This window comes from Rattus norvegicus, chromosome 5 (assembly GCF_021556685.1).
Source record: "Rattus norvegicus strain SHRSP/BbbUtx chromosome 5, alternate assembly SHRSP_T2T, whole genome shotgun sequence".
In the NCBI taxonomy this organism is placed as follows: Eukaryota; Metazoa; Chordata; class Mammalia; order Rodentia; family Muridae; genus Rattus; species Rattus norvegicus.
The window spans coordinates 67,451,881-67,523,969 of NC_141538.1; the positions used below are offsets into that span (position 1 = coordinate 67,451,881).

Genomic DNA, 72,089 nt, shown 5'->3' on the forward strand with positions numbered 1-72,089 from the left:
CAGTGGGAGGGGGATGGGAAAGGGGAGAACCTGTAAAGGGGATAATATTTGAAATGTAAATACATAAAATATCCAATTAAAAAAAGAAAATTAAACTTGAGCCTCACTCCTCGATAGGGAGTCCATGTCTGGCACTACTGCTTGGATGGTCAGGAGCCAGAGACCGGACTGCCCAGATACCAAGGGTAGAATCAAACAGGACCAGCATTTAAAAAATAATGAAATGACTCCCAGTGATACTCTGCTATACTTATAGATCAGTGCCCTGTCCAGTCCTCATCAGAGGCTTCCTCCAGCAGCAGACGGGAGCATATACAGAGACCCACAGCCAGACACTATGCAGAAAAGTCTAAGTCAGAGGTCTCCATTGGGTCCCTCCCCTTCAAGATCAGGGAACCCCCAAAGAAGAGGAAAAGGAACCAGAGGGGGATGGAGGACTCCAGGAGAATGTGGCCCAGCTAATGAATGCTCACATGGGGTCATGGGGACTGAATCAGCAAGCAGGGGCCTCTCCTTAGACTATGGCTGTTAGCTTGGTGTTTCTGTGGGGCTCCTGACAGTGGGAGTGGATGTAGCTCTGACTCTTTTGCTTCCTCTCAGGACTCTTTTCCCTCCTATTGGGTTACCATGTCCAGTCTCAAGATGAGGGCTTTTGCCTTGACGTATTGTATTTTGTTTCGTTCTGGTTGGCTGTCATCTCTTGGAGGCCTGTAGACGCTATGCTTTTTTGCTATTTTATTGGGTTCTTATGTCTACCACCCTTCCAGCTCATAGTCTACCCTAGTCTCTCCCAATCCCCTAACAGCAGGTAGGCAGGGAAGGAGGTGAGAGGGTAAAGGGGACACAGCTCTCCTTAGACGACTTCCTGCTGCTCAGGGGCGTTGAGTCCCTGCAGCAACGTCGACCGTCGTCATCAGGACATCCAATTTCTTCTTATCATCTCTCTGCTCATGACCACTTGACAAACCACAGCAGCAGCGGCCTCTGGGGCCTCTCAGGGCTCTGGCCTTTTTTTTTTAATACCCTCTCAAGAGTCCCCAGAATTCCAAATCTAAACTATTTTCAGCAGGCAGAATCACACCCCTGCCAGAGCATGAGACAAATCATGGTTAGATGCAGCCCCATATCCCACATGTGGGATTAAAACAAAAACACATTCATATACCGTAATTGGGTTTCTTAAGAAACCAAAATTTCTCAGTGGACAGACCTGCTCTTTTCTGAAGAGGAAACAGAGGGAGAGTGGGTCTGGGGGAGAGGGAACGTTGAGAGGTGGGGCTGGGAGGAGTGGAGGGAATGGAAGCTGGTAGAGATGTATTATATGAGAGAGGAACATATTTTCATTAGGAAGGAAGGAGAAAGAAAGGAGGGAAGGGTAGAAGGAGGGAGGGAGGAAAGAAAGGAAGGAGGGAGGGAGGGAGGAAGGAAAGAAGGAAGGAAGAAGTTTCAAAATGAGCCCAAGTCCACACTGCACTCCATTGCTTCATAGCTGGGAAACCCTCCGCTATGGCAGAGCTGGCGCATGGGCATCCTGACGGAGCATCCTTAGATAAGCTGTGATTCCACCCCGGTGTTCTACCGGGGTCACTTAACCCTTGACAGAATCAACCTGAGAACAGTGGGAGCAGTGAAGAGTCTTGTAGCATCAAGTTGGGTGTTCTAAAGAGAGGGAGTAAACTGTGAGATGAAAAGAACCAGAAGCTTGAAGGCTGTGTTAAGGGTGCACTGTCAGTGACAGGGGAGGCTGGGTAGAGTGAGTGGGTGGTCACGTGATAGGAGCAGCACTGTAGTTTGGATGTTGACAGTCCCCGGTAGCTTATGTTCCAAAGGCTTGGTTCCTGGTTGGCAGCATTGGAGTTGAGACCTTATGGGAGGTCCCTTGGTCATTGGGACTTCATACTCCAAGAGGATTGTGGGACCTGGTCTCTGTTTCTTTCTCTCTTTGCTTCTATGACTGCATGCTTTGCTTCACCACAGACTTCTTCCATGATATGCTGCTGTGGCTGCCATCCAAAGCTCTGAGCTCAACTGGGTCCTGGTCAGTTCAGTAGAAGCTTTTTTCTGTATTTCATACGATAAATTGTTTGTCACAATGACAATTATATAGTCACATTGCATAATTATTTCTACAGATTGATGGGTGTCAATGTGACATTTCCGTGTGTGCATTGATCTTCTTGGATCATATCTATTTCCCTTACCTCCTCTCTTGCCTTTCCCATCGTCCTTTTCCCTTTCAGGAAGTTGCTCTTCTATTTTCATAACGTTTTCTTTTATTATCTAATTAGCTCAGCTATTTTATAATAAATATGGAAAGTTGACTAATAATGCTCAATACAAATGAAGTCAAGGGATACATTTTAGATACAGTCTCTCTCTTACAAGAATATCACCAAAAAACAGAATTAGCTGTTCTTAAATGGTGCTATATTTATAATCTTTTATGTAAGCACACGAAAACAAAAAAAAAGAATGACCATCATTCTTCTATGACACGATCAGCTTTATTTTTACCATTTTCACCTATCTTTCCTAGTCTTCTGAGAATATTTTGCATTCCTGAAGTCACAGCATGCAATATTTTGTGCTTACTTCTGTGTTTAACACTGTCATTATCACTTGCTTATGTCTTTAAATACTTCTGTGGTCAATTGGTCTTGAAGGCTGTTGAGACATGGACATTGCTGGCAAGGTCTTGTACGTGTCTTCATGCAGCTCAGCACAGGCATGTGCAGAAAGGCTCCAGGCGTTAGTTTTCTTCCATGTGACAAAATACCTGAGAGCAAACGAGAAAAGTGTTTTCAGCTCACAGTCTCAGAGAGCTAAATTCATGGTCACTTGGATTTAGAATAACATGGTGGGGAAGTACATGGTGGAAGAAAGAGAAAGAGAGAGAGAGGAGAGAGAGAGAGAGAGAGAGAGAGAGGAGAGAGAGAGAGAAGAGAGAGAGGGAGAGAGAGAGAAGAGAGAAAGGGAGAGAGAGAGAGAGAGAGAGAGAGAGAGAGAGAGAGAGAGAAGAGGAGAGAGGTGTCAATGAGAGAATACAGAGGGCAAGATATGTGCTTCAAAGCCATTCTTCCGGTAACCTACCTTTTTTACTATGTCATACCTCTAAGGGTTCCAATATCTCTCAATATTCCATTAGGTTATGAGATCATCAATGAAACCCATAGACAAAGTCAGAGCCTCCATGATCTAATGACATTACTTCCTTAACCTTGCAAAGCCCCACCTCTGAACATTAGGTTGGCAACTAAGTCTTCAACATGTGCTCTCTAGGGAGACAATCCGGATGCAAACCACAATCATGTATTGAAACAAATATTTATTGAGTTGAATGTTAACATTGGCACACTGCCATTATATTGGAGCCTTGTATCAATGCTTCCTTTGATGGTACATTTATCTTATTTCAGGATACTTCGCGGTACCCCTCACTACACAGTTTGTTTCAAGGGGGGAGGGGAAGAATGTGCAGCTGCACTCCTTCCTTCCTTCCTATCTTCCGTCCGTCCGTCCTTCCTTCCTTCCTTCCTTCCTTCCTTCCTTCTTCCCTTTGATCTTAGTTGTTACCAACAGGGTCTACCCTAGTGTTTCTTCCACAGAAAGCAATATTGCTAAAACATACTATGATCATAAAATCGTCAAAAGAACAGGGAATGTTCCATCAAGGTTGAAGATACTTCTACCTCCACCTCTAAGGTTTAATCTCTCATAGGAAGTCTTCTCTAGAAGTTATAGTTAGTAAATAAAGTTGATTCAACTGTGGAAGCAAGAACATGCTGGCTGGGGAAATGGCTAATAAGTCGAGATTTGAGCTTTTACTTGTTTTCAATATTTTTAAATATGTTCATAGGGTACATTGTGATAGTTCAATGCATGGGCATGGTATGTATGGATCAAACCGGGGTAATTAGTGTTTCCATCTTCCCATTTTTATTATGGAGCCTCCAAGATCCTGTCTTCTAGCTTTTCATTAACTATTTAATGGGTTATTGTGAACTGTGGCCAACCTGTTGAGATGCAGAACTCGTTCCTTGTATTGAATGGTCTTCCTGCACCCAGTGTCCAATCTGCCTCTAGGATAAGGCGCTCTCTCTATAGACCCCATTCTTTGAAGCATCTAGTAATCTATTTTCAGATGGGTTATTTTAGCTTCCACATATGAGAGAGAACATGTGGTGTGTGTCGTTCTGCGCCTGGCTTATTTTACTTAACACAATTTCCTCCAGTCCCATTCATTTGGATCCAAATGAAAGGATTCTGCTCCTTTAAGGACTGAATAATAGCCCATTGTATGTATATACACAACAGACTCCTGTCCATTCATCCACTGTCGGGCTTCTATTGGCAGGCATCACTGTCAGGCATACCTTGGCTATTGTGAATGGTACTACAATGAACCTGAGGGTGTAGGCACCCCTTTGATACAATGTTTTCATTTCTTATGGCTATATTCCCAATGTGAGATAGCTGGACCACATGCCACATTCTCCATACTGTTCCCCATAGTGGTTATGATAATTTACATCCACTCATTCACATCTTCCCTGAATTCTTGAATTCTTTCTTCTGCCTTTACCTACTTCTTTCTTTCTTTCTTTCTCTCTCTCTCTCTCTCTCTCTCTCTCTCTCTCTCTCTCTCTCTCTCTGTGTGTGTGTGTGTGTAAATTTGTGTATGCTCATGCCTATCTAGATGGCTATATATGTTTCAGAATTAGAAAGGTTTCATATCCATTATCAATGCATAAATCAGAAACTACAATGAGATCACACTCTTGCTTCCTAATAAGTCATCAAAACAGAATCATTTTAATCACAAGAAGTAGAATGTTCAGAACATGGAAGATAACATTGTAGTCTCTTTTGCACTGTTGTGTGATCCCAGGAAATACTGTCCCTATTTCCAAAGCATGAAAACACAAAGAGAAAATTGAAAGGAGAGTAAGATCCATGGGGTATTGTGGGTGGTGGTTTTAAAAGTACAACCAACTATTCAGGGGTCTGGTTTTCATGCCAAGGATGAATTAAATTAACAGAGCCTTGTATGGCATAGAAAGTCCTTGGATTTTCTCTGAGGGATCTGGAAATGGAGTTCGAGGATAAAAATGCCATGATCTGATGCGCTTTTAGAATAGCACGTCGATGAAAATGGATGCAGGGGGCTAGGATGTAGGAACAAGTAGGAGATTGGTACAAAAATCCCGAGTCCTGGAGGCTGCAGGATGCTCCAGCAGTTAACAGCATGTTCTGACCTTACAGAAGACCTGAGTTTGGTTCCCAACGTCCACATCTGCTCACATCTGCCTGTCACCCCTGTTCCATGGGGATCCAGTGTCTCTGGCCTCTTCAGATACCTGCACTCATGTGTACATACAACCCCTTCTCCCACCTACCCCAAGCACAAAATCAAAATTGGTAAAAGAAGTCTTATCTTTTATTCTAGAGACTGGCACTCCAATGGATATTAACTTTCACTGGTGTAAAAAGCCTTAGGCCATTGGAGGGGTGTGTGTGTATGTGTTTGTGTGTGTGTGTGTGTGTGTGTGACTTGAAAGGACACAGAAGAGACCTTCCAGGATAAGAGTCATGTACAATAATGACCTTTGCTTAGTAGGTCACACACCCTCTGACAACCTAATGACTCTAATAACTCTATGTCCATAATATATTTATTGTAAAAACATAGCTCATGTTTGTTATATATCATTAGAAATTAGAGACCCAAGTAAGCAAAAATAAAAGAAAGAAAACCAGTTTCAACACTCAGAGGTAATCAGTAAGTCACTGTGTATGTGTAAACCCCTGGGGAGGTGGTCCAGCACAATAGTGTATGAAGCAGGCTATGCAAACCAATGAGCAGGGCTCCTCCATGGCCTCTGCTTCAGTCTCTGCCTCCAGGTATCTTGAGTTCCTGTCCTGACTTCCCTCAGTGATGGAATGTAACCCGAGACATGTAAGGTGAAATAAGCCCTTTCCTCCCCAGGTTGCTTATGGTCGGGATGTTTTATCACAGCAATGGAAACCCTAAGGCAGTATTTTACAATCTTCCTTTAAAATATAATATATAGGGAATATTACTCTATAAACTTGTGTCAGAATCAGAAATTCCTTATAACATCCTTTATAAATAATAAGCAATATAAGCATAATAGAAATTAATAGAAAACACAAGGGGTTACAAGATTTACGTGATGAGACTGTGTCTTCTCCCACTGTCTCCTGCCTAGCTCCCAGGGGTCTGTTTAGAACTATCTCTCATCACAATGCTTTGCAACCCTTCCTGGTTTCAATACCTTCTCTCAATCACCCTAACAAGGTCCATCCAACATCAAGGGACAAGAACACAATCAGAAGAGCATATGTCATACTAATTGAGCCTCACAGGTCTCACCTTACCCCAACCTTATTACCTCCTGACCTGATGTGATATCATAGCCATGATTCATCCCTGAGCACCTCAAAGTTTCCAAGTGACTCTGAGCTTTATCCATCATCTAAGCACCGTGAGTAACATCTCAGCACGTCTTCACACATGGCATCCAGGAATCCAGTCAACAACAAAATTTTACTAAGTAGCGACATTTGGGATAAAGCAATGGAGAAGAAAGGAATGCTTATTTCTCTGTTGAAGAAAATAGGCAACCAAAACCAACAAGGAAGTCCTCAACATAAAAGGATAGCTTCATTGCAATGATCCTAAGTAAGGAGTGAACCACAGGGTCTCTAGGGCAAGAGCATTCCAAGCAGTGGCCCGGAGGCAGGCGAATGCTTCTCAGTAGAGAATGGATGTCCCTGGAATGGGGAGCTGGATAGTCAGTCAGAAGGGAGGCCAAAGGACTCTGTATCCTCTTCTCTGAGGGACTTGGAACCCACGTGTGTTGGTAAGAGCAACAGCACATGACTTGGATTTGAGAGGATAACTTTAGAGGGCAAAAACAGGTGCCTGGAATTCTAAGGACCATGACTCTGCCCCAAAGAGCAGTTGTGTGCATGGCAAGAAGTTATTTGACTGTGCATTAAGTCTAAAGATGCAGCCTCTGGCATGGTAATGGTTTTTGTCAAGGATGAAAAGCAGGATATGTTCAAGGATATCATCAAACTGAGAGAAGAGGAACATCAGGAAAGGACCAAAAGGAAAACCCAGCCTGTAAAACCAGCCACCTGCACCCAAGCGAGCCTTTAGAGGACACCTCAAGAACTCTAACAAGTCATTTATTGTGAAACACAAGACTGCACGTGTCGTAGTGACTAATAAAGGACAGAGAAATGTGGCTGTGAGTTGTTAGAAATCAAATGTATATTTTAAGAAAGTTTCCGAGGGGCTGGGGATTTAGCTCAGTGGTAGAGCGCTTACCTAGGAAGCACAAGGCCCTGGGTTCGGTCCCCAGCTCCGAAAAAAAAAGAACCAAAAAAAAAAAAGTTTCCAATGAAAATAACAGCACAAGTAAGCCAATGGCATGGCTTTTTAAGTATGAGAGACATGTAGACTTCCATAGAATATACAACCGCTGAATAGACTTTTTAGTTTACAGAACGTATGTTGTGAAACTGAGGAGGTAGGCCTGTGAGTATAGTGCTTGGGGCATAAGCATAAAGACCTGAGTTCAAATCCCCAGTGCATATGCAAATTTGAACCTGGCACATACCTATAACCCCAGAGATAAGGCAAAGAGCAGGTCCTGGGGAATTTCTGAGCAGGTTGTCTAATTGAAAAGATGGGTGTTGGGCTCAGTAAAAGGCTTCATACTCAGTTAACAGTTAGTGGGAGAGAGACAGTTTTCCAACAGGGTAGCCATTGCTAAGGTGACCATGCTCCTGTAAACAAACTCTGTCTCATCCATACTCTTGTGAAGAAGCCTAGTAAAACTCAGTGGATCTTCCAAAGAATGGCATAACAAAAGAAATTGGGAAGAGACAGGAGATTATCATAGTCAAGAGAGGTCACCAGGAGAGTAGTGTACATGTTATGGACATGTATGAAAATGTCACAACGGGGCAGCAGCTCTCTGCTCCCAAACCCGGTGGGAGAGAGACCTTACCGCCTAGTCAGGTGGGCACTCCTGAGGCTGCAGAGCAGAAGAGACCACCAACACTGCCCACCCCTGCTCACATCCCTGGCCCAAGAGGAAACTGTATACGGCCTCTGGGTCCCCGTAGAGGAGGGCCCAGGAGTGGCAGGACCCCTGCACCTGAGACACCGCCAGAACCTGAAGGAACTGACTGGATAAACAGTTCTCTGCACCCAAATCCCGTGGGAGGGAGAGCTTAACCTTCAGAGAGGCAGACACGCCTGGGAAACCAGAAGAGACTGCACTCTGCACACATTTCTGATGCCAGAGGAAAACAGCAAACGCCATCTGGAACCCTGGTGCACGGAAGCTCCCGGAAAGGGCAACACAGATCTTCCTGGTTGCTGCCGCCTCGGAGAGCTCATAGGCAGCACCCCCATGAGCAAACTTGAGCCTCGGGACCACAGGTAAGACCAACTTTTCTGCTGCAAGTGACCTGCCTGGTGAACTCAAGACACAGGCCCACAGGAACAGCTGAAGACCTGTAGATATGAAAAACTACACGCCCGAAAGCAGAACACTCTGTCCCCATAACTGGCTGAAAGAAAACAGGAAAACAGGTCTACAGCTCTCCTGACACACAGGCTTATAGGACAGTCTAGCCACTGTCAGAAATAGAAGAACAAAGTAACACTAGAGATAATCTGATGGCGAGAGGCAAGCGCAGGAACCCAAGCAACAGAAACCAAGACTACATGGCATCATCGGAGCCCAATTCTCCCACCAAGGCAAACACGGAATATCCAAACACACCAGAAAAGCAAGATCTAGTTTCAAAATCATATTTGATCATGATGCTGGAGGACTTCAAGAAAGACGTGGAGAACTCCCTTAGAGAACAAGTAGAAGCCTACAGAGAGGAATCGCAAAATCCCTGAAAGAATTCCAGGAAAACATAAATAAACAAGTAGAAGCCCATAGAGAGGAGTCACAAAAATCCCTGAAAGAATTCCAGGAAAACACAATCAAACAGTTGAAGGAATTAAAAATGGAAATAGAAGCAATCAAGAAAGAACACATGGAAACAACCCTGGATATAGAAAACCAAAAGAAGAGACAAGGAGCTGTAGATACGAGCTTCACCAACAGAATACAAGAGATGGAAGAGAGGATCTCAGGAGCAGAAGATTCCATAGAAATCATTGACTCAACTGTCAAAGATAATGTAAAGCGGAAAAAGCTACTGGTCCAAAATATACAGGAAATCCAGGACTCAATGAGAAGCTCAAACCTAAGGATAATAGGTATAGAAGAGAGTGAAGACTCCCAGCTCAAAGGACCAGTAAATATCTTCAACAAAATCATAGATGAAAACTTCCCTAACCTAAAAAAAGAGATACCCATAGGCATACAAGAAGCCTACAGAACTCCAAATAGATTGGACCAGAAAAGAAACACCTCCCGTCACATAACAGTCAAAACACCAAACGCACAAAATAAAGAAAGAATATTAAAAGCAGTAAGGGAAAAAGGTCAAGTAACATATAAAGGCAGAACTATCAGAATCACACCAGACTTTTCGCCAGAAACTATGAAGGCCAGAAGATCCTGGACAGATGTCATACAGACCCTAAGAGAACACAAATGCCAGCCCAGGTTACTGTATCCTGCAAAACTCTCAATTAACATAGATGGAGAAACCAAGATATTCCATGACAAAACCAAATTTACACAATATCTTTCTACAAGTCCAGCACTACAAAGGATAATAAAGGGTAAAGCCCAACATAAGGAGGCAAGCTATACCCTAGAAGCAAGAAACTGATCATCTTGGCAACAAAACAAAGAGAATGAAAGCACACAAACATAACCTCACTTCCAAATATGAATATAACGGGAAGCAATAATCACTATTCCTTAATATCTCTCAATATCAATGGCCTCAACTCCCCAATAAAAAGACATAGATTAACAAACTGGATACGCAACGAGGACCCTGCATTCTGCTGCCTACAGGAAACACACCTCAGAGACAAAGACAGACATTACCTCAGAGTGAAAGGCTGGAAAACAATTTTCCAAGCAAATGGTCAGAAGAAGCAAGCTGGAGTAGCCATTCTAATATCAAATAAAATCAATTTTCAACTAAAAGTCATCAAAAAAGATAAGGAAGGACACTTCATATTCATCAAAGGAAAAATCTACCAAGATGAACTCTCAATCCTAAATATCTATGCCCCAAATACAAGGGCACCTACATACATAAAAGAAACCTTACTAAAGCTCAAAACACACATTGCACCTCACACAATAATAGTAGGAGATTTCAACACCCTACTCTCATCAATGGACAGATCATGGAAACAGAAATTAAACAAAGAAGTAGACAGACTAAGAGAAGTCATGAGCCAAATGGACTTAACAGATATTTATAGAACATTCTATCCTAAAGCAAAAGGATATACCTTCTTCTCAGCTCCTCATGGTACTTTCTCCAAAATTGACCATATAATTGGTCAAAAAACGGGCCTCAACAGGTACAGAAAGATAGAAATAATCCCATGCGTGCTATCGGACCACCACGGCCTAAAACTGGTCTTCAATAACAATAAGGGAAGAATGCCCACATATACGTGGAAATTGAACAATGCTCTACTCAATGATAACCTGGTCAAGGAAGAAATAAAGAAATTAAAGACTTTTTAGAATTTAATGAAAATGAAGGTACAACATACCCAAACTTATGGGACACAATGAAAGCTGTGCTAAGAGGAAAACTCATAGCGCTGAGTGCCTGCAGAAAGAAACAGGAAAAAGCATATGTCAGCAGCTTGACAGCACACCTAAAAGCTCTAGAACAAAAAGAAGCAAATACACCCAGGAGGAGTAGAAGGCAGGAAATAATCAAACTCAGAGCTGAAATCAACCAAGTAGAAAGAAAAAGGACCATAGAAAGAATCAACAGAACCAAAAGTTGGTTCTTTGAGAAAATCAACAAGATAGATAAACCCTTAGCCAGACTAACGAGAGGACACAGAGAGTGTGTCCAAATTAACAAAATCAGAAATGTAGACATAACTACAGATTCAGAGGAAATGCAAAACATCATCAGGTCTTACTATAAAAGCCTATATTCAACAAAACTTGAAAATCTGCAGGAAATGGACAATTTCCTAGACAGATACCAGGTACCGAAGTTAAATCAGGAACAGATAAGCCAGTTAAACAACCCCATAACTCCTAAGGAAATAGAAGCAGTCATTAAAGGTCTCCCAACCAAAAAGAGCCCAGGTCCAGACGGGTTTAGGGCAGAATTCTATCAGACCTTCATAGAAGACCTCATACCAATATTATCCAAACTATTCCACAAAATTGAAACAGATGGATCACTACCGTATACCTTCTATGAAGCCACAATTACTCTTATACCTAAACCACACAAAGACCCAACAAAGAAAGAGAACTTCAGACCAATTTCCCTTATGAATATCGACGCAAAAATACTCAATAAAATTCTGGCAAACCGAATCCAAGAGCACATTAAAACAATCATCCACCATGATCAAGTAGGCTTCATCCCAGGCATGCAGGGATGGTTTAATATACGGAAAACCATCAATGTGATCCATTATATAAACAAACTGAAAGAACAGAACCACATGATCATTTCATTAGATGCTGAGAAAGCATTTGACAAAATTCAACACCCCTTCATGATAAAAGTCCTGGAAAGAATTGGAATTCAAGGCCCATACCTAAACATAGTAAAAGCCATATACAGCAAACCAGTTGCTAACATTAAACTAAATGGAGAGAAACTTGAAGCAATCCCACTAAAATCAGGGACTAGACAAGGCTGCCCACTCTCTCCCTACTTATTCAATATAGTTCTTGAAGTTCTAGCCAGAGCAATCAGACAACAAAAGGAGGTCAAGGGGATACAGATCGGAAAAGAAGAAGTCAAAATATCACTATTTGCAGATGATATGATAATATATTTAAGTGATCCCAAAAGTTCCACCAGAGAACTACTAAAGCTGATAAACAACTTCAGCAAAGTGGCTGGGTATAAAATTAACTCAAATAAATCAGTAGCCTTCCTCTACACAAAAGAGAAACAAGCCGAGAAAGAAATTAGGGAAACGACACCCTTCATAATAGACCCAAATAATATAAAGTACCTCAGTGTGACTTTAACCAAGCAAGTGAAAGATCTGTACAATAAGAACTTCAAGACTCTGAAGAAAGAAATTGAAGAAGACCTCAGAAGATGGAAAAATCTCCCAGGCTCATGGATTGGCAGGATTAATATAGTAAAAATGGCCATGTTACCAAAAGCAATCTACAGATTCAATGCAATCCCCATCAAAATACCAATCCAATTCTTCAAAGAGTTAGACAGAACAATTTGCAAATTCATCTCGAATAACAAAAAACCCAGGATAGCTAAAACTATCCTCAACAATAAAAGGACTTCAGGGGGAATCACTATCCCTGAACTCAAGCAGTATTACAGAGCAATAGTGATAAAAACTGCATGGTATTGGTACAGAGACAGACAGATAGACCAATGGAACAGAATTGAAGACCCAGAAATGAACCCACACACCTATGGGCACTTGATTTTTGACAAAGGAGCCAAAACCATCAAATGGAAAAAAGATAGCATTTTCAGCAAATGGTGCTGGTTCAACTGGAGGTCAACATGTAGAAGAATGCAGATCGATCCATGCTTATCACCCTGGACAAAGCTTAAATCCAAGTGGACCAAGGACCTCCACATCAAAACAGATACACTCAAACTAATAGAAGAAAAACTAGGGAAGCATCTGGAACACATGGGCACTGGAAAAAATTTCCTGAACAAAACACCAATGGCTTATGCTCTAAGATCAAGAATCGACAAAGGGATCTCATAAAACTGCAAAGCTTCTGTAAGGCAAAGGATACTGTGGTTAGGACAAAACGGCAACCAACAGATTGGGAAAAGATCTTTACCAATCGTACAACAGATAGAGGCCTTATATCCAAAATATACAAAGAACTCAAGAAGTTAGACCGCAGGGAGACAAATAACCCTATTAAAAAATGGGGTTCAGAGCTAAACAAAGAATTCACAGCTGAGGAATGCCGAATGGTTGAGAAACACCTAAAGAAATGTTCAACATCTTTAGTCATAAGGGAAATGCAAATAAAAACAACCCTGAGATTTCACTTCACACCAGTGAGAATGACTAAAATCAAAAACTCAGGTGACAGCAGATGCTGGCGAGGATGCGGAGAAAGAGGAACACTCCTCCATTGTTGGTGGGATTGCAGACTGGTACAACCATTCTGGAAATCAGTCTGGAGGTTCCTCAGAAAATTGGACATTGAACTGCCTGAGGATCCAGCTATACCTCTCTTGGGCATATACCCAAAAGATGCCCCAACATATAAAAAAGACACGTGCTCCACTATGTTCATTGCCTTATTTATAATAGCCAGAAGCTGGATAGAACCCTGATGCCCTTCAACAGAGGAATGGATACAGAAAATGTGGTACATCTACACAATGGAATATTACTCAGCTATCAAAAACAATGACTTTATGAAATTCGTAGGCAAATGGTTGGAACTGGAAAATATCATCCTGAGTGAGGTAACCCAATCACAGAAAAACACACATGGTATGCACTCATTGATAAGTGGCTATTAGCCCAAATGCTTGAATTACCCTAGATGCCTAGAACAAATGAAACTCAAGACGGATGATCAAAATGTGAATGCTTCACTCCTTCTTTAAAAGGGGAACAAGAACACCCTTGGCAGGGAAGAGAGAGGCAAAGATTAAAACAGAGACAGAAGGAACACCCATTCAGAGCCTGCCACACATGTGGCCCATACATATACAGCCATCCAATTAGACAAGATGGATGAAGCAAAGTGCAGGCGGACAGGAGCCGGATGTAGATCGCTCCTGAGAGACACAGCCAGAATACAGCAAACACAGAGGCGAATGCCAGCAGGAAACCACTGAACTGAGAATAGGACACACGTTGAAGGAATCAGAGAAAGAACTGGAAGAGCTTGAAGGGGCTCGAGACCCCATATGAACATCAATGCCAAGCAAGCAGAGCTTCCAGGGACTAAGCCACAACCTAAAGACTATACATGGACTGACCCTGGACTCTGACCTCATAGGTAGCATTGAATATCCTAGTAAGAGCACCAGTGGAATGGGAAGCCCTTGGTCCTGCCAAGACTGAACCCCCAGTGAACGAGATTGTTGGGGGGAGGGCGGCAATGGGGGGAGGATGGGGAGGGGAACACCCATAAAGAAGGGGAGGGGGAGGGATTAGGGGGATGTTTGCCCAGAAACCGGGAAAGGGAATAACACTCGAAATGTATATAAGAAATACTCAAGTTAATAAAAAAGAAAAAGAAAAAAAAAAGAAAATGTCACAACGGAACCCATTATTGTGTATGATTAATAAATGCTAATAAAAACATTTTAAAAAATAAAGCAAAAACAATAAAGAAAGACATCAAATATTGACCTCTAGCCTTACCAGCACACACAAAAGCAAGTATACACACAGACTCACATGCAAACATAGGCACACACTGCACAAGACACCAAAAAGCAAATATACACTGAGGACTTTGTCTATGTTTGAGGTAAAGGGAAATGAAAATGCATACTGGATGCAAATAATCATCTTAACTGTCTATATGTCCCAAGGGTCACCTGTACGCATACAGACTGCAGAGCTACCAAGGAAAGTCTAGGGAGGGACTATGCTGCACGTCCTCCCAGCAATGGACTTTACTGCAGACCAGAGATAAATCATCAAAGTCCCATGGGTCTCTCAGCAGAAATTAGCACCGCCATTGGCTTGCTGTTGTGAGTCAGATTCTTTTCATTGGTTGGTCCATCCTGCATAGAGATGGATGCCTTGAAGAAAAATGACTCTCATACTGAAAGAGTCTTTTCAGTATCTTTACACACACACACACACACACACACACACACACACACACACACACACACACCCCAACCTCCTTCTCCATGCAGTCACTCCAGATGGCAACTGTGATCTGGGGCCTGGCATGTCAGAGACTGTCTTAGTTAAGGTCTCATTGCTGTGAAGAGACCATGACCAAAGCAACTCTTATAAAAGACAACATTTAATCTTAATCGGGGCTGGATTACAGTTTCAGAGGGTCAGTTCATTACCATTATGGTGGGAATCATAGCAGCATCAAAGCAGACATGGTGCTAGAGAAGGAGCTGAGAATTCTACATCTTGATCTGAAGGCAGCCAGGAGAGGACTGTCTCTCAGGCAGCTATGAGGAGGGTCTCAAAGCCCACCCCAACAGTGATACACTTCCTCCAACAAGGTCACACCTATTCCAAAAAGGCCACACCTCCTCCTAATAGTGCCACTCCCTGGGCCAAGCTTATTCAAACCACCACAGGGACCATCGGGAAAAGCAGCATGACTCATCATTTTCTGCTTGCGTTATTTTTACTTAGTCATCTGCGGGCAGAACTCCTAAGATGCTAACAATAGTCTGAGACCCAATTGATTTTCTTCCTTACGTAACTTCTGGATTTTCACCATTCAATCTTTGCCTTTTCAGGTAAACACACACAAATTCTAAAGAGTTACAAGGGAACATGAAGGTGGCCCTTCCATTCCCACCCAAGTGTCCCCTGCAGTGTCCCTCTAGACCCTTCTAGAGTTCTTTCTAGTGCTGAGAAGTGCTCTGACAGACGAACCATTAGAACACCTCTCCCCTTGGCATTACCCTAAATAATCAGTTGGCCTTTTCACCCCTCCCCAACTCATCCAGAAGGCTTCACCATTTCCTCAAATTTCCTTTACATTTAGCATTCCAGATGCCACCCTCTGAATGAGGATCTATTTTGGAAAATGCCATGACAGTTCAACACATAGCTCCAGATAGAACCTGGTCATGGTAGAGCATGACTGCATGATGCTAAAGATTACAACCTGAGCATCCATAGACACTGCACCACTCTGCCATCCAGCTGGATGTGCTGACACGAGGGATACAGGTGTCCTTTTCAAACGATCTACTTCGCTGTCAAGGGCAGGCAAGGATTTGTCATTTGGCATTTATTTTTAGACATAGAAGCACTGTATTATATATTTAAGCCTTCTAAAGTTTGCCTTGTGTGCATTAACCCAAAACAGTGGGTCTCGAGGTTGTTTTATTACTATATAGAGTGCCCCTCCAAAATGATCATTCTAGAAAGAATGCATTTCACCTTTCATGCTGACCCTAAGTATCCAGCAACAGAACAGAGTGGTTAATTAGTACACCAACCTTGTAACAGGGACCAGTTGTCAGATTAGACCACAACAGTAAAAATCCTCCCCTGACTATTAGACTTGCACATTTTTGCAGCATTTGCAGGAAATGTGATTCCTTTGCCCCATAATGCTTGGGTCTATACTCTTTTTGTTTGTTTGTTTGTTTGTTTGTTTGTTTGGTTGGTTGGTTGGTTGGTTGGTTTTGTTTGTCTGAGGCAGGGTTTCTCTGTGTAGCCCTGGCTGCCCTGGAACTCACTCTGTAGACCAGGCTGCTCTCAAACTCAGAGCTCCACCACACTTACTTCGCACAAGGATGGACTGAGCAGATGGGGTACTACATGACATGTGTCCTCATTACAGGGGCCCAGCAGAAGAATTTCCCTGCTCTAGGTACTGTTTTTCTTTTTAAAGACACTTTATTTATAATGCTTTCTCTTTGATTAGACTGTCATGAGCCCACAGGAAAATTCGCAAACCACCAGAGGATGGGATAACCATACATCGTGGCATATGTTTTATAAATGAACCGCATCCTCACATTTCATTTTCTTTTCCCGGGCCTTAATCTCCTCTTACCTTACTTAACCTCTTCATTCTCTTCTGCCCAATCCTACTGAATTTTATGCACTATTAAAGCCACCAAATTCTTTTAAAAGGAAAGATAAAAGTGGAAGATGAGGGGGAGTGGCTGGAGAGATGACTGAGCTATTAAGATCCTCTGCTGAACTTACAGAGGAGACAGGTTAGCGTCTCAGCTAATGCTGGTCTCTAGTTGGTGGGGACATTAATGGAGGTTTAAGAGGTACAGTTTTGCTAATGGCAATACATCGCTAGGGAAGGTTTTAAGACTTCCCCATCTCACCAAGAGTCCAGACTGCTCTCAATGTTTCTAGCTTGTCTTTGAATTAATAAGCTGGAGTGAACTCTTCCTTAAGTTCTGTTTGGTCGTGATGTTTTAATCATGGCACAAGACAGTAACAAACACACAGGACACACATCAGGGTGCTCACAACTGACCATAGCACCAGTTCCAGGAGGTCCAACACCCACTAGCCTCCATGGTACCTGCAATCTGGGCACGCACCCACACACAAACACATCCTTAAAAATAAAAACAAATAGAAGAGAGCAAGTAATCTAGACAACATTTTCTAAGACCTCACCTACAAAGTTCATTTGAAAAATCTGACAGATCCTTTATTGTGTCAAACCTGCAGCACTGTAGCATTAGTGTGAGTCAGAGGACTTAGAAAAAGTTGAAAGAAAAAGGAATTTCCCTACCCCTAGCAAAACCACACCAGTTCTGATAACCACTGTTTTCTGAATACTTCCACACCGCAGCAGAACTTCACTTTTAGAATTCCTATCAGTGTCCAGATGGCTCTTCTAACACTGGGGATGAGGGTAGGGACATGCTCTGCTCTTCCCTTAGAAATTCGGCATTCTGACTCATTCCAAGTGTCTGGAATTCCTGTGCCCTCCATGCCTTATCAGAGATCACTAATAACTAACTAATTTTTTTGGCTATCAGTTTTCTTAATATTCCAGGGCAATTAATATATGCAGTGGATTTTATATTTAGGCCCAAGAATTAGGCATCGTTCTTTTGAGGATAAACCTTAAAGTATGTAACAAGTTGTTATGTGATTAAATTGTATTAATTAGTATTTTGTGCAAATAATTTTAGCCCCAAATTTAAGCCTCAGAAAAGAGAAATGAGAGGTAAACAAAATGAAATTTACTAGGTCCACTTTTCATAGACGTCATCTTATTGCCAGGCCGCGAGCCTTACCATGCTCACACCATACTGTGAGCATGTTAACATAGAGCTTACAGATGAGGAATTGGAGTTGCAGAAATCCAAGGCCATGCTCCCTTTCCCCCATCAGGTATGCAAATTGAGGAGTGACATAATACAGTTACAATCCTATCTGATTGGAAAATGATAGTCATGAAGTTTATGCGGGCTGCAGCAATCTTGTTCTTTTAACACAAAAATAAATCTTGGAGCTAAGAAAATCTGTATCAGCAATTGAAAAATAAATTTCATTAAGACAGACAGATTGACAGACAGACAGACTGATAGTTGGTAATAGGTAGATGGTAGATAGATAGGTAGATGATAGGTAGATGATTAGATGATAGGTAGATAAATATGACTGATAAATGCTGACAGATTTGTGCATTCACGCACGCACACACACACACACACACACACACACACACAGAGAGAGAGAGAGAGAGAGAGAGAGAGAGAGAGAGAGAGAGAGAGAGATTCTCCCTCTAAGATTCGGCAAAGCAATTCATACAAAAGGTTGAAGACAAACGCACATAATGAGTCAGTCCTCATAAATTAGCATGAGAAAAAGAAACAATAGCCTCACGGCAAAGTGAAGAAAAAAGCAAAACAACTCAAAATTAGATCAGACAATGCCGATTTTATTCAAACCTTAATTAAATCAAAAGTATTTAGACCTAGTTGTTTATGCTTTTTAAAGTTTACTTTCATTGCAGCTGAAGCTAGAGTAGTCTAAATATGAAGGAGAGATACCATAAAGGCAGGGGTGGGTGAGAGACACCCTTCCTTTGACAGATCTCTCAAAAGTAAGGTTGTAGGGCTCAACCTCAGGTGAGGAGTTTGAGCCATTAATTTTATACATCATTGCCCCAGCAACACAAAGCGAGTGCTCCCTTGAACATACAACAAAGACACGTGCTCCACTATGTTCATAGCAACCTTATTTATAATAGCCAGAAGCTGGAAAGAACCCAGATGCCCTTCAGCAGAGGAATGGATACAGAAAATGTGGTATATCTACACAGTGGAGTACTACTCAGTTATCAAAAGCAATGACTTCATGAAATTCATAGGCAAATGGAATGAACTAGAAATATCATCCTGAGTGAGGTAACCCTTTCCCAGACAAACACACTTGGTATGCACTCATTGATAAGTGGATATTAGACCAAAAGCTTGAATTACCCAAGATGCAATCCACAGACCACAGGAAGCTCAAGAAGAAAGATGACCAAAATGTGGATGCTCCCACTCCTTCTTAAAAGAGAAAAAAAATCCATAGGAGGGGATATGGAAGCAAAGTTTAGAGCAGCAACTGAAGGAACGGCCATTCAGAGCCTGCCCCACATGTGGCCCATATATATACAGCCACCAAAACTAGATAAGATTGATTAAGCTAAAAAATGCATGCTGAAAGGGACTGGATATAGATCTCTCCTGAGAGACACATCCAGAGCATGTCCAATACAGAGGTCAATGCTAGCAGCAAACCACTGAACTGAGAACAGGACCCCCTTTGGAGGAATTAGATGAAGGATTGAAAGAGCTGAAGGGACTTGCAACCCCATAAGAACAACAATGCCAACCAACCAGAGCTTCCAGGGCCTAAACCACTACTGAAAGACTATACATGGATTGACCCAGGGCTCCAACCGCATATGTAGCAGAGAATAGCCTTGTTGGGGTTCCAGTGGAAGAGGAAGCCCTTGGTCCTGCCAAGGTTGGACCCCCAGTGCAGGGGAATGTGGGGGGGGGCAGTAAGGAGGATGTATTGGGGGAACACCCATATGGGGGAGGGAGAGGGGAGGGGATGGGGACTTATGGACAGGAAACTGGGAAAGGGAATAACATTTGAAATGTAAGTAAAGAAATATATCTAATAAAAAAAGAAAGAAATTAAGTTCAGTAAACAATAAACATATCCTAGACTATAGGACATGAAGAAGTAATGAATCACAATAAAAATTTTGTAAAAATATGTTGCTGATAAAAACCCTGTGGCTATCAAATTCTATCAGAGTATTTCTCAGACTTGTTCTAGGAAACCAGACTAAGTTCTTAGGAAGGCACAAGTAAATGAAACAGAGGCATTGTCACTTACCTGGTTCAAGGTCACTCTGATAACTGATTAAAGACAGAATGGTTCTGCAGCATTTACATAGTTACACCTACGCAAGAGAGGTCTATCCAGGAAACTCTCCCTCGCAGGCAAAGCCCTTCTTTACATTTCCATCCCTTCCTTCCCGTTACAGCTACTCATATTCATGCCTGAATCCAACCAGAGTCAATCACTGGGGCTTGTGGAGCCCATGGAATGGAACCTCTTATGTCATTTAGTGTTCATCCCTAGAACCTACTACCCTTCCTTACCACTCATCTGGAAGCAGATAATATTATTTACAATGAAGCAGCAGGCACAGGGCTGAGTGGAAATCCTTACTGAGCTTGCTAGGCCTTTTGCACTCTTACAAACTCTGTTTCCCTTCATTCTAAAGATGATGGAACAGACTCTGTGAAGGACAGTAAGTGACAAGCCTAGAACCGAGAACCAGGGATGGTGGATTTCAAAGCCTATATTCTTTCTTATATGTCACATTGCCCTCTTAAGTATAAGAAAGAGATCTTTCTGCCCAGCACACAGCCCTCCTTCCCTGACCATCCTTAAGCACGCTGATCATGCCACCTAACATATCTTCTCAATCAAATATTAGGCTTTCATCGTTACTCAGTGTCTTAAGTAGCAGCAAAAATAACTCGAAACCACTCAAGCACTGACGAGGTTGATCTGGTCCACGTGACTGGAAGGGACGGAAGGAAGCACGGATTTAGCTTTGCTCAGGACTTCTACGCCATTTCGCTATGGTCCTGGTGGCTGTGCTCTGTGCCAAAGCCTCACAGGTTGTGTACGGTTAGCAGCAGAATATCCACTGCTCGCACTCAGGAAAAGCAAGGTGGTGCTTCAAAGGAACTTCAAACCATTCCGATGATGACAGGAAATGAGTCTCTCAATGACTGTGGGTGACAACTTGCTATTGCTGTCTTAAGTGCAGGTTCTCCATCTTCAGAAGAGTCCTTGAGGGAAACTTACTAGCAAGAAGGAACAAACCAGTCAGGGTGGACCAGTGAGTCTCAGCTGAAGCTATGTATTGGCATCAGTCTCAAGTGACCTCAAGTAAGGATAAACTCCCCAAGACATTGGAATGTGCTGAAGAGCAAAAAGAAATAAACGACTCAAGCTTACTGGGTACCACTCTAAGAATTAGGTGCAACAGCAGCCCCAGCCACCCTACGCTCCTCCAGCTGAAGCAGAATGGATGAGAGGAGCAAAAAATGGGGGTCTCCACGCACACAGCAGCATTTACCTACCTGTTGTTATAGCGTCTTTTGGTTTAGTAGCATTTATTAATTGTACGAAGAAATGGGTTTCATGATGTTTCATACCCATAATATAATTTCACTATCTTCAGTCCCTTCTTATCATATCCTGCTCTGCCTGTCCACATTTCTCTTTCCTCAATCTCCAACCCACTCTTCCTTCCTCCTCCATGCACTATCTCTATCGTTTTCTTTTATCTCTAACTATTATTGTCACATGCATGTAAACACATAAATGTAACCTTCTGAAGCCCCTTACTATTGCATATGCATAGGATATGACCAATAGGGATGATCATTTGGAATTAGATAGCAATAGGCTCATCCCTGAGGAAGATTGATTCTCTCTCTCTCAGCAGTCAATTGCTTTTAGCTCTTCATCTAGGGGTGAAACCCCAAGAGAGTTCCCCCATCTACACTAGCATGTCAACTTATGCTCTCATTGTTCAGGTCTTATTTAGGCAGTCGTGTTGTTGAGATTTCACGAGTGACCTTCTGTGTTCTATGTAGAAGAATCTCTCCACAGATGTTCTGGTCCTCTGGCTTTTCCAATCTTCCTGCTTTCCCTTCCTTCATGCCTTACATACAGGCGGTGTGATATAGATTTATCAACTAGGCCCAGATACCCCGTGGCTAGGTGTTCTCTGCATTTTGATCAGTGGTGGTTTTCTGTAATGGTCTCCATCTGTGGAAAGAGAGAGAGAGAGAGAGAGAGAGAGAGAGAGAGACAGAGAGACAGAGAGACAGAGAGACAGAGAGACAGAGAGACAGAGAGACAGAGAGACAGAGACAGAGAGAGACAAAGAGAGACAGAAAGAGGGGGAGGGAGGGAGAGACAGACAGACAGACAGAGAGACAGAGAGAGAGGGAAGGAGGGAGGAGAGAGAGGGAGACAGAGACACAGAGACACAGAGAGAGAGACAGAGAGACAGAGAGACAGAGAGAGAAGAGAGATCTTGTTTTAGCACTGTAGTCTTCCGTACAGACATTAACTATGTCAGGATTTCTGACCATCTACCTCAGCACTAAGGAAGTACCTGATATCTGGTACTAAACACCTACTGAAATGTTAATGAACAAAGAAACACAGACTCTTCAGGGCCAGCCAGCAAACAAGTTGTATTCTCTTTCAAGTCAGCCAGATATCTTCAGCAGATTAATCTCCCAGACTTTTCCCAGGATGTCCTCTGCCTGGACCTGATAACCAGCCTCTTTGCACTGTGTCTAAGCTCCTCAGCGGTTATCTGTCCTCTTCTTGTCCATCTCATCCCTGAGGATCACCTACACTTACAAGACCTTGTCTTTACTGAATTCATGTCAAATGCATCCAATCTACCAGAGGCTCACTTGTTTTTTATTCTATTTTTTGTTTGCTTCTTTTGCCAGCGTAAAGAGTGATTATATAAAGTAAGCCTATTTTCAATAAAAAATTACACTAATGCTCTCCACAAAATGTCTTAGAAAGTGGCAAAGAGTGTTCTACCCTCCCAATGGCCCAAGGAGACAGATACGACAGTGATCTATAATTTACCAGATAAGAAACTAAGACACAGCAAGACTGTGTAACTTATCTAAACCACTTAGCTGTTTAGGTAGTAGACCCGAGATTTAAGTTATTTGCCTCTAAGACCTAAGCCCTTAACCATAACAACTTTTTCAGAGACAAGCAGGGTAGTCCAAGATTCTGAACCAAGACAGTAGACGGAAGATGAAAAAGGGCCATCCGTGTACTCTCAGAGAGGTGTCACAAAGGAAAGACCAACACTTCCATAGCAACAGCACATGGTAAAAATGAACTCACATTGCCAAACTAAAGGACAAGACAGAAATCTTGTCAGAGCACAGATAGCCTTTCAGAGGTGGGATATTAAGCAAAAGTATTCTTAGGTTCTGAACAGTCACAGTATCTAGATGGCTACTGGATGTGAGGGTAAGCATTATTCTGAGGAAGTCACAAAATCTGAAGGCCGCAGCTCTGGATCCATTGTCTAATCAAGCTGAAGCTCACAGAAAGAAGATTTCAAAAACAGAACCAAGGTCTCGGAGGCCCAGCCCATGTGACACACATCCTCTTGAGAGAGGCCCCTGGATTTCAGAAGTCTAGAAATCTGTGTAGAGAAATGAGGCAAAACACAGCAGGTGACGCCAGCTGGACCCGGCTCTGTTTTATTCATGCCTCATCGCCAGACGGCTGGTTCCCAGGAGGTGGCTAAATCTCACCAGGTTCAGCTGTAACAGGAAACAAATAACTAATTGTGCTGTACCTCAGCTGGGATCCATTCTGGGTGTGGACAAGTGTCTGTGTCTCCAGAGACTGCAGTGAAGTGGAAATCGTGGATTAGCCAGCTTGGTGATCTGAATTGAGTGGAATAATTGAATGATTGCCAAATCTGTGGTAACTAGATGTACTGTGTGAGCCAGGACAGTCCTGAGCCATCTTGGCCATTGTCAAGCACGGCCTCCCCTTGAAAGGTAAGGCGTGCCCCCATTTTCCCCTGGTAACATATTATGTGTCTCTCGAAACTTACTTAAATTTGGTTAAATTCTATGTTTTTCTTTTCATCTGTATTCCACCTAGAGGAGTAACAAGTCTACTCCCTGCTGTGTCAAAGAACACTTTCTTTTATGCGTTTTAAAACTACCTATTTGATTCACCAAGCCCCACCTCCTGTTCTAGTTCAATTCAGAAGCCAGAATTAGAACCATTTCCGACTGCTCCTCTGTCTGCAAGAGTTTATGTTCGGAGGTGAACAGGTGAAGGGAGGGGGTGAAGGGAAGAGAATGAACGGGCTAGTCTCTGCCTCCACATTACCTCTCACATCACAGGGCTGCAGGCAGAACCCAACAGAGCAGAAATCCATCAAAATAGTGTAATTAAAAGGACATATCTCAAACAATGCTCAGGTCCCACAGATTGAGGGGAGGCTCTCGTAAAGGATGTAATTCTCAGCTTGACCTTGAAAGTGCAGTAAAACCCAATAGGGAAAGGAAATTGTAGTCTAAAGGCAAGTGTCTTTTAGAAATAGGATGTGACATGGTCATGGTGGAGTGTTTGCAGAGTTGATGCAAAGACATCTGGTAGTTGGCAGGTCAAGAGACTAAGGACAGACATGAGAACTCATGCCCACAGGGATGAGCAAAGTCACTGGGGCAGCTATGAGATGGCAGGTGACAAGAACTAGGGAAAGAAGGCTGAGGAAGAGGCATGAGAGATACCGTGTTTAAGGAAGAAAACAAAATGAGGTCAGAAATGCAAACAGGAGCAGCACCCAGTGGGCATCGTCTTAGCAGAGAAGACATCTGAAAGCTGGCGTTTAGTAGGATGAGGACTGAGAAACGGCCACGGGATTCGTCTCGGAAGGCCTCACATGGGTGGGTTCAGCGGAGCAGTGAGAGAGAAGCCTGGTTGCGGTTAGGAAGTGAGAGGGGCTCTTTCTTTTTTTAACAAGCAGAGTAAAGGCACAGCTACATCCTAACTAGAAGTCTGGGTAGGGAGGAGACTTTCTGAAAGGTCTCGCCGCTCTTGCAGACGACTTGAGCTCAATTCCAAACTCCAACAACCAACTCGTAATCAGGCTTCCTCCTTCATGCCTGGGATCTTGTGGGGAGGGGTCGTTGGTTGTTTGTGTGTTCATTCTTCTCACGTATACTTAGAGAATTTTTAAAGTTTACTTAACTATTGTTTTTTCCCAGTTTATTCATTATCTCATTATGAGATCACAGTTTCTCCTCCCTCCTCTCCTCACAGTCCTTCCTCCATCCCATCTCCTCTCTCCCCTCAATGCACTCCTCCTCCATATTCCTCAGCAAAAGGCAGGTCCCTCAGGGGTATCAACCAAACATAGCATAATGAGCCACGGTAAGACTAGGCACCTCCTCTCCTATTAAGGCTACACAAGGCAACCCAGGAGGAAAGGGTTCCAAAGGAGGAAAGGGTTCCAAAGAAGGAAAAGGTCCCAAAGGCAAGCAGCAGTGTCAGAGACAGGCCTCATCCCCACTGTTGGGAATCCAACGAGACCAAGCTACACAAATGTAACATATGTGTGGAGGGTCAAGGTCAAACCCATGTGAAAGACCCAAACAGGCTCCCTGGCTGTCCATTTAGTCTCTGTGAGCCCCAGTGAGCTCTGGTTAGTTAATTCTGTGGGTTTTCTTGTGATGTCCTAGACCCCTCTGGTGCCTACAACTCTTCCTCCCTCTCTTTCACAGAATTTTCCCAAGCTCTGACTAAGGGTGGTCTGTGCGTCTCTGCATCCGTTTCCATCAGGTGCTGGATGAAACCTCTCTGATGACCACGGGGCTAGATAATGATCTACGAGTATAACAGAATATCATTGGGAATCACTTCATTGACTTTTTTTTTTGTCTTTTTGTCAGTTTGATTTTCTCCTAGATCTTTGGGCTCTCCAGTCTCTGGTTCCTGTCACTCCAGACAGTGTCAGGGGTGGACCCCTCTCCATGCTGGACCAGTCATTGGTTGGCCACTCCAACAATTTCTGTGTCCCCTTTGCCCCTGGCACATCTTGCAGGCAGGACAAATTATAAGTTGAAAGTTTTGTGGCTGAGTTGGTGCACCAATCCCTCCAGTGGAGGTCTGGCCTGGTTACAAGACATGTACAGAGAGCTTTTAAACATGTTATTTAAATATTTATTAAGGTATGCTTTTTGAATATTTTTATTTACATTTCAAATGTTATTCCCTTTCCCAGTTTTCCATCCATAAGCTCCCTATCCCCTCCTCCTCCCACTTCTTCTACAAGGGTGTTCCCCTCCCCAACCGTCCCCCTGAAGTGTGTTTTTAAATGAATGACATCGTTTGGCAGTTACATACTTGTGTGCAATGCACAGTGACTACTCTTTTACCTCATTCCTCGCTTGTCTATCCCTACCCTCTTCTCCACAAATCTCCCTCTCTCACAGTCTATGTGTTTGGTGGCCCGAAGTTTAACCGGGGCCATCTGTGTGATGGTTTTGGAGCTGTACATCCCAAATCAACACTGACAGAGCAGAAATAAGGAAACCTCAAAGAGACTGGAGATCTCCTGACACAGTGAGGACAGAGACTGACCCTTAGGGAAGGTAATGAGGTTGACTCTTCCGAACCCTTCTGCTTCGGGCATTCCCCTGACGACCTTTCAACCTAATGTTCATAATGTTAGATACTTATTCTAAAGGGAAACTCCAAAACTGCATACATGATATATTGTTTATAATGCATGGTTAGGAGATAGTGTCATGAGTTCAGTCACCTCAGGAACAAGTTCCACCTTGCCGGCAGCATCAAAACTGAGTTCAAGTTCCCAAGCCTCCGAACCCAACCCCTATCCTGCTTCTTCAGATGTTGTATGTTTGTCTGTTAACCAGTAAAGGCCGTAAAGAGGGAAGTGTTAGGTTCTTTGCTTAACCCCTTGTATCAAAATATGATTGGTCAACGTAACATTCCACCCACTGCCCACTGCTATCCTCTGAGAACCCGGGCAAATAGGTTCCGTGGGTCTCTGGTCTGGCGGGAAATGGCCAAAGGAACACAGCTCTCAGAAGGGAAACCCATGCAGGGTTCCAGGTCTTGCCTGCTATCGTGGCAGCACCAATCCCAGCAGCACGGGCAGTGGTAGCAGCAGGCAAGTGGGTCCAAGGTAGGGCAACGAATGATTCAGGAAAGGAAACTCTTCCCCCAAAGTGTTACAGTTCAGTAAAACAGCCACTCTCTGATGGTTCTTAATGAAATAACTCATGTACTTTATTCCATGTACACAAGAACTTTATAAACATTGAGAAGTTTGGATTGAGGATGGGATCCAGGGGTAGATGCCTCCCATTGGCTTAGTTTGAGATAAGTGATGCTCTTCGCATGGGGAAGGAATTCAGGTGTTTTCCCTATGTGACTGATCTACTTGGTTCTCTCAGTACAGTGTCAAGGTTACTGTTCCAGACCAGGCAGAGTTAGTTAGACATGGAGTTGGCCCCACACCTACAGTTCTCAATTCTGAGTTTCACTGTTGGAGTCCCTCAACCTTACCTGTTCTGCCTAGTGGCACAGTTCACTTGACCCACACGTGCTTCGTGTTTCTGTCATATATAAATGTTGTACATTCTCTCCTCAAGGCAGATCCTGAACAGGCTGCCTCCCTGAGTGCTCAGAGAATAAGGCTCTCTCCGTTTACAAGCTTCAGTATCTGAAGTGAGTTTTCTTAGCTTCCACCCGAACCCAACAGTGTAGTATAATAGATAATGAAAATTACCACTAGAAGGGGGAGGGGCGATGGGATAGGGTGTTTATGGACTGGAAACTGGGAAAGAGGATAACATTTGAAATGTAAATAAAAAAATCCAGTAAAAAAATAAATAATAAAGAAAAATTACCACTGATTTAAGGACATTATGGGACAACATGGAAAGTAGCACAGCTGTTGCTAAGGTGGGTGGCTGATGCGAGGTTGGACCCCCAGGAAAAGCTGGCCTGAGAAGAGACTGATCCTGACACTTGGAGAATGGCGCTTGTGTGAAGAAAGCTTCCTCCCACTGTGGGCTCAGCATCTATAGGTTTCTATTGTGGATGCTGTTTTAGGCATGTGTTTGATTTAAACACAGTGCTTCCTGTTAAGGAGAGCACACACATATACAAAAAAAAATGCTCACATGATCATGTACATATAGAGACATACGAAATGCTCACATGCTCATATGCATGCAACACTGTACATGATCTTGACACATAAGTTCATTATGACAAAAATGGATGATTTTTTTTTTTAAGTTACGAAGACCGGGTCTGATTCCTCCACCAACCTACCATGTGTTCAACTTTATTCTACATTTCAAGAAACCCAATGCTTAACTTGATGTAAGCAAACAAAACGGCCATCTGCCTGTTGCCAACAGTTACACTTTAAAACTTCCTTTAAATTTTTAAATAAAAATAGTTATCATCCAGTATAATATTCCTAAGGTTTTTCTAATCTACCCCCATGGCAACTGCTATTGCTGTGTTAGTCTATGAGATTCAGAAGTTTACCACCAGGTATCGTGAAGCAGTTTATACATAGAAATTACTCATTAGCTAAGTGATTGTCTGCGGGTCTGTCAGGTTCAGGCCTGTTTGGGAGTGAGCTGACAGTTTTTATTGCTTGGTTCCTGAAGGTTTGGCTTCTCTTTCTCCCTTCCAGATAATTCTATTACTGTTTTCCTAGAAAGTTATTTATCTTATGCAGATGTTTTAAAACTTTATGTGGCATGCGTCAGCAATTGTTTTAATAACCTCATATCTGATTTTCATTTCCTCAAATACACTCCCCAAAATTTTTAAATCCTTACCATTTCTTAGAAGAAAACTCTTTAGTTTGTCATGTGGTTCCTCAATTTGTCCATTTTATAACTTATTGGTACTGTTTTGCCAATTCTAAATTTTCTGAAGCATGAATGATCTGTCAAAGGACCTTGGCGTGGCCTGCAAGAGAAGTAAATTCAGACACAGTTGTGTCAGTATACGTTGTATAATTGGAGCTGTGCGTGGAAGGCTAGGCTGTTCTAATTGTTACCTCAAGTACACCATTTATCAAGGTAAGGTTAAATTTAAGCTTAAAATTATTTCTGCATTTTCATTTAAAGAGTGATCCAAAGGATGGCCTTGTTGGATACCAATGGAAGGAGAAGCCCTTGGTCCTGCCAAGGTTGGACCTCCCCCCCCCCCACCAGTGTAGGGGAATGTCTGGGGGTTGGGTGGGGAGGGGGGTAGATGGGGAGGGGAACACTCTTATAGAAGAAGGGGAGGGTGATGTCCCACATAGGGGACTTACGTCCGGGAAACCGGGAAAGGGAATAACATTTGAAATATAAATTTTAAAAAATCCAATAAAAGAAAAATAGAATGATCCAAAGTATAATATTTTATATATGCTTTGTGTCTCTAGACAATCTTATGTCCATGTGAAATGAACAGGTAAATGTAGCAGAATTGACAAGAGGCAGCAGAGTTTCAATTTTGTGGAGCTGTTTCCTCACAGTTGAAGCTTCCCTGAGGGAGAGAGAGAAAGACATACACACACACACACACACACACACACAGACACACACACACACACACAATTATAAGACTCAGTAGAATGGCAAAACCTACTCGTGAGGCTCCCTTGGCTTCTGCAAAGGGTGAATAGCTGCTGGAAAGGCTGTCTGGTAGAGTACGTGCTTGTGAGTTATTCCCAAGAGGGACTTTCCACTGATATGGCTTTCCATGCCCCTGTAAGTCACAACTTACTCATGCCTCTGGCAAAGCTCCACATGTGGGGTACAATCAAAAGCAGTGTATGGTGACAGTTACATGGCCCCTCTTATGGGTAATGATACATCCAACTGAGGCTGTGGTGTGCTCAGAACAAACTTGCTCATGTGAGGGAGAAATTACATCAGCAAAAATCAAACAAACACACGGCTGTTAGGGGAGATGGCATGCAATTTGGAGGCCAATACCCTCTATATTAGCCTCTAAATTAGCAAGAAGACTGGAGTAAAGGACATGAGTAGCAGGTAATGGCTTGTCATTTCTTAGAGCAGGTGGGCCACAATGCGAAGAGAATACAAATTTGACCTGTGTTAGACCTTCCTAACATCCAAAAACCTGGAATCCCTGGTAAGAATTTGGCAGAGAAAAGTGAGAGAGCGGAGTGGAAGTGGTGGGCACACCCCACAGTCAACTATTAATACATAGGAAAAAGGAAACCCATGAGTCAACATGAAGACTGGGACCTTGATAATGGCCCAACACAGGCAAGTATTACAATTTGTGGAAAATTTGCTTCTGAGCTACATGAGTTTTAAACAAGAAGCCAAAAAGACCCTCTCACTCAGGAGTCTGTAGGACATGGTGGGAAAGAGGGGCTCATTTTAAGAACTGTGTAAGGAAAGAAACTGAATAATGTTCCATTCCTCCTTGAGAAAAAGGCAACATAATATAAGACAATAAGAAGAAAAATTAAGCTGGGCATAGTGGCATATGCCTTTAATCCCAGCACTTGGGAGGATTGGCAATATTATCTAGGTACATGGCAGACAAGGGACCACATTTGCTTCTCAGTGTATGGGACTAGAGAAGATTGTGTTCCCACAACACAAGGACTGCGTTCATTCAGCAGGGATCTTGGAGCTGGTGTGGTGCTTTGGTTGTTTTGCTGTGCCTCCTGGCAAGACACAATCTTCCTAAGATAAAAGGTTGTTAAATATCAGTGACTCAGATGGACATAAAAATTACTTCGTAAGGTAATAAATCACTCAGGAGGGACGGAATAAAACCAGGAAATTAGACAAGGCGTCCTGTCTGGGTTACTCAGAAGCAATGTGTCAAGAGTTGTAGTAAGCTGTAATTCTTAGTGGGAAAAACTGACAAGAGACCAAATCCCTTGCTTATGAATCCCTGGAAGGCCTTAAAGTCTGAAAACCAGCTCACTAAAGTCATGAACAACAGAAGGGTCTGGGTGAAAATAAATCCTGTCTCAGGGTACACAATCATCCTCACAGAGTACGCCTTGCACAGTTATCAACTCAAAGGGAGCACCTTAGGCTGGAGATCGCTCCCCTAGCCCAAGGCATTTCGCAGTCAATCTAGGTCCTGTCAGATTCAGGGTACCAGTTCAAGAAGTAGGTATGCCAGGTGTAAGTGTAGCCCTATTTCCCTGGGTTGACCAGATGACTCATGGAGAATGACTGTGGACTATGTGGAGGATTGAATGAAGGAGTTTCACCCATCCACACTCACCTTGCTCTTTCGGCAGAACAGGTAGTACACATGATGAGATATTTTCATGTTATATTGGGCCTCATTAACATCTTTCTCTTTTTATAATTATTTTTTCCATTTTTTAAAATTGGGCATTTCTTATTTACATTTCAAATATTAATCCCTTTCCTGGTTTCCTGTCCATCAGCCCCCTAACCCCTCTCCCTCCCCTTCTGTAAGGGTGCTCCCCTCCCCACCCACCCACCCTTACCACCCCCCCACGTTTCTTATTCCCCCCTCTGCTGAGTGATGAGACCACTTGGTATTTGCTTAGAATGAATGAAAGGCGACCTTCACAGTCCTACTATTTGTCATGGGATAGAGTTGAGGACCTTTTGTGTTATCCTGTTTTCCACCTTTAAAAAGATTCCATCGAATAACACTAGCTCTTGATTGTCTTACAGATTTGCAAAGGCAGCTAGGAGGATAGCAGAAGCTAAAGTTACTGAGTTGGAATGAAGCCACCCTGTGTGGGTGTAAAAAAAAAAAAAAAACATTTAAAGGACCTGTGAGATTGTTAGATATAAATCCCAGTACTCAATAAGCTATTTTTCTGAGTTGATAGCCAGGAAGGTCCCACATAGGAACCAAACCCCTGCCACTGACATTGGTTTGCACATTAGAATAAAACTGTATAATGCTATCACCGAAGTCACTTTAAATTCAGTTGAAAGACAAATAGAAATCAAGCTAGGACTGTGGGGTTTTTTTTTCCCTACTGACTGGCATCCATACTGCCAGAAGGTATTATGTGGGCTTCTATGGGAGAATCATCAGCAATAGTCCAGTTATCAGCATGAAAAGCCAAGACGTGCCTGATTGTGCAATAGTGGCACAGTTATTTTAGGGTACAACCAACTACTCTCTGATTGCAGTTAAGGTTCTACAGAGAGAACGTGTGTTCTGTAGTGTAAGTCAAGGCAAAATGCTGTGGCAAGGATAGGCATAGACCCCACGGAGGAGGCTGTCCCTGTCCTTTTATTAAATGGATATGATGTATCTAGGAAACTGCCTTCTAAACATCTGTGTTTATAGGTATATGCTTCTGTTATTGGCTAAAGAGGCTTTATATTGTAGTGTGTAGCATTGCAGAGACTTATCACCAGTCAAACTGGCTAGAACAGGTTCCTGGTGATCTGGCATAGAATGCTCGGCCCCAAATGGAATAAAATAATCACATCTATACCACCCACTGTAGGAAACACTATAGCAGAAGTGGAAGGAATATAAGAGACAGAAGAGATTAGAACATTACCTCGTGGAGGGAAGCAAGGCTTCATGAAATTATAAGAATCAGAATGCTTACGAGAGGTCCCTCCCCAAGGCTAAATAAGCAGGAAACAACCACTGAAGGAGAGGAGACTCTTCGGGGGAGACGCATGCGTATAAGTTACTCCTGAATCATGCATCATTTGAAAGGCTTCGCTTGTGCTAGGATGGACTGTTTCACCAACTGCCAACCATGTTGTGGGAGAGTAATACAGCTGCTCAAGAGCCACCCACACTCCTGTAAGTAACCCTTCACCTATGCCGCAAGTAAGGCTATTAACTTAGTGGATCACCGTGCTCTTCTTGGATAGAGTTATTCTTATGATCTGCCATTGCCCTCGCTATCTGGGATGAATGGAAATAGAGTCTGCAGGAAATGTCATTTAACAGCTTGCTGGGAATGGCTGAATTTTTTTTTTAAGTTTTAATCTTGCTATGTACTTTAACGATAGAAAAATATTAACTTGTCTCAGTAGCAAAAGCAAATAAAATACCTTTCATACGCTTTCAAATTAAGTCATAGTTCGAAGATGAGCAGTGGTTTTGGTCAGGGGGAATAATGTGAAACAAAAAACAAAAAAAAAAACAAAAAAACAGTGTGTCACCATATGCTACTCAAATTGGTAATTATAAAAGTTTACATGCAGAAAGCTCTCCAAACTTTAAGTAAAGCCCACGATTGTTTAAAAAAAAAAAAGGCAATGCTATTGTAGAACAGAGTAATATGTAACTGTGTTAATGGACACACACTAAACTAACTTTATCTATGCGTTAGAGATGGGAAGCTGGCTTTATTTTTTTATCATTTATTTTATGTGTATATGTGAGTCTTGAATTTTCGTATGTACATGTAGGTATGTGTAGAGGCCAGAGGGTGTTAGATCGCCTAGAGTTGTACTTACAAGTGGTTGTGAGCCACCTGATGTGGGTGCTGGGAACCAAGCCCCAGTCCCCTGGAAGAGCAGAGGTCCGGCGCCATCTCTACAATATTGTAAGTTGATTTCAGGCCTAAGTGTATGGGTTAGTTTTATGTTGCTTTGACACAAGCTATTGTCGTCTGAGAGGAAGGAAACACGGTTAAGGAAATACCACCATAAGATCTGCCCGCAGTCAACACTGTAAGGCATTTTTTTCAATTAGTGATTGATGGGTGAGGGCCTAGTCCATTGTGGGTGGGGTCACCCCTGGGCTGGTGGTCCAGGTTCTATAAGAAAGCAGGTTGATCAAGCCATGAAGAGCAAGCCAGCAAGCAGCATCCCTCCCAGGCCTCTGCATCAGCATCTGCCTTCAGGTTCCTTGGCTATTTAGGTTTCCGTCCTGACTCCCTTCAGTAATTAAAGTGATATGGAAGTGTGAGCCTACTCGACCCTTCTCTCCCCAAGGTGCTTTCCTCAAGTTGTTTCACGATAGCCATGATAATCCTGATTAAGACACACGATGTACTCAAGCCATATAGGGAGATTGGTTGATTTCTGTATAGTAGTGAATGGTAAACTATATTTTATAAAAATACAGCACAAACTAAATATACTAAACCAATTATGTTTTTACATGATCATAGGAACAAAAATATCTGGCAAAAAAAAAAAAGAAAGAAAGTAGCCCTCTCGCTACATTGAGTACTGAAAATGTGCCTAAGAGAAATTTAAAAAAGAAATAAAAAGACACAAATAAAATTTGTGTTTGTTGTTTGGAAACCGCAACAGTGCTAAATTTTCAATTCTCTCCAAAATGATAGAAAGATTTAGAGTTCTGTCAAGTAAGACCAAGTGGACTCTTTTTTTAATCCAACAATTCAAGCTGGTTCTAAAACGTATGCAGGACCACAGCAATCGAAAGTATCTGATGGTTGAAACAGTAGAACACAGTCTAAAGAAAAGACAACGACTGCTACCAAAACTTACTGTGGAGTTGAGTGTGGTGACACACGTGTGCCCTTAACCCTCAGGCTGAGGCGGGCAACTGTGGGAAGTTCAGGCCAATATGAGTACAGGCAAAAAAAATGCCAATAATGAAAGGTAGGAAGAAGAAAGGAAGGAAGGAAGGAACGAACGAACGAACGAAGGAAGGAAGGAACGAACAAGGGAGGGAGGGAGGGAGGAAGGAAGGAAGGAAGGAAGGGAGGGAGGGAGGAAGGAAGGAAGGAACGAAGGAACGAATGAAAGAAGGAAGGAACGAACGAGGGAGGGAGGGAGGAAGGGAGGGAGGAAGGAAGGAAGGGAGGAAGGAAGGTAGGAAGGAAGGGAGGGAGGAAGGAAGGAAGGGAGGAAGGAAGGAACGAACGAACGAAAGAAGGAAGGAACGAACGAACAAAAGAAGGAAGGAACGAACGAGGGAGGGAGGGAGGGAGGAAGGAAGGGAGGGAGGGAGGGAGGGAGGGAGGAAGGAAGGAAGGAACGAACGAAGGAAGGAACGAACGAGGGAGGGAGGGAGGGAGGAAGGAAGGAAGGAAGGGAGGGAGGGAGGAAGGAAGGAAGGAAGGAAGGAACGAACGAACGAAAGAAGGAAAGAACGAACGAGGGAGGGAGGGAGGAAGGGAGGGAGGGAGGGAGGGAGGAAGGAAGGAAGGAAGGAAGGAAGGAAGGAAGGAAGGAAGGAAGGGAGGAAGGAAGGAAGGCAGACTTACCATAAGCTCAACAGTACCTAAAGTAAAAAGATCAATTAGTCAAAGGCACCCACAAATACCTACTATGGCCAAAGGCAACAATATGCCCAGATCACTGGAGGAAGAAAAAAATCATCACAATGAGTAGAATAATAAAAATTACGTAACTGTAATAAACACATTGGATTTCAAACCGTACCTCATGCAAAACTAAATTAAAAATGATCATACAATGTCCCTAATGTCAACATTGTTATAACTTCTAGAATAAATCACAGGAGAATATTCTCATAGCTTTAGCATAGGTAGAAAAGCAGGTCTTTGAGGTGGCTCAGTTAATGATGGGCTTGCTGGACAAGCAGGAGGGCCTGAGCCTGGGTCCCTGGCGTCCGGTCCGTGTAAGTAGCAGCTGTGGAGGTGCCTGCCTGCAACCCTACTGCTGGGAGGTGGAGACAGCAGGAGCCCTGGAGCTTGCGGGCCAGACAGGCTAAGGGAGTGAATGCTCCAGCTTCTGAGGGAGGTGCTGCTTCTAGAGATAAGGTGGAAAGTGATTGTCGGAGCCATCCACTACCAATCTCTGCCCTCCATATGTCTGCACATACGCACGTGAACATATAAACATATATATACATATATACATGCACGGAAACACGTACATAAGAGCACTGATTACAGAGTGTCACTAAACTTGACTTTAAACAAAATGTAAGATTGTCAAATGATAACATTGAATGGAAAAGGATAAGCCATAGACAGGAAAACAGCATTTGCAGCACACGTCTGAACGTATTTACAATACACATACATCCGCCTATAAATCAGAAATTAAATAAATAAACATTGAGACTTGATATATGAACAGCTAATAAGCACATGGAAAAGCGCCCAGTCTCATTAGTCCTTAGAGAAATGTAAATGGGATCTGAGATGGGATGCTGTATCTTACTCATTAGAATGGAAAAGGGAAAAAAAAAAAAAAAAACACTTTAAAGCAAATGGCAAATGCTGGCAAAGACCCGAAGCAGCTAAACCTCTCATCACAGCTGGTGTAATTTACCAATTCATTTCGAATACTATGTCCATGTTTAATAAAGTTAAATCCATTCTTCAAATTCATACTTTGCTAAAATGAATCAAATTCCACTTGATATTTTATTGCTCGCGTAGTGCACCTCAATGCAAATGATTTTCAAGTAATCCTTAACTGAATCTTCGTAATGAAAAAGGGCAGGATTTCAGAAAATTTGGAAACACTGGACAAGAAGGATGCTGTCTAAGGCATACTCACAGTTTCTTGTTTAGCACAAGAACGACTTTTGAATTTTTTCCCCTTAATTCTAAGGTGTGTTTTGTTTTTTGTTTTTTTTTTTTTAACTGAAATGCAGTTGTTGATCTCTATCTAATATGTTGTGGTCAAAATGAAATTTATAAAATTCCTGCTACACGTTTATCCAACATTTTGTTCTTTCGTAGTTAAGGAGTACACTGGCGAGGCAGAGGTGGGTGGGTTTTTGTGAGTTCAAACACCAGCTCTCTCTACATAGCAAGCCCCGAGCCAGCTGGGGCTGCGTGGTGATCCCCTCTCTCACAAAAAGACACAGAGCACAGCAAACCAAAGAGTAAAGGAGAGAGATATGTAAAGCCACAACTAACATTTTTTAAAGTCTAAAATGGTCACATATATATTTAAATAAAAATGAATAAAAGTTAGCAATATTATATATTTGTATAGAAAATACAATAGGTTCCTTTCTTAATGAAGCTTTCAACACAATCTATAAAAGACTCATTTTAATTTAAAATTTGAGCAACTTTATACTACACGCCTCAAGTAAGTGTTATTGTTCTGCCTAAGTATGTTTGGATTTATATCCCTTATTAAAATAAAAGTTAATCGTTTTCCTTTTAAACTCCTTCTACCGCTTTAGTTATATTCCCTACAAACAGAACTTAGTTGAATTTTCATATAAATAAAAAACTCCGATGGTTCTCATCTTGTAAAACATATCTTGCTGTGGCTGGAGAGATGGCTCAGTTAAAAGGACCTGCTGTTCCTCCAGAGGCTCCAAACTTACTTCCAGCAGCTGTATTGCAGACCATTTACTTCAGCTCCAGGAGACCTGATGCCCTCTTTTGGCCTCTGTTGGTACCAATACATGTGGTATACACACACACACACACACACACACACACACACACACACTCACACACACTCACACACACTCACACACACTCACACACACACTCACACACACTCACACACACACTCACACACACTCACACACACACTCACACATACACTCACACACACACTCACACACACTCACACACTCACACACACATACTCACACACTCACACACACACATTCACACACTCACACACTCACACACTCACACACACACTCACACACTCTCACACACACATACTCACACACTCACACACTCACACACTCACACACACTCACTCACACACACTCACACATACACTCACACACACTCACACACACACTCACACACACTCACACACTCACACACTCACACATACACTCACACACACACTCACACATACACTCACACACACTCACACACTCACACACATACACTCACACACACACTCACACCACTCACACACACTCACACACACACTCACACACTCTCACACACACATACTCACACACTCACACACTCACACACACTCACTCACACACACTCACACATACACTCACACACACTCACACACACACTCACACACACTCACACACTCACACACTCACACATACACTCACACACACACTCACACATACACTCACACACACTCACACACTCACACACATACACTCACACACACACTCACACCACTCACACACACTCACACACACACTCACACACACATTCACACACTCACACACTCACACACACACTCACACACTCACACACACATTCACACACACTCACACACTCACACACACACATACTCACACACTCACACACTCACACACACACTCACACACACACTCACACATACACTCACACACACACTCACACACACTCACACACACTCACACACACTCACACACATACTCACACACACTCACACACACACTCACACACTCACACACACTCACCCACTCTCTCATACACACAAACACACACACACACACACACATACACGCACGCATGCAAAACACTAAACATTAACGGAAGTCTTTAAAATGCAGTTTTTCTGAGTTTAATAACCCCAACTTACTCTTTCAGATCTTCTTAATCTTTCCTGTTTGATTCCTGGCAAAATGGATTTTTTTTTCATTTGTTTTCAAATTCTATCTTTTCGATTTCAGTTTAAAAAAAAAAAAAGGCCAGGACTTTTTTCTGGATATAGATTTGGGTACACCCCCATTTTAATTGGCCTCAACTCTGAGGGCAATCCGTGCACTGCACAAAGTCTCTCATTCATTGCTTTCTTTCCTGAAAATCATTTTCAAGGACGATGCTCATCGCCGAGTCCTTGGGTGTCTGAGATGCCCTTCTGTTATTTTGCAATTTAAAGACGACTAGGCTGGGTATAAAAGCAGCAACTTACAACTTTGGTTCTCAAAACTTTGCATACAATACATCACTTTCTTCTAAATTTAAACCTTTCGAGTAAAAGCCAGAGAATAGCCAGATTTTTGTTATATTTTTAGGTACTCTGTTTCTTTTGCTTAAATACTTATAAAAGATTTTTCTTATGGTTGTGAATTAAAACTGTTGCCAGGATACATCATCATGTGTGCCTTTGTTCATTGATTTGTCTGGAACACAATGATTTTTTTCAATCTGGGTCTTACTTCTGTTCATAAATTTTTTTTCCTGTTACTTCAATTGTGTTTCTTCTATTTGCTTTAGTATTTTCTCCAAGGGAACCAGTCATATATATATGTGTGTGTGTATATTCAGAGAATGACTAAGTATATGTATATATATATATGTATGTATGATATATATGTGTGTATGTATATTCAGAGAATGACTAAGTATATGTATATATATATATGTATGTATGTATGATATATGTGTGTGTGTGTGTGTGTGTGTGTGTGTGTGTAGATATATTCTCTTTTGTCTTCTCCAGGGAAATCAAATCATGCTAGAACTCTCTGGTGGAGCTGTGGCTCCCTTGGCTCTCTGCTGTGCCGCTCCTATGTCATATAGCTCTTCTGGTGTGTCCCGGTCATACTCCACATACACTGATTTCCTGATGCTGTGGATCTGCAATTCACGTAAAACCCACGGTTTCCAGAGTGTGTCGTCATTGAGGTTTCTCTCTCTCTGTTTTCGTTTCCAACCCAACAGAAGAGCTTCACCTGTGGGTGTGAGGGTTCACTGGAACTCCAGGGGACCACAGCTGACCCACCGTCTGAGCCTTTGCTGAAATCTTTTATTTTCCTGGATATAGACTAATATGACAGTATTCTCAGCCTCGCAAATCAGTCCGCATGTGTCCACACACCCAGACTCTCATTTGTACTACTGTCTCCAGGTCTGAAGATGTGTGGAATGGTGGGGACCCAAACCTTCCCTCCCCGTTTCAAAGGGATTCTGTTCCAGATAGTAAAGCTATCCAGTGTGTCACAGAGGAAAACAAAAGACGTGTCTCAACCTTATTATTTGTAATGGCAGAGCTTCTTCCCTTTGAAATTGTGTCGGCCATTATTTTTACTTTTGTTTTTAAAGTACCTATTTTTGCCCTCTGTCTCAACAGCCATTTTAGAGGAAAGTTGAGAACGCTTCATGGGGGGCAGCTAGCCAGACTCCATTTTTAGCTGGAACTCCCATGGCTTACTAATGAATAATTAAAACATGACTGGGGAGGCTGTTCAGCTGCTAAATGAATGCTGGAGATTATTCACTGAGGATGTGGATTCTGGGTACCTCAAAGGGAAAGAGGAGGAATGTTATCTTTCAGGAGAGAAGGAAAATTCCTAACAACTGACTAAGGTTCCTGATAGGAGCGATGATGGAGAAAGGAATTCCTAAAATAAAAGGCTTATGCAGAGAGCTCAAGTTGCTCTCCACCAGGACAGAATTAAGGGTACCCGTCCTGCCCATTCGGGATTAATGTCACCACTTCAGGTCCTCGCCATAACGCAGGCAATAACGTTTTGTAAGAAAGAACAGCATGTGGCGGCCTTGTTAATCTTCGGGATGAAAAGCAGTTGGAAGTTGGCAACACTCATTGGCATGCCTCGGACTGAAAGGAGTTTTTAGTATGACACAGCAGTTTTTAGGGCCGCTCAGAATTAATATGAGATATGTGGCCAAATATAGTGTGGAGCACGGGCAACTGTTGATAGTCAACTAAATGAAGTCAAATGAAAAGTTCAAAACAGTACAGTTTGAGAAAGGGGAGTTTTATATCTACATGAACGGGACATAGGGGGAAAATGCTGCCACACAAGAGGTATCTCTAAAGTTACATTTCTGCCATCACTTAGGAAAATAACTTCCTTAAAGAACCTCAATAGGAAAATGGGTAAATGTGTCAGTCTGAGAGCTGACACACTCCTTCCACCAATGATGAAATACTCTTCACGTTCACTAAGCGAAGGAAGCCCGTCTTCTTCTCAAGGTCAATGTTAAGACCCCACCTTCTGGGAGTGGAGTAGAGTTTGGATTCTACATTGTTGTTACATACTGTCCTCCAAGCCAAACCTTTAGCCGTGTTGATGAGTTCTGCTGTCCCCTCTTGCAAAATGGCCATGCTAGCTGGGCTTATTGACTATTTACATCATTCAGGAGGAATGGAGAGGGTTGCAAAAGCCCCTGCCAGCAAGCAAGCTACCATCTGTAGATTGCAACTCTAGCTTAAGTCTGTGAGTGTGTGTGTGTGTGTGTGCGTGTGTGTGTATATACACACACATGTATGTAGGTATATATTATGTATGTATTAGGGTGTAGAGGTGCTAGGGAGACTACAGAAGTGGGGTTCCATCTGTGTGGCTACTAGAAAGCTGTTATCTTTGTTGGGTTAAAATTTTCCAAGCACAGCTGCGGCAGGGGAGCACCCACAGCCATGTAGGTTACCTCCTCATGGAAGCTCTGTAAGGAGACCCAGTAAAGTCAGTGGTTTCTGGGAGGGAGCTATGCCAGCATCATGCTTCTGTTTGCCATTTGTATCTTAGAAGGGATAGACACTGCTTAGGTCTCCTCTGGGAAAGCATTTTAACAATGAAGGTGCTAAAGAAAAGCTAAAACCTACAGCCTGGTTTAGCTTACTTTCCAAAGTAGGGATCACCGGAAAGCAAAATGGGAACAGGGCCATTGAAAGGGACAAGGGACAGGAAGGAAGGAAGTGGCTTAGATTGAGATACCCTGAAATATTGAAGAAAAGATTTGCTTTGACTCACAGGTCACTATCAGAGTACCCTGGTACTCTGGCAGCTCATAAGAAGGCAATGACTTGTTTGAACTAGTCTGAACTTTCAGTGGGAGGGGCCTTGATGATTCCAGGATAAAATTATTTTAGAACCAAAGGAGAATTTCGAGATTATCCAGTACCCCTGTCACTGGAGGACACTCAGGCTCAGGGAGATTAGTGCTTGCTGTACCCACAATGTTAAATTGGTTACAGAAGTGGAATTATGACCCAAACTCTCCTGATCCTCGCTGAGTTTTTTCCACTACACCAACCTTCTTGAGCCTCCTCCTTGGAGTTTCTAAAGGAAACAGCATATGGTGGAGGATCTCTAAACCCTAAGCTCTACGTTTCCCACTCCTTGTTCAAATAATAGAATTTTGGAAACGGTAACTGTCTTTAGCTCATCCTACATGAAACTTTCACATATTATTTCTAAATGGGTAACAAGCGTTCATGAATCCCCTCAGGATGACAGACATCCATATTGGTCAGCTTTCTGAAATATTGAAGAAAAGATTTGCTTTGACTCACAGGCCACAGTCAGTTGGCTCATTGCTTTTGGGCCTGTGGTGACGGACATATCACCATGGGAGCACGTGGCAGAGGAAGACCTCCCATTGCACCAGGAAGTGAAAGAGGGGAAGAAGGGGGGGTGGGTTCAGTCTCCTCTTTGGGGCAAACACAAACTGATCCAGAAGACTGCCTATTAGCCCTATCTCTTTAAGCTTCTGTCACAAGTCAATAGTGCCATAGACTGGAGAGCTGATAAAACCCCAGAGAAGCTCTCTTTGTGGACTTGAAATCAGCTTCGCTGAGACTTACAGTCTTATTTCCAGGAAAGGGTCTTCATCTCTTTTTACTGCCATTTACTGCAGCAATCCTGCTCTGAGAGTCCACACTTGCTGGGCTCTATTCTACCTTCTGGCTATAAACCTGACATTACCCATGCAATCTAATTTGAAAGATGATCCTTAATTACTATTAAATACAACAATGCAAATGTTTAATTACTGGTACATGTAAATACTCAATTACCGTTAGAAACTTTTTTTCTTATTTTAGGGTGTGTGTGTGGTGTGTGTGTGTGTGTTGTGGTGTGTGTGTGTGTGTGGTGTGTATGTATGTGTGTGTCTGTGTCTGTGTGGTGTGTGTGTGTGGTGTGTATGTATGTTAGTGTGTCTGTGTGTGTGTGGTGTGTGTGTGTGTGTGTGGTGGGTGTGTGTGTGTGGTGTGTATGTGTGTGTGTGTCTGTGTGGTGTGTGTGTGGTGTGTGTGTGTGGTGTGTGTGTGTATGTGTGTGTGTATGTGTGTGTGTATGTGTGTGTGTATGTGTGGTGTGTGTGTGTGGTGTGTGTGTGTGGTGTGTGTGTGTGTGTGTGTGTGTGTGTGTTAGTGGGTATAGACAACTGTTTTGTTTTCTCCTTTCATTGTGTGGGGCCCAGGCATCAAACACAGATCACCAGGCTTGGTGGCAAGCACCTTGACCCACTGAGACGGTTACCCCTACAACCTGTGCTTTCTGGGTTTCTGTTTTGTTTTTTATTTGATCACTTGTTCATTCTTGAGATAGGCTCTTGCTATGTAGCCCAGGCTGAATTCATAATGCCTGCCTGGCTTCACCTGTCTCAACCTTCCTGGAGCTGGTGCTACAGGCATGTTCCAAACCCAACTTAGACAACTGTTTTCTAACTGTTACATCATCCATCTTTTTGGACATGGATCTCCAAATCCGTAACCCATTATGCAGAATGTAGCCTCTAGCTCAGAGGTTGGACATTCTTTTGTGAAGGGCCAGGGGGTCAATTATTTAAACTTTTAAGCCTCTCATTGGTGTCACAACCCTTTAACTGTATTTCTGATATGAACTCTGTCATAGAGAATGTGTAAGTGTCACTGTGTTACATAAAAATTGGTTGGATCTGACCCGAAGGCCACAGTTTTCCACCTCTGTTCTGAAAGCTTCATAAATCTCACAGTCTTTCTTTAGTTTGCCCTTTATGTCACCAAAATCTCTGTGTACCTCACTCTGAAGATGGCTGGAAATGGTAGAATAGGGTTAATAAGTACAGGATATCAACCAACTGCTTGGGGTGGTGAGCTTTTTAAGGAGGACAAACATATGCATGAACAGATAAAATGACTCAGCAGTTAAGGATGCTGGGACTAGCAGCAGGAGGCTTCCTCAGGGACGGATGGGTCCTAATGAGTTATCCAACACTAGACGGTCAGTCCCAAAATCCTATCACACAAGTAACACTAAGGGACTGAGAGAGGTACACAAACACACACGCACACACACACACGCACACACACACACACACACACACACGAGAAAGAGGCCATAATATTGAGAAGAAGCAAAGGGGAGTACATGGAGGTGGGGACTGAAGGTAGGGAAAAGGGGATATTATTTTTGTAATTATTTCTATTTTAAATTTTAATTTCTTATAATAGTGCTTACATGCAGATGCAGATCTGATGATGTAAGTTCAGTCCCTCAAAGGAGAGAATCAAATGCCAAAAGTTGTCTTCACAACCTCCACAGTGTCACGCACAGGGCCCGTAGCTACATGCATGTGCCATATATATATATATATATATATATATATATATATATATACACATATATATATATATGCAGTTACCTTATTGTTAGTTTCAAAGTCCACATTCATCAACACTCTCTTCCTGCTCTTGTGCACTATCACACATGTTGGTTTGCACTGGTTTTGTGTCACCTGGAGTTGCTGATTGCTGAGAATGGAGATGTGACTGGTGTCTTCCTGAGACGCACTGCATAGATCAGCTGTGAGCCTGCAGCCTGCCTTTCTCTCAGCACCTCTCAGCGTTCTTAGAGTAATACTCAAGTCCATTGTCTCCACTAGGGCAAGAGATAAAAGAGTTCCACTCTAAACAATACACAGATCTTATAAACAAACAAACAAACAAACAAACAAACCTAGCATTCTACTCTCACTGAAGAATCCATTGTTTCTCTGTAGACAGTGAATACAAACTCACCTAGGTCAGGCTCTGCCCACAAATAAGAGGTGTTCATTCATTTTTAAATTTCTTGTAAAATATGGAGAGCCAAGGGTTGCCAGTCACTTCAGGGAAAAAAAAACATTTAAAACAGAGACCAATGTAAATGTGCTAAAAGAAACACAAATTAGAATCGATACAAGAAACCTTCCTGCATACATACACACACACACACACACACACACACACACACACACACACACACACGGGGGGGATTAACAGTCTGTGAGGGGAAGGTGTTGAATGCCTGTGCTCATCTCCACAGGAGCCAGTTCCAAGACCTCCCAGATGTCCTTGAAACTACAGGCAGTCACTGAACCTACACATGTGTTCTCTCAAACAAAAATAGTTATAATAAAGTGTAAATTATAAGTGAATGGAATAAGAGGTTACAGTGATATTATAAAACGCAGGTGATATAATATATTGTAATAAAATCATATTAATATCTCCTCTTCCTCCTCTTTCTCCCAGAATACCTTGGACAGACTCAGCCCTCTTGTGATTATGCACGTTAACACAATTCTCTAATGATGAGATGTAGTGAGGAAACTGGCCCTGTGAACATGTTAGGCTGCATGGCAGTTACACGAACAGGAGCATGGTCTGACAACCTGCAGAGCTGCCAAGTGACTAGGAGGTGGGAGCATGCACCATGTAGACACTCAGGACAGCAGATCATTCATGCCCTAGTCAGGAGAGAATGGGGCCATATAAAGCTTTATCATGTGGCTGAGGATGACACAAAATTATAAAACTTTCTACTTATTCTTGTCATCTTGCATTTCCAGACCACAGTTAACCACGAGTAACAAAACCACAAAAGCCGTTCTCTTGGATAAAGGAGACCGTTGAGTCAGACAAGAGAGGAAGAAACAGGACCTGAGGCAAGACCCTAGAACTGAAGAAAATGGATTCCAGGGTACAGTGGCCCACAGAGGTGCACCTGAATGCACGATGCCTCTCCATTTCCCCACACAAGGCAGCTTTGCAGGCCTGACTGATGGCCCCACACCAGCGTGAAGAGGCTGATCCCTCACACAAAGAGAGCTAATGGTGGTTGAGCGTCTCCCAAGACTCTTTGTTAAGACACGTTTCCTCCACCACCCCCACATCCTGGACACAGCACTCTTTGGCTCCCAGTAAATCAGGAGCCTCATCCAGATGACTGACTATCCTATCCCATTATTATGACAGGCAGATTTCGCTCCTGTCCTCGGGCTGGTGGGAACTTGACTCTCCCACTCTGGGAGGGCCCCTCCCCAGGTTCTCTGAAGCAAGTTGTATGCAAATATTTATGGTTTCTTCTTGAATTCCACCTTCACAGCCCACCTTCTATGGAGTTGACATAATGGAGGAAACCATGACAACGAAAGCAAATGTGTGACATACATCTGCCTTCTCAAATACCGGTAAAAACAGGATCTGAAGGAGCAAATGAGGATACAGGCATGGATCGTCTTCACAGCAATGAAAAGAAGGCATGTATGATCATTTATGTGCACTTAGAAAGGTTTAAGTAGCTGGCCCAGAGACCCAGAGCTTGGAGATTGCACCCAAATCCTGACAGAAGTACTTCCGTCCATTGTACAGATTTAATTGTTCTGTGATATCTATCTATATCTATCTCTATCTCATTCTTTCTCTATCTCCCTGTCTCCTCCCTCCCTCCTTCTCTTCTCCCTCCCAACTCCACACATTTGTATAATTTGGCATTAACTTTTTTTCTTTTTCATCTTTGTTAACTTGAGTATTTCTTATTGACATTTTGATTGTTATTCCCCTTCCCAGTTTCCGGGCCAACATCCCGCTAACCCCTCCCCCTCCCCTTCTTTAAGGGTGTTCCCCTCCCCATCCCCCCCATTGCCGCCCTCCCCCCAACAATCACGTTCACTGGGGGTTCAGTCTTAGCAGGACCCAGGGCTTCCCCTTCCACTGGTGCTCTTACTAGGATATTCATTGCTACCTATGGGGTCAGAGTCCAGGGTCAGTCCATGTATAGTCTTTAGGTAGTGGCTTAGTCCCTGGAAGCTCTGGTTGCTTGGCATTGTTGTTCATATGGGGTCTCGAGCCACTTCAAGCTCTTCCAGTCCTTTCTAAGATTCCTTCAACGGGGGTCCCATTCTCAGTTCAGTGGTTTAATGATGGCATTCGCCTCTGTATTTGCTGTATTCTGGCTGTGTCTCTCAGGAGCGATCTACATCCGGCTCCTGTCGGTCTGCACTTCTTTGCTTCATCCATCTTGTCTAATTGGGTGGCTGTATATGTATGGGCCACATGTGGGGCAGGCTCTGAATGGGTGTTCCTTCTGTGTCTGTTTTAATCTTTGCCTCTCTATTCCCTGCCAAGGGTATTCTTGTTCCCCTTTTAAAGAAGGAGTGAAGCATTCACATTTTGATCATCTGTCTTGAGTTTCATGTGTTCTGTGCATCTAGAGTAATTCGAGCATTTGGGCTAATAGCCACTTATCAATGAGTGCATACCATGTATGTTTTTCTATGACTGGGTTACCTCACTCAGGATGATATTTTCCAGTTCCAACCATTTGCCTATGAATTTCATAAAGTCATCGTTTTTGATAGCTGAGTAGTATTCCCTTGTGTAGATGTACCACATTTTCTGTATCCATTCCTCTATTGAAGGGCATCTGGGTTCTTTCCAGCTTCTGGCTATTATAAATAATGCTGCTATAAACATAGTGGGGCATGTGTCTTTCTTATGTTGGGGCATCTTTTGGGTATATACCCAAGAGAGGTATAGCTGGGTCCTCAGGTAGTTCAATGTCCAATTTTCTGAGGAACCTCCAGACTGATTTCCAGAATGGTTGTATCAGTCTGCAATTCCACCAACAATGGAGGAGTGTTCCTCTTTCTCCACATCCTCACAAGCATTTGCTGTCATCTGAGTTTTTGATCTTAGCCATTTTCACTGGTGTGAGGTGAAATCTCAGGGTTGTTTTGATTTGCATTTCCCTTATGACTAAAGATGTTGAACATTTCTTTAGGTGTTTCTCAGCCATTCGGCATTCCTCAGCTGTGAATTCTTTGTTTAGCTCTGAACCCCATTTTAATAGGGTTATTTGTCTCCCTGCAGTCTAACTTCTTGAGTTCTTTGTATATTTTGGATATAAGGCCTCTATCTGTTGTAGGATTGGTAAAGATCTTTTCCCAATCTGTTGGTTGCCGTTTTGTCCTAACCACAGTGTCCTTTGCCTTACAGAAGCTTTGCAGTTTTATGAGATCCCATTTGTCGATTCTTGATCTTAGAGCGTAAGCCATTGGTGTTTTGTTCAGGAAACTTTCTCGAGTGTCCATGCTTCCCCACTTTTTCTTCTATTAGTTTGAGTGTATCTGTTTTGATATGGAGGTCCTTGATCCACTTGGACTTAAGCTTTGTACAGGGTGATAAGCATGGATCAATCTGCATTCTTCTACATGCTGACCTCCAGTTGAACCAGCACCATTTGCTGAAAATGCTATCTTTTTTCCATTGGATGGTTTTGGCTCCTTTGTCAAAAATCCAGTGACCATAGGTGTGTGGGTTCATTTCTGGGTCTTAATTTCTATTCCAATGGTTTATCTGTCTGTCTCTGTACCAATACCATGCAGTTTTTATCACTATTGCTCTGTAATACTGCTTGAGTTCAGGGATAGTGATTCCCCCTGAAGTCCTTTTATTGTTGAGGATAGCTTTAGCTATCCTGGGTTTTTTGTTATTCCAGATGAATTTGCAAATTGTTCTGTCTAACTCTTTGAAGAATTGGATTGGTATTTTGATGGGGATTGCATTGAATCTGTAGATCGCTTTTGGTAAAATGGCCATTTTTACTATATTAATCCTGCCAATCCATGAGCATGGGAGATCTTTCCATCTTCTGAGATCTTCAATTTCTTTCTTCAGAGGCTTGAAGTTCTTATCATACAGATCTTTCACTTGCTTGGTTAAAGTCACACCAAGGTATTTTATATTATTTTGGGGCTATTATGAAGGGTGTAGTTTCCCTAATTTCTTTCTCGGCTTGTTTCTCTTTTGTGTAGAGGAAGGCTACTGATTTATTTGAGCTAATTTTATACCCAGCCACTTTGCTGAAGGTGTTTATCAGGTTTAGTAGTTCTCTGGTGGAACTTTTGGGATCACTTAAGTATACAGTCATATCATCTGCAAATAGTGATATTTTGACTTCTTTTCCAATCTGTATCCCTTTGATCTCTTTTTGTTGTCTGATTGCTCTGGCTAGAACTTCAAGAACTATATTAAGTAGGGAGAGAGAGGGCAGCCTTGTCTAGTCCCTGAACTTAGTGGGATTGCTTCAAGTTTCTCTCCATTTAGTTTAATGTAAGCTACTGGTTTGCTGCATATGGCTTTTACTATGTTTAGGTATGGGCCTTGAATTCCTATACTTTCCAGGATTTTTATCATGAAGGGGTGTTGAATTTTGTCAAATGTTTTCTCAGCATCTAATGAAATGATCATGTGGTTTTTATCTTTCAGTTTGTTTATATAGTGGATCACATTGATTGTTTTCCGTATATTAAACCATCCCTGCATGCCTGGGATGAAGCCTACTTGATCATGGTGGATGATTGCTTTGATGTGCTCTTGGATTCGCTTTGCAAGAATTTTATTGAGTATTTTTGCACCGATATTCATAAGGGAAATTGGCTTGAAGTTCTCTTTCTTTATTGGGTCTTTGTAATTACATTTTGTATAAGTGTAATTGTGGCTTCATAGAAGGAATTTGGTAGTGCGCCATCTGTTTCAATTTTGTGGAATAGTTTGGATAGTATTGGTATGAAGTTTTCTATGAAGGTCTGATAGAATTCTGCACTGAACTCATCTGGACCTGGGCTCTTTTTGGTTGGGAGACCTTTAATGACTTTTATTTCTTTAGGAGTTATGCAGTTGTTTAAATGGCTTATCTGTTCCTGATTTAACTTCGGTACCTGGTATCTGTCTAGGAAATTGTCCATTTCCTGCAGATTTTCAAGTTTTGTTGATTATAGACTTTTGTATTAGGATCTGATGATTTTTTGAATTTCCTCTGATTCTGTAGTTATGTCTCCCTTTTCATTTCTGATGTTGTTAATTTGGACACACTCTCTGTGTCCTCTCATTAGTCTGGCTAAGGGTTTATCTATCTTGTTGATTTTCTCAAAGAACCAGCTTTTGGTTCTGTTCTTTGTATAGTCCTTTTTGTTTCTACTTGGTTGATTTCAGCTCCGAGTTTGATTATTTCCTGCCTTCTAGGGTGCATTTGCTTCTTTTTGTTCTAGAGCTTTTAGGTGTGCTGTCAAGCTGCTAATATAGGCTGTCTCCTGTTTCTTTCTGCAGGCACTCAGAGCTATGAGTTTTCCTCTTAGCACAGCTTTCATTGTGTCTCATAAGTTTGGGTATGTTATACCTTCATTTTCGTTAAATTCTAAGAAGTCTTTAATTTCTTTATTTCTTCCTTGACCAGGTTATCGTTGAGTAGAGCATTGTTCAACTACCATGTATATGTGGGCGTTCTTCCGTTATTGTCGTTGAAGACCAGTTTTAGCCCGTGGTGGTCTGATAGGACGCATGGGATTATTTCTATATCTATTGAGGCCTGTTTTATGACCAATTATATGGTCAATTTTGGAGAAAGTACCATGAGGTGGTGAGAAGGTATGTCCTTTTGTTTTAGGATAGAATGTTCTATAAATATTGTTAAGTCCATTTGCTTCATGACTTCTCTTAGTCTGTCTATGTCGGTTTAATTTCTGTTTCCATGATCTGTCCGTTGATGAGAGTGGGGTGTTGAAATCTATTATTGTGTGAGGTGAAATGTGTGTTTTGAGCTTTAGTAACGTTTCTTTTATGTATGTAGGTGCCCTTGTATTTGGGGCATAGATATTTAGGATTGAGAGTTTATCTTGGTGGGTTTTTCCTTTGATGAATATGAAGTGTCCTTCCTTATCTTTTTTGATGACTTTTAGTTGGAAATTGATTTTATTTGATATTAGAATGGCTACTCCAGCTTGCTTCTTCTGACCATTTGCTTGGAAAGTTGTTTTCCAGCCTTTCACTCTGAGGTAGTGTCTCGTCTTTGTCTCTGAGGTGTGTTTCCTGTAGGCAGCAGAATGCAGGGTCCTCTTTGCGTATTCAGTTTGTAAATCTATGTCTTTTTATTGGGGAGTTGAGGCCATTGATGTTGAGAGATATTAAGGAATAATGATTGTTGCTTCCTGTTATATTCATATTTGGATGTGAGGTTATGTTTGTGTGCTTTTCTTCTCTTTGTTTTGTTGCCAAGACGATTAGTTTCCTGCTTTTTCTAGGGTGTAGCTTGCCTCCTTAAGTTGGGCTTTACCATTTTTTTTACAATCCAGTAAGACAAAAGGATCTACTTTCGTTTCTTCTCTTCCTCTTGCTCCTTCTTTTGAGACAGGGTTTCTCTGTGTAGCCCTGGCTGTCCTGGAACTCCCTATAAGACCAGGCTGTCCTTGAACTCAGAGATCTGTCTGCCTCTGACTCCCAAGCACTCGGATTAAAGGCATTCAACACAATGCCCAGATCAAAATCTGGTTTCTTTTAACAAAAGAAAATATTCATACAAATTCAATGAAAAAATAAGTGAAATATTTAAAAATAGAAAATTAAGCCCATGAAAAAGCTCAACATCTTCACTCCTCAAACAAGTACAGATTAAGAGCACAATACAATGTTAGTAATATTCAGTAGGCAGGCTGAAAGGAAAAAGATGGACGGTACCAAGACTTGGTAAAAACTGTCAGCTGGAACTCTCCCGTGTTGCTAATGGGAGGTGACTTGGCAGTTTCACACACATGCAAACAGCAGTCCCACTCCTAGGCATAAGACAGAAATAATGGACACAAAGATTGTCTTTCTGAAGAAATTCTCCTAGTTTTTTCAGGATCGCCAGGTTCTTGAAAGCACAGCAGGCAAACAGGACTTGAGACTTTGGTTCTTCGCATCGCTGGACCACGACGTTACTTGAGTAGGAGTCTGTGCACACTGGTAGTTATAAGACGGAACAATCTTCAAAACAGTTGAGGACGGTCATGGCAAATGCAAGCTGCTCAGTCCGCGACTTCCTAACCTGTCGGATGCTCGCTCAAAACGCTTACCAAGTTGAATCACTGGATAGAAGTGTTGGGTAAATTAAAAATATATTAATGTGTTCGGTCCCGCCGCCGCAAGAATAAACAATTTATTTGGAAAATACGTGTCAGTGTGGCCACAACCGTCCCCCGAAGGTAACAGCTAGAAGAGGGCTCCAGGAGCATTCCGTGCATGCCAGACCAGGTTCAGGTCTCACCTGCCTGGCTGTTGTGTGGCCAGGCTGGAGGTTGCTTCCGCTGCTAGCTCTCAAGGAAGCTACGGGCCACCGCTCCCAGTCCAGGCTGCCCACCCAGCTGTCGCTGAGGGCGCCGCTGTCCCAGAGCTTTATTCGTTGACACAAGACATGGTAGCTACTTCACGGGTGGCCGCCCAGCGTGGTGACTGCGCCGTTGAAGGAGGCGAGCGCGCTAACGGGGGATGGGTCACGCGGACTGTGACCCGCGTGCACCTCAGCGTTTGCAGACAGTTGTCAAAACGGGGACCGCTAACGGCTGCGCGCTCTTGGCATTTAATTTTAAATCACCTGCAAAACTAATCATTAGTATTGGTGCTTCATAAATCAATCTCTGAATTGAAGATCTGATTGCGGAGAGGTATCTTTGAGGTAGCCAGACCTGATTTGAGGAAGACAAGAAGCTGTAACAGAAAACTCGAATGCACTGTAGAACCAGACACCGGCCACAGGTCTGTCCAAAACACTAATTAAATAACCTCCAGGGATTGTTGGTCCTCAGGTACAAAATCAGAGTCCAGAATTAATTCTGTTGAATTCCCTTCAAACTCTAAGATATTGTCAGAGAACACAACATTCCCTCTACATACATGCTATAGTTCTTTAACTTGCTGGTTTTGTTGGACTCCCAACAGTGGGAGAGAGGGGTGTCTCTGATTCTTTTGCCTGTTCTTGGGATCCTTTTCCTCTTACTGAGTTGCCTCATTGAGCCTTGTGCCTAGTCTTATTGTATCTTGTTATGCTGTGTTTGTTGGTCTCCCTGGGAGGCCTGCTCTTTGCTGAAGGGAAACAGAGTTGGGGAAGAAGTGGGGGAGGGTTGGAACTGGGGAGTGGAGGGAGGGGAGGCTGAGGCCAGAATGTATTATATGAGAAAATAATAAAATTAATATTTTAAAAGTGACCTGCCCCTAGAGATATTGCAGGAGTGGAGGTTGTGTCACATGTGTGTCAGTAGGTGGCAGAGAGAAGAGAGGCTATGCCCATGTTACTGACCTGACCTATGAGCATCGGAATGATTTGGTAGCCTAAAATTCCCTGGGGCGGGGGGGGGGGGGGAGCAAGTCTGAGAATACCACCGGTCTAGTGACAGGCAGGCCCAGATGGGTTCCCAGGATGGGCAGCAAGTCAGAGACTAGAAGAACCCCACCCAGAACCACGAGCCCTGGGCAGGAGTAAGCCTGAGACTGAGCACCCTAACAAGGGGCTGCTCTAGCAGGCCAGGCAAGGAGCAAGCCCAAGATGACCATCAGTCTGGCACCATGGGGCTCGGACAGGGAACTAGCCTGAGATGACCACCAGTCCCATGATGCACAGGCCTTCAGGGAGCAGATGGTGCTGGAGATGAGCCCTGCCCAGCTCTATAATGCACAAGCACTCCTGGGGTCACTACTGAGTCTACTCCTGAGACAACTCCAGACATTCAGAGATCCAGGGCACCACTCAGAGGAACAAGTAAGTGGTAGAGAAATGGAAGAGAAGAGAAACAGAAGGATGCGGTGGGCACAATGAAGAGAGGCAGAACTGTAGACTTGAAGGTAGTGAGGAATGGTCTGATGTGAGTGACTGGGGATTGATGCCTCCTGGGACCAAGGGGGGGGGGGGGTCCTGGCCTGTGCTGACATCAGGGGCCATATCTGGCTCACAGCCCTTCAACAACAGGGGTCTGTTGCTACTGAAGACCAGGTAGATGTCCCTGGTCTGGGCTGCTGCCTGGGGACATGATATCTAAGGGCTGTGCAGAACTGGCACCACCCCTCACCTGGGTATCATGAGAGAGCTAGCCCTGGAAATATGAGAGCAGGAGAGCTATCCTGCCCCGAGCCAGCTTCCATTCTTTGGAAAACAGGCCCTGCACATTGTGGGGGTTGCAGGTGAGCAGGCCCTGAGGATATAAGTATGGGACAGCTAGCACTACTACTCATCTCCCACGCAATGGTGAGGACAAGGGATAGATAAGCTCCTTCCTTCTTACCGTTCACCATCTGAAGCAAGTGGGCGACCTGACCCTGGGGTCAGGAAAGCAAGACCCTGCTCCTCACCCACTGCAGCACTTGGGAGAGCAGGCCCTGCACCTCATCTGGGCAGCAGGGTAGAGCTGACCCCAACAATGGGGACATGGATGAGCCAGTCCCAGTGGGTTGAGTGTATTAGAGCTGGCCTCCCAGCTTGTCTGCCGAGGGGCAGTGTTGGCAAGGGAGCGATGCCCTCCCATGCACACACTCTAACTTTGCTACCTATGGCAGGCATGAGAGCTGGCCCTGGGGTCATGAGAGCAGAAGAGCTGGTCCTGCCCCTCACCTGGGCACTTGGGAGAGCAGGCCCTGAGCTTCACCTGGGTGGGCAGCACAGTAGAGCTGGCCTTTGATGTGTGGTTGCAAATGAGGCTGCCCAAGGGCATGAGAGCAAGAGAGCCAGCCCTGCCTCCTGTCTGCTGAATGGTGGCTCTGAGGGAGAGGCTCCCTCCTCCTCTCCCTTGTCCCTTACCATCTATGAAAGGCTGAAGAGCTGACCCTGGGGTCATGAGAGTGGGAGAAGTGGTCATGACCCTTACGGGCTACGACACTTTGGAGAGTGAGCCCTTTACCTCACCTGGGAAGCAGGGTAGAACTGGCCCTAGTTGTGTGGTTAGCTGGTGAACCAGCCCCAAGGATGTGAGAGTGGGAGATCTGGCAGGTTGACCAGCTCAGATAATCTCTTAGGCCCAGATCGAAGACTTTGAATTGGGCCACCCAACATCTACCCTATAAATGAACGGCTGGAGTGCATGAAGGAGCAGGCCCTACAGACCCAAAGCTGCAGGATCTCCATGAGACAGGGCAACAGCAAGATATCCAAGAGGGGTCCCAATGATGATCCAGTAGTAATAGAGTTGCAGAAACCAGAGGCCCAATACCACCAGTGAGTCATTGCAATGAGCATTTGCAAGAAAAGAGGTGTGGACAAAAGGATGTATTGTGGGGCACACTGGGACACACTACAATTTCCATGATGATTTTTTTCTCTGTTGGGGAGATGTTGTAAGGGTGGAGGACAAGTCTGAAGGGAGGGGGAGATGAGTGGGATTGGGGTACATGATATGAAATTCACAAAGAACCAATAAAAAGTGTAAAAGTATTTACCATGGGATAAGAGAAAGAAAGGAATGAGCAGGAAACAGACTCAGCAGGTAAAAGCACTTGCTGAACAAGGTTGATGGCTTGAGTTTCATCCCCGGAACCCACAATGGAAGGAGAACTTGGTCTGTTGTCCATTGACCTCTGCAGACACAGGGTAGCACTCAGTCCTCACATACTTGCTTGCATGCACATGCATGTACACACCTGTGCGTGTGCACATGCGCACACACATACAACAAATCACAATAAAAATTGCAAAGCAATAAATAAAAATTATCGAAATGCAATAGTAAACAAAAGTAAAAATTAAATCAATATATTTATTTGCCTATCCAATAGCTCTAGATCTTAATATTTTTCTAATAACCAAATAATATAGCTAGAATTGAAGATATCGAGAAAAAATCATCACCTATAATTCTACCAGACAAAGAGTAACTGTCAATATTTCTTTCGAGGCAAGGTCTGACTGTATAGCCCATGTTATGTGCATGTCCTTGAACTCACCATGATCCACTCGTCTCAGCCTGTGCACTGGGGATTAGAGTGCACCTACCACACTCAGCCCCTGATAACACTTAATCAGAGTCCTTCACAAACCATGATCTCCTGCTGCATCTTCTTTATTTTAATTCAGAGATGATTATCTCTTCCTGGGTTTGTGTCATCATGACTTAACCAGCTCCCTGTAGGGGAACAATATTGTTATAAGTAATGCAGAACAACCATCCCCATATAGATATCTCTTACTCTGCCTTTCTAGGAGTGCAATGGCTAGTGTGTGCAGATCTGAGGCTTATGATGACCTTTGTCAAACTGTCTCTGCAAGTACAAGGCACTCTTCCACCAGCTCCATCTGAGTTGTACATGCTCACCAACACGCAGCACAACTGCTTCAACTTCGGCCTTCCGATGAATGGACCTGTCTCCCATGGAGATCTGTAAATTGCTTCACGGCTACCAAGTGTTCTCAATTCTTTCCCTGCCTATAACAGTTCTACCTTTGCCTGTCTTTCCATTAGTCATTGGTGAGAGTGAAAAAGAAGAGACCTTACGTAGAGATGTTCAAATGTGTATGTCAGTTGATAAGTAGATAGGCAGAATGTTGCCTTCTGGAGGGATCTAGGCTGGAGATGGGATTTAGGAGTCATGAAGGAACACATAGTGGCTATAGGCCACTTAGGCACTTTAATAAGACTCCCCGATGGTTGTGCATGAACACAAAGTTTAGAGTCAAACTTAGGAGCACATTAATATCCAAGAGGTAAGAAACAGAGACAGAGTAAGGGGGAACGTAGGACTCCTTGTTCAAACTGCACAAGACAATAGTTAAAACTGTATGGAGCACTTCCCACATGCTCTCCCTCTTCCTGTCCTCATAGCTTTCATTTGCTATTTAATGCCATTCCAAGAAATACACTTTTGAATTTTTAGCACAGTTTAATCATTTGTCTTCACATTGTGTTAACGTTTAAAATTTTATGGCATATAATTTACACATAATAAATTTGCCCATCTAAAGTATTTTCAGAGTTGTGCAATGATTTCCACAGTCTAATTTTAAAACATTTCCATCATCCAAGAAAGCAACACCCTCAGTTCCATTAATATTTCCAATTAGTTCCTTTTCTACCCCCAGGTGATCACTAATCCTTCTTTCTCTGTATTTTGTTTGTTTGGATACATAGAATAAACTGACTCACTATATATTGTCTTTCCTACACCTATTATTAATACAAATATTAGATTATTTAACCTATATGTGTTATTTATCCTATATATTATTTATTTTGTGAAATAATAAAGTTCATTGGTGGCTCATCTCTGGAGGGTCCTTCTAGCTAGATAGGGGAAACAAGAGATCTTGTTACAAACAAAGTAAAAGACAAGGACTGACCCCAGCTTGTCCTCTGACCTCCACATGGACCCTGTGGCATGCATGCACCAACAGTAACATACCCAAGCATATACATCATACAAACAAGCCACGACACAAGCTGTCATAGCAAAACCACTTCAGGCTCCAGGACATGGAGTAGCAGAATCCGAGAAGTGCATATTTAAATAGCAGACAGCATTTAATATAATCAGAGAACTGGTGAATTAGTTTGAAAATTAAGTTGTATTTGAAAAAATGATTAGTAAACACATTTGAAAAAGAGCAAAAGGAAAATCTAGAAATTCAAACCATCAGCTTTGAAACCGGAACCTTAATGGTTTCTTCAACAACACATTAGACACAATGCAAAGGAGACGCAAAGAACTAGAAGATGGATCTAAGTGAATGGAGAATGCGGTACAGAGCAGAAGTTGCAAGGGGGAAATGCAAAGCGGGGACTGGAGAGCCTGGATGTGGATACATGACTGGTGTGTGTTGGATTGGAATTCTCTAATATATTAGAGTCAGAACCTTACCAAAGTGGAATGCCATTGTCAGTGTTAGAGAAATCCGACAAGAGATACAAAGTTTCTGCATGAAAGAGAACTCAGCCCCAGATGGCTTCCCCAGAGAGGTCTACCCATCACAAAACCCATTTCAACGTGTGTGGAAACCTTTCCATGTTCAAACATAAGGGGCCACTTTATAACTTGCCTTTCCATGTTCCGAGGAAGAGATAGGCATGATTCTAAAACAGGAAAGGGACTAGCAAAAGTCAGGCTAGTTTCAGCCAATAGTGTGGAAGCATAGTATTAGTTCAATGTTAGAACAAAACGTAATTCTTCTCATCAAAAGGGGGAAAATAATGCAACTATCTTGATGAATGAAAATGATGAATAAATTAATATCTCTTTGGGTTTTTTCTAAAAAGTAGTAATTTAAGATATAAGTGGGCTTAATCAACCTGATAGAGATTTCGACAAGTATACTCTCAGAAGTCCTCCTGACACATAAACTCTGACAGTTTCCCTTTGCCATTGATCTGTGACAGCCACCTATTATAACCACCCCAAGAAAATACTGCAGTCAAAAACCCAAACTGGTACAGGAAGGCAGGAAGAGAAGCAAATTATTTGATGATTAGCTAAGAAAAGCTGGAACTGTCACTTTTTGCACATGCTGAAATCCAAAGCAATTTTCAGGTAAATCATTAGAACTAAAAATAATATTAAGCTGATTTATAATATTAAGTCAATGACTTTTTTATTACAGACAAAACCCAATCTTTAGAATGTTCATCATGTCTTAAAATTCATTTTTATCTTACGCGTGTGTTTTGCCTGCCACTGTGTTAAGCCACTACCTAAAGACTATACATGGACTGACCCTGGACTCTGACCCCATAGGTAGCAATGAATATCCTAGCAAGAGCACCAGTGGAAGGGGAAGCCCTGGGTCCTGCTAAGACTGAACCCCCAGTGAACTAGATTGTTGGGGGAGGGCGGCAATGGGGGGAGGATGGGGAGGGGAACACCCATAAGGAAGGGGAGGGGGGAGGGGGATGTTTGCCCGGAGACCAGGAAAGGGAATAACACTCGAAATGTATATAAGAAATACTCAAGTTAATAATAATAATAATAAAAACATAGGGACATGGCTATTAGAAGAAAAGCTTGACAAATGTGACTGCATTGAAGATAAGGTTGTCTGTTCATTGCTAGAACCACAGAGATGGTGAAAAGAAGAATGGGAGACAGTGTCTGAAGCCACATAACTCAATTAATATCTAGACTCTACAAAGAACTGTTGTAAGAGAGAAAGGAAGGCATGGAGTTGAGTGGATAGGGCGTTGGGGAGGATCTAGAGGGAGTTAGGGGAGGGGAAAAAGATAATCAAAATATATAGATTATATTTCAAGAAAATAGGTAGATGAGAAGAACTGCTGTAAACCAACAGAAGAAAACTTAAGAGGGATATAAACAACGTGTCTTAATAAGCAGCTCACAGATGAGAAACTACGAAAATATGTTCTGCTCCTTACTTAGTGGGAAAATAAGTTAAAAAACCAATTAAGAAGAAAGAGCAAAAAGGAAGAAAAACCAATCACAAGATTAGCAACAGTTCTACCCTCTGCTGTATGAAGCATGGTGAGCTTGGGAAACAATCAGAAATCTTACACACTACTAATGAGGGTGGGATCTGGAATAACTACTTAGGGAGCGATTTGGCAGTGTTTCTATTTTTGAAGAGTTACTTACCAGATGACCAGCAAGGTCAATCTCAAATAGAGATCATGGAAAAAAGTCTTGGAGGTTCATAATAAAAATTATGCATTTGTACACTTGTTCTGCCCCCATTTATAACTGCTAAAAACCACAAGCACAAATGTCATCACAGCAATGGCTTATGGTTTGTTCATACAATAGAGTACTTCAGAATAATGAAAGTGAATGCCACACACACACATAATGACATGGAGAAATACTTAATTTGTGGTGAAGCAAAAGTAAAATTTATCTACAATAGGTCTATTTGAGTCTAGATTAAAATATGTCCACTGGGTTACATGTCTGTCTTATGAATATAACAAAGCATGGAAAAATTAATTTTAGTGGATGATAAATGTAATAGCTATTCTTGGTTGTCAACTTAACTACATCTGGCATTCGCTAAACCCCAAGGCACTGAAGAGTCACTTTGAGTCCAATCTTTTGAGGTGGGAAGGTCCACCTTTTATCTGGGCCACACCTTCTGCTGGCAGTCTATGTAAAGGACATGGAAAAGGGAAGCTCACTCTCTGCCTGCTTGCTCCCAATCTTGCTGATGAGAGAATCTTCACTGGCATTAGAGCCTACTTCTTTGGGATTCTGGCATAAACTGAAGACCAGCTGAGACATCCAGCCTCGTGCACTGAACAACTACTGAATTCTTTGACCTTCTGGTGGTAGACAGTCATGACTAGCTGTACCACAGCCTGTAAACCATTCTAATAAATCCCCTTTGTGTAATTTATACTTTATATTCATATTTTATATATTTATAAATCTCCTTTATATTCCAATTTGCCAACACCTACAGTTACTGGCGCTTTCCCGGTTGCTTGCAGAGTACTGAAAGCTCATGGTGTGAACTGTTTTACAAACTTAAGGAAATAAATGCCTTTGGTTATCCCGAGTCATCAATGTGATGCTTCGATGAGTCTGTATGTAGAACTGCTGACAATCTGTGGCGAAATAAAGAAAACGATGATGCTGGTTAGTTGCTCCTAGCATCTCTAGGTGAACTGACAAAGGAGAAGAAAGAGCTCCTTGATAGAATTAACCAAGTTCTAGCATCTCAGAATATGGTGCAGGACAACAATGAGCTCAACGGTAAAGCTGGCCAGCTCTAGACCTGCATAAACTGTCTGAAGGTTTCTATGTGCCCTGGAAGAAAGTCTTCTCACCAGCAGCCACAGAGCTCAAGTTGAGGAACATCAAGCCAAAGCCTTCATTATAAGGTTGGCTGATTTACAGTGAAAAATCAAATCCCAGCCTCAGAGGCTGTTAGTAGTTAATGTAAGGGCATTGTTTCATTAATGGGGTAGGGGTGATTCCTATAACTTGGGGAAGAGATACATGGGAGAAGCTGAGACCTCTGAACCTCAGATTCTCAAGGGTTTAATCTCACCTAAGGAAGAAGTTCCTCTATCCTTAACGGAAGATGTACTCCCACCCTCATCCCCTGAAATACTGTCTTTTCCACCTTTGGCTGAGGAAATTAATTCTTCATTGTCTGCTAAACCATCAGTGACTTTCTCTGAAGAAGATGCCAGGCAAGACATTACTGCTGCTCCTCGGGGCCCACCAACAGTTGCCTCTACACATATGACCAGACTTAAGGCTAACTGGGTTCCTATAGGGGAGGTAGGAAGTATATAGAGTTCATGAGGAGTTACACTACACTGTTAAAGAACTTAACAAGTTTGCTAATTGATTCAAGCAGACATCTGGGGACTGTGAATGGGAATGGACTTCAAAGGTGTGGGATAATGGTGAAAGGAACATAAACCTGAGTCAGGATGAGTTTATTGACATGGGCCAGTGAGTAGAGATCCTAGGTCTAAGGTGGAAGCTCTCATAGTTTCAAAAAAAAGTGTCAACAGCTTGAATAGTTGGCAAAGCTTTTGCCAAAGATAGACTCCTGAAAAGGAATAGGAGATACCTGATATCCCTTGGTTTAGTGTTGACGAAGGGATTTTTTTTAAGGTTCAGGAAAATTGCAAAGCTAGACCCTGAGTGCCTACGCAGTATAAAACATAATGTCCACCATGAGAAGGTCCAGAAGACATGGCCTGCACTAATCCTATAAGATGCAAGATGTGAGGAGGAAACAGCACGTTTGAAAAGCTTTGTTGTTGCCCTTTTTCTTGTACCAGACCTTAGTGGGAGAACATGTTACTCGAATGTATGAATTAAATGCAAAGGGTTTAGTTGGAACCCTGAAGCAGCAGGAGCCAGGTGACTGCACTGAATCACCAAATTCAAGGTGATAATAGCCGTCATAATGGGTAGACAAAGAAATGCTCATAATGGCCTTACCCCTTAGTGATTTTTATAGTGGGTGTTTTATGTAGATGACTTACAGTGGATGACCTTTGGGGTTAGCTAGTCAATCATGGTGTTTCCAGGCATGAAATAGATTAGAGCCTGGTATACTCTGTTTAATCTGTATAAGTGGGAAAAATCCCAAACAAATGTAAGAAAGGCCACTTTGGATTGTAGCCAATGGAAATCTCAGCCCATGAAACAATGTCCACACTTGAGCCAGTTTGCATTCCCAGAACCCCTTGAATGAATGAATGAATGAATGAATGAATGAATGAATGAATATGTTCCCCTGAAGGAGGACCTTGATAAAATAACTAAGAGTTTTAATGTTAACCTTTCTCTGGTCATTCTCTAGAGATACCTGTGGTGGTTTGACTATGCTTGGCCCATGGGAAGTGACACTATTAGGAGGTGTGGACTGGTTGGAGTAGATGTGACCTTGTTGGAGGAAGTGTGTCACTGTGGGTGTAGACTTTGAGGTCCTATGCTCAAGCTCCACCCAGGATAGGGGATAGTCTCTCCTGGTTGCCTTCAGATCAATATGTAGAACTCTTGGCTCCTCCAGAATTATGTCTGCTAGCCTGATGCCAAGCTTCCAACCATGATGATAATGGACTGAACCTCTGAAATTATAAGCAAGCCCCAATTAGATGTTGTCCTTTTTTTAAGAGTTGCCTTGGTCATGGTGTCTCTTCACAGCAATAAAACCCTAAATAAGACAGTACCTATGGCCTTTTACAAAGGTAACTGTATACTGGGGGATGGATAATTTCTAGGGTCTATTGGATACTGTTTCTGAGCTGACACTGACTCTAGGAGGCCCCAAGAAACATTATGGCCCTCAGGTTAAAGTAGGGGCTTATGGGAATCAAATTATTAATGGAGTTTGGGCTAGCTCTAACTCACAGTAGGTTTACTGGGTTCCCAAATCCACCCTGTGGTTGTTTCCCCAGCTCCAGGATGTACAATTGGGATCAATGTACTTAGAAGTTGGCAGAATGAGCACACTGGTTTCCTGACCTGAGTGAGGACTTTTACCACTGCAAAGGCCAAATGGAAGCCTTCAGAGTTGCCTGTGCCAGGGTAAATAGTGAATAATAACAGTATCACTTCCAAAGAGAAATCGCAGAAATTTATGGTACCATCAAGGACTTGGAAGATGCAAGAACAATGGTTCCCACCATATCTTTAACTCTCCGATCTGGCCAGTGCAGAAGACAAGTATAAAATGGAGGATGACATTGACTATCAAGAACTCAATCAAGTAGTGACTCCAGTTACAGATGCTGTGCCAGATTTCGTGTCCTACTTGAGCAGTTTGACACATCGCCTGGTACATGGGATGCGGCTATTGATCTACAAAGTGCCCTTTCCTCGGCTCCATCCCTAGGGACCACTAGAAGCAATTTGCTCTCAGTTGACAAGGCCAGCAGTATACCTTTACAGTTTTACCTCAAGGATACATTAGCTTTTCAGCCCTGATTTAATTCAAAGGGTTCTTCTTCATCCGTTTCTTCCACAAAGCATAACATTGGTTCACTGCACTGATGACACTGAGCCCATGTACTAAGTGGGCAGGAAGTAGCAACCTCTTCGACTTGTCGGTAACCTGTGTGACTCACAGGATGGGAAATAAATCTAACCAAAATGTAAGGGTTTCCACCTCAGGAAAACTCCTAGGAGTCCAGTGGTATGACACAAGAGAGATATTCCCTCTAATGTGAAGGATAAGTTATTGCATCTGGCCTCTCCCACCGCCAAGAATGAAGTACGTTTAGTGGAACTATTTGGACTCTAGAGACAGCACATTCCTCCCTTTCTGTTACCCATATCCATGTACCAGGTGACTCAGAAAGCTGCTAGCTTTGAGTGGGACCTGGAACAGGAGAAAACCCTTCAACATATCCAGGCCACTGTGCGGGCTGCTCTGCCACTTGGGCCGTATGATCCAACAAACCCAAAGTTGATGTTACCGACAGATAGGGATGCTATTTGGAGCATTTGACAGGTGAATCACAGAAGAGACCTTTAAGAATTCGGAGCAAGTCTTTATTATGATCTGCAGACAACTATTCTCCCTTTGAGAGACGGCTCTTGGCCTGATATTAGGCCTTAATGAAAACTGAACATTGGACAATGGGCTACCAAGTTACTATGTGATCTTGAGCTGTGTATTAAGTAGATATTATGTATTAAGTATGGTGTCAAGCCATAAAGTAAGACATATACAGCAACAAGTGTGTGTGGGTGGGGAGATATCACGGAAATATATATATATATATACACATTTATTTATATATATATATAAATTAGATAGACAGACAGACAGACAGACAGACAGATAGTTGGGCCTGAGCAGGTCCTGAAGACACAAGCAAATTGCATGAAGATGTCGCCCAAATACCTATCTATGGTTTTTACTACATTACACTGCCATTTGATGCCAAGCATGCACTTCTAGCCTCATAAAGTATTCCCTGTGATTGGTTGTCAGAGGAAGAGAAGAGTAGGACCTGGGTATTGATGGTTCTGCATATTATGCATGCACCATCCAGAAGTGAACAGTTGTAGCACTACAACCCTCTCTGGGATAACCCTGAAAGACACCAGAGAAGTGAAATCTTCACAGTGGGCAAAACCCTGGGCAGTGCACATGGTCATTTCGTTTGGAAGGATAAGTGGCCGGAGGTGTGACTGTTCACTGATCCATGGGCTGTAGTCAAAGGATTGGCTGGATGGTTAGGGGCGTGGAAAGAACATGATTGGAAAATTGATGAGCAACATATCTGGGGAAGAAATATGTGACTGGGTCTCTGCAAATGGGCAAAGGATGTGAAAGATATGTGTGTCCCACGTAAATGCTCATCAAAAAGGAGGAGTTCAATAATCAAGTGGATAGGATGACCCATTGTATGGAGCATGAGCCTGTTTCCCCAGCCATTCCTGTCACTGCCCAATGCACCCATGGGGAAAGTGGCTATGACAGCAGAGATGGAGATTACATATGACCTTGATGCTAGCCAAGGCTGACCTGGCTACAACTACTGCTGAGTGCCAAATCTGTCAACAGTAGAGGCCAGCAATGAGCCTCAATTTGGCACAATTCCCCAGGGTGATCAGCCAGAAATCTGGTGGCAGATTGACTACATTGGACCATTTCCTCTTTGCCCTTCTTGGGGTAGATACTTATTCTGACTATGAATTTGGTTCTCCTGAACATAATACTTCTGGCTACTCTTGGTTGTCAACCTGACTACATCTAGAACCAAGTAAAATCCAAAAATGGAGGACATACCTGTGAAAGAGTTTTGCTTAATTTGAAGGTAGATCCACTTCTAATCCAGATCTTTGAGGTAGAAAGACTTTTGCCTTTAATCCAGATCTTGAGGCAAGAAGATACACCTTTAATCTGGGCACATCTTATTCTTGGAAACTTATATTAGGGCATGAAAGAAATTCCTCTTTGCCTGCTTGCCCTCCATTCTTTCTCTGGCATTAAAGCCTACTTCTTTGGGACTCCAGCATATACTGAATATCTCCTGAGATATCCAGCCTTGTGGACAGAACTTCTTGGACTTCCCATTGGTAGACAATCACTGTTGGACTAGCTGAACCACAATCTGTAAGCAAATCTATCTCTCTCTATCTATCTATGAGAGATAGAGAGAGAGAGAGAGAGAGAGAGAGAGAGAGAGAGAGAGAGATATGAATGAGACCACATAATAAATTACAAATTTTAGGAGATGACTAAGTGGCCTGTGGATAAAGCAAGAGGATGAGATAGAAAAGGCACACAGAGGCCTTTAAAGATATGGATGGTAGTTCTTTATGACTAGCTGGATGGCAAGTATACTGGATATTGATATTTTATGGAAAGATTAGCAATTGTGTGTGTGTGTGTGTGTGTGTGTGTGTGTGTGTGTGTGAAGTAACATTTGAGACCTGATTTCTTTCAAAGAATATCTATTGGTATGTGAAAATATATGACATATTAGGTTAGACTTGCAAATCTGTAGTAACAAAAACATGATTTCCATACTTTATTTAAAAATGAGAATAGAAAAGCCAGGTGTGATGATGTACATTTATCATCAACACTTAGGACAGAGAAGCAGGGAGGTCATAAACTCAAGTTCATCCTGAGCTACATAGCGCTCTCTCTCTCTCTCTCTCTCTCTCTCTCTCTCTCTCTCTCTCTCTCAAAATGTATTAACTAGAATAGAAAATCATAAAATCTATGGTTGCAACTCCACATAAATTATAGCAAGAGAAAATAGAAAAGACTTGATTTTTAGCTTAATTTTTCTTCATTTTCATTCCCATTAATATTCTGTGCCAAAAATTAAATGATGCAATTAAAAGAGAAAAAAATCTGATGCTCTGTGCAAGTCTCTGTCGATACAATTTGGACCAGAACCCAAATAACCAAGGTACAAACATTTACCTGGGACAGTTAGTGCCGAAGTGTCCTAGGGCAAAGTCAACCTCTCAACTGGGACACTAGACAACCTTTCTTTGTACAGCACTTAAAATAGTCCTGAAGCCTCCTGCACCCCTGCTAACTTAAATACAATCCTAGTAGCCACAGTTCTAGCACCTGCAAGGACCCTGCCCCCCAATCCTTCCTAGGCCAAGCCTGTAACCAAATGACCTCTTTCTGTAAAACAATGCATTTAGGGCTAAGGAAAAGTCTGTGACTCTTTGTTAGAGGGACTAAGAAGTGGGAGTATGCTTTAAAGAGAATCTACTAGGACCCATTTGACTTGCAAACAAAATTATTCTTACTGTTAGGCATTGAAGTGCCCTAGATAACTCAGTGTCACTCAGATACTTAATCTCAATCATCGAATAGAGATAATTGAAATATTTCTCAGAGACATAAAAACGAAGCAAGGTACATCAATGCTTTCTGCTGTACCTGTACAAATATCTAGATTTGAGAAAGAACAACAACAAAAAAAAAGAAGTGGGAATTATTGATTGTGCTAGGACTCTAAATCACAACTGAAGGCTCATGCCATCAAACTTAGAAAAAAAAAATCAATACTGCTGTGTTGAAGTTGAGAATAAATTAGAGACATGTAAAAGTCTGGAATAACAATATGCTATAAAAATTACTGATATAAAAATATGCCATTTAACAAATTTGATACTACAGAGGCATAAAATTCTACATGGAGTCTGGAAGCGACCATGCGAACATAAGGAGGCAGCTGGGGTGATGCCAGCATGGTTAATTCAGAAAGAAACTCAAATTTATAACTGGTTGGGTTTAATTTCTGTTTTAAAGATAAATCACATGCCAGAAATCTATATACTTTAAAAATGTTTTCAACTGATATTTAAAGGTAAAAACTGGACAATATAAAAAAATATATTTTCAGTAAATATCTCCCCTCTTCTCTCCCTCAAATCTCAGAATGCCAACATTTGTACACACGTTATGCATCTACACACATCCATATTCATTTGTACATTGTAGGTTTCAGCAATGAATGATTCTAGGTTATGAACTATAATATATACATTAAGAAACATTGCAATAATTTAAAAAAATTAGTTGTGCCATTTTGGTGTTTAAAGAATGTTCAACAATTTTAAAAGAAATATATTTATGAAAAGTTGGAAAAGAAGCCCAAGTTGATTGACAGTTTGGAGTTTGTGTTTCCACCATCTGATTATAGCCAAAATGCAAATGGGATTAAGTTCTGAGAGACAGGAATCTGTGGTGTGTCTGCAGCTTATTAGAGTCTTCTCTTTAGGGACCAGCAGCAAGGTCATCAGGGGCGACCTTGAGGCGGCTTCTCTCAGTATGAAGGAAGAAGAAATAATCTTATGGTTTAACCAAGGCGGTCCACTGATGGAGTCATTGGACAGCAGGACTGTGAACTTGTTCTTGAGATCTCTAGGAAAAAGAACTGATGTGCTCTGTCTGGCATTGTACACAGAGCCAAGGGCGGCACAGGTCCCACATGTGTGCCCTAAGCAAATTCTGTAATTGTCTACATCTTTAGAGGGCAAAACATATACATTTAGGCAAACCGTCACAAACATAATTTTTGTATATACATAAAAGTTGAATAAATGTAAACAGTATAATCATTTAACAAAGACACTCAGACATTTGATTGAAATATCAACTTTGTGGGTTGGTGAGATGGCTCAGGTATAAAGATGTTTCCCACAAAGCCTGATGACCTGAGTTCGATTCCCCAGAACTGAGTTCTGTATGTTGTCTTCTGACTGCCACATGAATACTTTGGAAAACACAAGTACACACTAGATAGATAGATAGATAGATAGATAGATAGATAGATAGATAGATAGATAGATAGATAGATAGATAGATAGGAGATAGATAGGAGATAGATAGGAGATAGATAGATAGATAGATAGATAGATAGATAGATAGATAGATAGATAGGAGATAGATAGATAGATAGATAGATGTGAACCCACTTTGTGTCAGAGGCTTTTATATGTCCCATAGGTTGTTCTACACATCTAGTAACACAGAATAATAAGAACTCACTTACACTCCCAACAGATCTGTAACCAGCAAACACTGTGTCTGTGGAAGAAATGCATCAAGTATTAGGCAGACACACAGGGAAAACAACCAAGCCTTCCTAAGGAACATTTCTTTTTCTCCCAGGAAACAGCATCGCTTCTGGTCTTGAAATATGGGAAGTGTTTGTCAGTAGAGAGACTGGGTAAGGCATTCTCTTCACCAGTTAGTCGACAATTAAGTGTTGCGTAACTCTATGCACCTTGTTGATAACAGAAGCAAATGCCAAATCACACCGTGGGGAGGAGGTATGGAGAGAGAAGGGGGTCAACACAGGGACGGGCTCTCGGACGTGACAGGAAGTTGTTCCATAGAGTGAAGAGCATGCTTATAAATCACCATGTTGGATGTTGGGGCCGCTCTTACATGGGATGTAAAAGCTGGGAAAGATCCTCACAAGCCTCTCAACAATAAGGCTCTGGATGGACGACAAGTCACAGCTCTGCTTGAGCCATCACAGACACACAGGAGAGCTGAGTCCTCTGAGCTCAAGGAGACAGAGTTCCTTCTGAAAAGAGCAAGGGTGTAAACTCAGGAACCAGACGACTGGAGGAGAGGATGGGTACCACATACTAAGGATAAGAACTTAGATTTCTTTTTTTTCCCCCTCTCCTCTTAATTAATTGCAAAGGATTAAATGTGAGATAGCTTTTTCCACTTTCAGGGCAGCTGCCACACAGCCATTTGAAATAACAGGCTGGGGCAGGAAGGCAGCAGCTTATTTGGGATCTGGAGCAGACGGTTTTTCCAACCCTGCCAACACCCATGCCTCTCCAGGCTTCACTGTTCCCTCTGTTTCTATTCTCAACGCAGCTAATGCTTCCCTGGTTCATCTCCTTTGTGCACGGCATTGCTTACTGTGGGGAGTAAAAGCTGAAGACGCACAGCAGGCCTTGGCTCTTCGTAGCCACTTCCCCTCAAGGACCTCCGTCAGAATCAAATAAATCCCTTAGTGTTCTCTAACATGAGGAAGCCTTGTAAGTGATTTTAAAAGTTCTTACTGGTGTGGAGAGATGGCTAGTCAGTTAAAGTTAAGAGTGCTTTCTGCCCTTTGGAGGGGACCTAAGTTTGGTTTCCAACACCCAAACTGAGTGGCTCCCAATTCTTGAAACTCCAGCTCTAGGAGATCCTGTGACATCTTCTGGGCACCGTGGGCACCTGCACTCATGTGCACATACCCACATACACATAATTTAAGATAAAATTACTTTTTTTAATGTTCAGTACAAGGGTGTCCTAATTCATAAATCTCCACATAGCTAGGAATCTCAATCCATTCCTGTTTCAAAATCATTGATAACACTTTTAGAAGACATGGCTAAGAACAGAATACAGTCCAGAAATAGATCCGCATACCTACAATAAAGTGACTTTTGTAGTTCAGCAGAGAAAAGAAAATCTCTTGAACAACTGGTTTGGATGTAGATTTTTTTTAAAAAAATGGCAGAAAGATTTTGACTCCTCTCCCACTGTACACATGCGCACGCGCGCGCACACACACACACACACACACACATACACACACACACACACAAATACACACAGACAGCATCCATTTAAAGTGGGTCATCGACTTAAATGTGAGGATAATACAATAAAGTTACAAGGAAAAACATAAAAGTCTAAGAGCACCTTGCCCTCTGGCAACGAGCAAAAACAATTGAGAAGGACATGGGTGACTCATACGAGGGAAACATTGATACATGGTGCTTGCTCAAGCCACACAGTTTGCTGCCATCCAACAGATCAAGGAAATAAACAGCAAGCCACACACTGTGGAAAAAGCACTATGTGTGTTTATATATGACAAGTATATTGTGCCCAGAGCATACAAAGAAATCCTGTAATTCAATAATAAAAGGATGACCCAGTTTTTAAAAGAAGAATAAGACTTGAACAGGCAGCTAACAAAGGCACCTTGAATGGCCACAGAACACAAGTGCAGGTATCCGGCATCTTCAGTGGCTGGGCTAGCACAAGTTAAAACACCAGTGCACATATAAGGCACATGCTCATGTGTGTGCACAAGCACATAAATATACACATGCAGTCATATACCTACACACATACATGCACATATGTACTCATACACGTATACACACATGAACACACAATGTACTCATACACTTATATACACATAAACACACACATGCACTCATACACTTATATACACATAAAATGCATGTGTACTCATACATATACAAACAAACATACACATAAACACACATGCGCTCATCTACATATACACAAACACACAAATGTACTCATACACATATACACACAAACACACACATATAAACACACAATGCACTCACACACATGCGCACATAAACACACATTTCCTCATAAACATATACATTCATAAATACACATATATTCATACACATACATATTCATAAATACAACATGTCCTCATACACATATACATTCATAAACACACACATGTACTCATACACATATACATTCATAAACACACATGCCCTCATATACATTACACACATAAACACACACATGTTCTCATACACATATACATTCATAAACACACATGTCCTCATACACACATACATTCATAAACACACACATGTACTCATACACTTTACACACACACACACACTTTTAAAGGTCAACATTAACAAATACTAAGCAGAATATGGAGCGATGTAAGTTTTCATTTGCTAGTTCGCGAGTGGGTTTAAAATGGCGTACATCTTTTGAAAACTGTTTAGAGATTTTTTTTTCTTTCTTCCTGTCTTCCTTCCCTCCTTCCTTCTTTCCTTCTTCATTTCTTTTAATTCTGTCTTTCCTGGAATTTTTTTTTTTTTTGAGACATGGCCCACGGTATATCCTTGCTTCCATGGAACCTGCTCTGTAGACCAGGCTGCCTTGATTTGGCAGCTACCTCCTGCTGTGCCCCCGAATGCTAGGATTAGTGTTATACACATCCGCTGTCCATCGTAGGCCCAGCAAACCCACTCTTATGACACATACATGAGCAGTACTTGAAATCTAAACTTTTATCGACTCCGCTTAGGAACTATTTTAAAAACTGGGGTATAATTGGTATACCAGGGAATGCTCAGATTTTTCAATTCAAGTAATTTTGAGTATATTTACGTAAAGCTTTATATAAGAATGAACATAGAAACTTTGAGAGCTGGAAAAATCCAGGGGAGCCCTGACAGGAGAACAGACTGTTATTAAGAAGCACATTCAAAGAATAAAATACTACCCGGCAATAGGAAGGCATGAACCAGCTACACACAGTATGAGTCTCAAACACACTGCACTTGGTGAAAAACAAGACGCGAAAGAGCACATGATATATGTTGTGTGGTCCTATTTTTAAAAAAAAAATTCCAGAACAGATAAAACTCACCTCTAGTGATAGAAAATCATCGGTTTGGGGCAAGCCTGGGAAACATACCAGGATGATGAGAATCTCCTGTGTCTCGGTGGGCAGCTATCAAAATGGACTGAGTTTGTGGATAGGAATATTTCTGTGTTATAAATTACATTCAATATTGTAAAGGCTCAGATTGTAGGTGGTTCCTCCCAAGACATAACTGAAGCCTTCCCTGGTGTCCTGACCTCTGGGATAACTAAAGCTGGACTCTGTGCAGACTTCAGTGAACCTCTACACTTCGGTTGGAGGTGGAGTCTTTCTAGCCAGATGAAAATTTAGCTCAAATCCTGCTATGGGACAAGTACCATTCCAAAAGACACAATGAAAATGGGGTGAAGTCAGGAGGTCACTCCAAAGAAAACAGGAGCTTTGCCTGGTGAGAGAGCGGTCCAAAGCTTATGGCCAGTTGCTAAAGTACATAAGATGGTTGTGGTGCCTGCTTATACAACTGCGTTCTGTTGCTATGTATTGTAATACTAAATACTGGCCTTGGTTGCCTCAGGGATGAGGACATCCTCATGTACACCAAATGATGCTATGTAACCTTGCCCCCCGCATCTATCCCTGATTGGTCAATAAAGATGCCTTCAGCCTATTACTGGG

At 42.4% G+C, this 72,089-nt stretch overlaps 2 long non-coding RNA genes and 1 other non-coding gene across 4 annotated transcripts; 2 read left to right on the forward strand and 1 right to left on the reverse strand.

Annotated features, from left to right (window-relative positions):
* Nucleotides 1-18,760: 18,760 nt before the first annotated feature.
* On the reverse strand, nt 18,761-45,557 carry LOC120102873 (uncharacterized). Its single transcript, XR_015620209.1, has 4 exons — nt 44,572-45,557; nt 44,196-44,431; nt 28,825-28,957; nt 18,761-22,195 (listed from the first exon to the last, which is right to left on the reverse strand). It is a non-coding gene; the product is annotated as an uncharacterized LOC120102873 (long non-coding RNA).
* Nucleotides 45,558-52,143: 6,586 nt separating this feature from the next.
* LOC120102874 (uncharacterized) lies at nt 52,144-56,754 on the forward strand. Of its 2 annotated transcripts, XR_015620208.1 has the most exons (3): nt 52,164-52,383; nt 54,631-54,829; nt 55,811-56,571. It is a non-coding gene; the product is annotated as an uncharacterized LOC120102874 (long non-coding RNA). The 2 variants fall into 2 exon arrangements; XR_015620207.1 differs by lacking the exon at nt 54,631-54,829 and having other exon boundaries at nt 52,144-52,383; nt 55,811-56,754.
* LOC120103308 (small nucleolar RNA SNORA17) lies at nt 52,833-52,964 on the forward strand. Its single transcript, XR_015621594.1, has one exon. It is a non-coding gene; the product is annotated as a small nucleolar RNA SNORA17 (small nucleolar RNA).
* Nucleotides 56,755-72,089: the final 15,335 nt, after the last annotated feature.